Source organism: Amblyomma mixtum, unplaced genomic scaffold (genome assembly GCF_055824585.1).
Source record: "Amblyomma mixtum isolate Tamu unplaced genomic scaffold, ASM5582458v1 scaffold_18, whole genome shotgun sequence".
NCBI classification, from domain to species: domain Eukaryota; kingdom Metazoa; phylum Arthropoda; class Arachnida; order Ixodida; family Ixodidae; genus Amblyomma; species Amblyomma mixtum.
In genome coordinates, this window is record NW_028317715.1 from 253,659 (window position 1) to 325,747 (window position 72,089).

Below are 72,089 nucleotides of genomic sequence, written 5' to 3' on the forward strand. Positions count from 1 at the left end.
GGGAAGAAGGGTGGTAATAAACCACACCAACTAAATATTTAAGGAGGGTGGAGGGGATGTCAATTTGCTCTACGAGCACGTCACTGCGTACATAAATAGACGCAAGTGGTGTGGCCGTAGTGGCATGGTAGGCGCGGTAGCCTGGGACATTGCGGGCCGTCCGGGTCTCCTGGAGAAGGAGAAAATGAGGTAGGGAGGGGCGGGTGAGTAGATACTGGTGGAGGGGGGTCTTATTGTGACAAAGATTTCGGCAGTTCCACTGCACAATCTCGAGGTCCCCGCCAAACGCCATTATGATAGAGGAGAGGAACGCGATGGTACGCGTTCCTTCTTTTTTGCCGGGGGCAGTGACTCATGGACGGATTGAAGCATAGATGCAAAGGATTCCAATTGCTTTGATTGTGCTTGGAGGGTGGTAAGGATCTGGAGAACCGAAGTTTCCAGCTGAACCAAGCGAGTGTGATGTGCCTGTGTGGTGGTTTCTACAAGGTCAGCCAAAGGGGCGACCTGGGCGCTGGAGGAAGGAGTGGTGAACGTGGCAAGGTGCTCATTTAGCTTGCTAAGCTGGGAGGTAAGAGAGGAGGTGGTTGTCTGGAGGGTTTGAGTCAAGGCATGTATCTGCTGTTGTAGATCGTGGGAAATGCGCTGCTGCTCTCGCTGCTGGCGTTCCAGCATTGCGAGCCGGAGGTCGAAGGAGCGGTTCTCGTCAGTCAAGGATGGAGAGGGTGGTGTAGTGGAAGAGAGGGACGCTGGCACCGAGGATCCTTTAACTATGGCGGCATAGGAGCCTGGTGGTGACGTGATCGGAGATGATTGAGATTCATGATTAGAGGAGGAGGAGGAGGAGGAGGAGGGGGGAGGGTTGGTGGGTTGAGTGGCCCGGCGCAAAGCTAGGCGTCGGAGGTATGCAGCTTTAGCACACTCGCGTTGCTTAGCAAGGATGAAGGGGCAAGTGGGGTCGAGGGAGGGGTGGGTGTTCACCTGGCAATGAACGCACCAGGGCTGGGCACACACATGAGCGGAAGGGTCAGCGGGTAGAGGAGCAGCACAGCGACGGCACTTGGCCGGAACGCTGTGCTGGGGGCACTGGTGGGCGCGATGGCCTAGAGTGAGACAACGGGTGCAGGTGGGAGGCTTAGGTTTATGAGGACGGCACCGGAAGGCAACGCGTTTGAAATAAACAAAGTGGGGGATGACGGTGCCAGCGAACGTTATGAGCACTGATTGAGTGGATCCCATCATGCGAGCAGCGAGAATATCTGTTTTGAAAGATTCCAGGTCATGCATGAGGTCATCAGGAGTGAAGTGGCCCCCGACGTTATGGATGACGCCGAGGCATGAGATGGGAGGATGGGGGGTGTAAGTTTTGATGGTGACAGGCTTACCATGAATCTGAAGATGCGTGACAGAGAGTAGGAGGTGGGCGGTGAGAGGAGAATGAGTCTTTAGAAACACAAGGCTTTGGGCTGGCTTGGCCTGAAGGGTGATGTCGGCACTGGTCTTCGAGGAAAGTTGAGCAGCGGAGGCGACTGCGGCGAGTACGTCGTAGAGAGGTAGCTTGGGGGTGAGGGTTCCAGGGGGAAGCTGGATGGCAACTGTGATGAGCTCGGCGCGGGGTCGGGCTGCGGTGGCAGGCTTACGGTTTGCACCGATGGTGGTCCAGCCGATTTCCTGGGAAGGAGTGTCGTCTGCCGGGGACGTTGTAAGGTCCATGTCTGAGTCCTCAGCCGGAGTCTCAGTGTGCGACGCGGGTGTCGGGCTTGAGGTCTTGGTGTCAGTGGGACCTTTGGCTGGAGTAGGTGCAGCGGCTCCAGCGGCGGCGACGAACGCAGCCGGCTGCGACGCGTCTATGGCCCCGAAGCCCTTGGCGTCCCTTGTAGCGTGGAGTTGGCTAGGTGTGGACGCTGCGCCGACGACGAACGCTGCCGGCTGCGCCGCGGCCGTCGATCCGGTGCTCCCAGCGTCGCTCAAGGCGTGCAGTGCGGCAGGAATGTGATCGGTTGCGTGGGCGGCGTTGAACGTACCCGTTTGAGAGACGGCTTTCGACGTGGTTGGAACAGGACCCGCGGTGGCGGCATCGGTGGGTCTGGGCTGCAGGGGCTTGGTCAGACGCTGCATTGCGGCGGTGGAGGCGCGGCGCGTTAGGTTTAGCGAGGCGCCGCGCCGCTTCACAGTTTTGGAGACGCTTGGAGGGCCAGTTCGGCAGCGGGCCGTGATGCCGATGGTTTTCACGTGCTCCGGGAGCCTTCCTGAAGCGATGGAGTGTAAATCCAGGGGCGGGCGAGGCCCTGGACCAGGCCAGGGGCAGGTTAAAGCAGAGCGCGGTAGGCAGCCAGCTAACCAGGGCGGCGCCACCTAGCGGAATCCCATATATATATATATATATATATACGAGGGGGTACCCAAAAGAAACCGGACTTATTTTTGTTTGAACTTATTTGTTCACATTTTAAGCACAGACCTTCAATCTCCTTCAAAGTGTTCCCCACTTGCAATGATACGCTTATCGAATCTTTTATTCCATTTTTCAAAACATTGTTTAAATTCATCTTTTGTGATGCTTGAGAGTGCCTCCGTCGTTTTTTTCTTCATCTCAGCAACATCAGCGAAACGCTTTCCATTCACCTATTTTTTCATTCTAGGAAACAAAGAAAGTAGCACAGGGCAAGGTCGGGAGAGTATCAGGGTTGAGGAATAGGGGTCATGCCATTTTTGGTCCCAAATTTTCGTAGAGACAGGGCTGTGTGAGCAGGGGCATTGCCATGATGGAAAAACCAGTCACCCGACCGCCACAAATCTGGCCGCTTCCACCGCACACTGTTGCCCAGTCTTTTCAAAACATCCAAGTGGAAAGCCTGGCTAACTGTCTGACCCTGCGGAACAAATTCTCAATGGACGACTCCTCTCACGTCGAAAAAACAAATCAGCATTGTTTTGAGGTTTGGTCTCACCTGACAAGCTTTCTTGAGGCGAGGTGAATTTGAAGTTTTCCATTGGCATGATTGTTGCTTTGATTCAGGAACACTTGAGTTGTCCCCATAGCATCGTCCTTGTACGTCTTTCTTAATATTTCAAGAGTTTCCATTCAACTTTTTCGAGCAAAAATCAGAATTTCACCGGCGCACGCTGTTCACGAAAATCAGCCATTGCAAAAACGACAGTCACACAAAACAGTCGTCACACTAAAACTCTGCCTAAACTAGTCTGACCTCCTTCAACGACGGCACTCGGCTTACTGACTCTAGAATGTTCGTTCTATGCGCTCCTAGTGGCAAAACGCGGTACCACAGAAGCTTTGCCGGCCAAAAAATTTAGTCCGGTTTCTTCTGGGTACCCCCTCGTATATATATATATATATATATATATATATATATATATATATATATATATATATATATATATATATATGTGTGTGTGTGTGTGTGTGTGTGTGTGTATAGGCAAGCAGTGTTATTAAGAAGCGAAACTTCCTCCGCGGGCACAGGTTACCCCGAGACCGAGTGTTCAAGGGCACTCTGAAGGTTTGATCGCACTAAATGCTGGGTACTGTACGATATTCTTCGCTTCTTGGCTTCCGAAGCTGCTGGAGATGGGAAGGGAAAAAAAACTGCGCGAAAGAAGCACATCCCAGCAATACGACCGCACTGCGACAAAGAAGCCTAGCCTAGAACAGCAGCCGCTGAAGAGGCTCTGGTCCACTGTTACGCCGTCCGGAAATTCGTGGCGACGGGCCAAATCACACCGAAAAACTCATGAAGTTATCAGGCTTTCAAATGATGGCACATACCAGCCCCGCCGGGGTGGCTCAGTGGTTACGGCGCTCGGCTGCTGACCCGAAAGACGCGGGTGCGATCCCGGCCGCGGCGGCCGACTTTCGATGGAGAGAAATTCTAGAGGCCCGTGTACCGTGCGATGTCAGTGCACATTAAAGAACCCCAGGTGGTCGAAATTTCCGGAGCCCTTTACTACGGCGTCCCTCATAGCCTGAGTTGCTTTGGGACGTTAGACCCCAACAAACCAAACCAAGCACATACCCACACCGGCGGATCGGCCAAGAATAGGAAGGGAGAGGTTGCTATTCACCTGTACATAATAAAGGCAAAAGTAAAGCACGCGGGAGAGCAGCACTGGTGAATTCTACCTCAAGTAGAGCATGGACTGAGAAGGGATGAGAGTTTGGATGAAAGGGAGAGAGAGAGAGAGAAAATTTTCTGCCCCATACGTGACGTGAGTTCCTGTAAGACAAAGGTGTTGCATAATTTTCGCTTCGCGTACATGAGCGAACCGCAATTCATGATCTGAGAGAACTTGTCTTATGTGCTCCACCCTATTCTTCTTCCAGTTGTTTCTTCGGTTCTCTTGCGATACTCTTGAATAATACTGTTTTTCTGCATGCTAATGTTTAGACCCACCTTTCTGTTCTGCCTGTCTATCTCACTCATCATGCTTTGGAGTTAATCTCCTGAGTGACAATTTTTCATGCACAAAGCGGCGAGCAAGTCACTTCTAGAAACTGTTTCCTTCATAAATAGAACTGTCGTGCAACAGCACGCAACTGGGTGTATTTTTATATGGTTTGATTTGGTTTGGTTTATTGGTGTTTAACGTCCCAAAGCAACTCAGGCTATGAGGGACGCCGTAGTGAAGGGCTCCGGTAATTTCGACCACCTGGGGTTTATTAACGTGCATTGACATTGCACAGTACACGGGCCTCTAGAATTTCGCCTTCATCGAAATTCAGACGCCGCGGCCAGGATCGAACCCGCGTCTTTCGGGTCAGCAGCCGAGCGCCGTAACCACTGAACTACCGCGGCGGGGTATTTTTATATGGCAGCTTCCTTAATGCAGGAGGTGGAAGAGCAATACTTAATATGATTTTTACATTTGTCCAACAGCATGAAACGCTTTTGGGCTTTATTATCCACTGCGCGTGTACAATACAAATATAAAATCGCATCAGTATGGCTTAAGAGAGGGTGAACAAACCAATTTTCTTTCTAATGAAGTTCATCTCTTCTGGTCGAAATATGGCGTATATACATCATTTTATCTGATGGCACAGGAGATAAGCGCGTCAGCAAGTAGCCTACATGAGCACAGCAGATCGAAGAAAGTTGAAATTTGACAACTCGCCCGGAGAGTTCAGTTCAGAAAAGCGGGCACACTGTTCAAAGCTTCGTTTTGAATCCTTCAACGTTCCGCAGCGCAGGGAACAATTCAGGTAGTCATGCACTGTGGTAGAAATGTTTAGGTTTCGAAGTCCTTTAGACGCGACCGCTCCTGTTACGAATGAGAAAACGCAAGCAATGAGTATAATATAACCCGCAAAATTCCTGTATACGTGACGCAGTCCTCGGGATCTAATTCCGCACAAGTAAGTGAATCTATAAAAAAGATTCGTCAATGAGCAGGTCCTTGCCGCTGGTAAGTGCAGATTCACAGTTCCGCAGCGATATTCACACTGCCTAGGGCAGTCGTTAAACAAGAACGCGGAGTCAATCCCGTAAAAGGAATCAAGAACAGAAAAAACCTATTCACACCTAAGCTCCGCATATATGAGGTATTGTTTCCGAGGTACCGAGAGGTTATGCACAAAACTGCGCAGTATAAGCCCATTTTGCACCGCATAGCGAGCTTTAAACAATGTGACGTTAATTTTTCGTTTACTTTGGTTTAACAGTTTCATTTTGCTTATAATAGAGGAGCCCATTTAAAAAACTAATTATGCTTTCAGGAAGATTAGAATGGATTTGTATGCAGAGCTCTAACACAGGAGAAGTGACGAATCTTACAAATGACATTGCAAAAAAAACTTCAAACGCGCAAAAACTTGTCAGTACTAAAATAAGCAGCGCAATCTATGTGCGGTTCAATAGAACCGTCCGTGCACTGATTGGCTGCAAGCAGGGGTCAGTCGAAGAAAGTGCACTGTTTCCCAGGGTTCATCCTGGAGCCCGCGGGGCACTGGAAGGCTTCAGCGAAGGGCGCAAAGTTCATCACCGCCTTATTGCAGTCGCCGCCGTAAAGGTTGTTCTTCGCTTCCGTGGCGCAGCTAGTAAGGCAGGCAGTGATGAAGAACACCTTGGCATCGCTCAGCTCCTGCGAGTGACAACGCACGGCAGTTGCAAGTTGCTACACGTGTGAAACTAAGCTCGGGAGAAAACAAAGGCAGGCGTTGAGGTGAACGACTACGAGCTCAGTTTGCCACAACTTCAGTCGGCTACGAGGCAAACATTGCACAGGTGCATGCTTAAAGTTATCTTAGGAGCCTGCAAACACTGGAGCCACTACTGCAAGGAAAAATAATGGTTTTATTGTTTAATCAATCGCACACAAACCCGTCATCTTAGGATAACTTCGAATGTCAGCGCATACCCATTGTTGTGCGAGGCGGCAATTTCCATATTTCTGATTAGTGCAACAATTTTGTGCTCATCGGTTTGATTCAGGCGGCTCATATTGCGGTGACAGAGATCGTAGTCACACGGCAGTTCTAAAACCTTCGAGACTTTAATTCACGCTCATGGAACGCACGCTGAGGTTACATTGATGGAAACAACTTAAATTGATGTTTGTTGACATGCTCCACAGGTTTTGCATTTTTGCAGTAAACATTTTCGGCCAACTAATTAATTGAAACTGTGCCCCAATTCACGTTTGCATTTTAAGGACTGACTAGCTGTGTAAAAACCTGCGGAAGTAGTCAAGATGAGCTTCCCGCGTTGTACATTTTTACTCCAGCGGATGAGTCAACCGAAATAGCCTTTACGCTAACATAAGGGATAATCTGGCAATGACCGGCGTCGCCTACAGGCAATGAACAACTTAAAGTTTGTAGTAGGAATCTTTTCAGCGGTAAAATATGACAGCCATAGATTGTGCCAACGGCATGCGAAAAGATATGATGCCACTGACACATCGAGTGCGACTGCTGGTGGCAAAGCTAAGCAGAGTCGTGACAAGGAGAACATATTCTGTGGAGACCAGGATACCACTGCCTCAAGAGGGACATGGTGAAAGAGCTCAAGAAAAATGGCGTGCCTGCTGCTTTCCGTGTTCATGTATGCGCCTCGTTAGCAGCATTAATTACTACCCAGAGGGTAAGGAAAAGGGGGAATGAGGGGCTCGTTATAAATATTCAGTAATATTATAAAGTGATCAACACCACAAAATAAATACATTAATTAAAAATCCCCTGTGCCCCTTGGTTTCCGTGGCTGTTGGCTTCTCTCATACCCAGAGGGTAGCCTGCGATACGAGTTTTACGGCATTGTCCACAGGCACCTGAAGGATGGCATTCGAGTCAAAAAGCCTTACATAGGCGTCATGGCGAGAGCTCTCGTCCCCATGGAGGAGCAAGCTCAGATGACTTTATCGGCACCAAAACTGCACCCATGATACAGATCTTGCATTGTGTAACGCAGAGGTAATCTTGTTTAACGTTTATGGAGCTTATTGTCTCAAAGCGACCCAGGCTGTGAGGTACGTCGTAGAGAAAGACTCCAGAAATTTCGTCCACCTCGGGCTCCTTAACATGCACTGACATTGGACAGTGCACAGGACATTGGAAGTTCGCCTCTATCGAAATTCGACCGCTGCGGCCGGGATCGAACGCGCGTCTTTCGGGACAGCAGCCGAGCGCAATAACGACTTAGAGGTCTGCTTTATTGATGCTATATGGATGAGCGTAAATCGACAGTGAGTCACAGAGCTTCATACAATGCAATAAAATGAATTAAAAGAAGAAATCTGAAAGGAAATAAACAGCTAGGACTGGTGTACTGGCGGATTAAAGGACTATTTCGATGCTTATAGTTTCGCAACTTATTCAAAAAAAATTCTTCGAAGAACGTAAGCCCAAGCCCTGGAATGTTCTGAAAGGGTCTTTTAGATGACGGATGGTGGCCGCGTGATAAATCAAAGGGTTTCTGGAAGGTGGATATGTCCGAGGAAGATTTCAAGGTCGTTTTTTTCGGTGGCCTCAAGGTAACCCATTATAAACGCTCTACCCTCCACCCCCTCCCGTAAGTGCCTTTATCTCGGTTACGCCATTTTATCGCTACATTATTCTTAAAATATCGAAGAAAAGAGAAATTCACTGCGATTGGCGATGGTTATATTGCGACCTTACGCCACATAGCGAATAATTTCATTATCATTTTCGAAATTAACCATCCAAGGGCGGACCTTTGTCTACCTCTTTCAAATGAATCTGCTACACCTACTTTTCACACTCCTGCTTAGCAAGGTAAAAATGAGAGCCAATTTACAGTGAGTGACCAGAAAAGATTTTCGGCGACTTACGTCAGTGAGCTGGAGTTCATTCTTTTCGGCGTGCTGCTGAAAGGCTGCGAACGCAACCTCCATCGCCGGCACTTCAGGGAATACGCTGGCGTTATAGCGTAGACAGCCCCGTTCGCGCTGCCGGAACCTAGGTTTGACGGCCTCGCTTAGCCAGGAGGGTACAATGTAGCCCAGTGGGTTCACCTGGAAAATTACCAATGAGCTCGACGACTTCACTAATTTGGTGCAACACTATGAAAGACATAATGAACGGGACACTAGAAAATGCGATTTTAGTTGCGAAATGTAGTACAACTGATGCAGTTTGTTATAAAAGAAACTGGCGTGCATATATAAGATAACCATAAACTTACAATGACATTCAGTTAAACGCGACAACGATGCCTAAGAAGCCGATTCAATTGCAACACAATATTACAAAGTAGTTCTTCCGATTAAATGCAGATGGGTGACGCGTTTATGCAGGACGAGTGCGGTAGTCCACAAGTAAAATTGTCAGTTGACGTTAGTTTTGTAGCTTACGTGCAATGCACATGGACGAAAAGCTATGGCGTCGTCCACTAATTTTCCTGGTTATTTATAGAGGCACTCTCCCCGTCAAAAGTACACATTCCAAGGAGTCTGCTCCTAAGCTGTTTAGCGGGGCTCCATAGCATATCTAGAGTGCAAGTGCGGCGGGATTGACGACGCGATGCCATTCCTCTTTCGAGAGGTTACGGTCGTTGAGAATGCATAAGGTGGCATGCAGCAGGCCTCAGAAGCAAATGAAGCCACTTGGTGCATATACATTTGACGGGGAGTGCACATCAAACGTCTACGCGCGTGGCGAAGAAAAATTATTTGGGCTTAACAGAGCACCAACTCCAAATAAGTAAAGCTGAATCACATTTGGTTAGGGCAAACAACAAGCGCTACGAATGACAGCGTGCATGTAGGAGGCACTTTCGTATGAAAAAATCAGGATTTACGTGAGGTGACTACACAAAGCGGTGAAGTACACCATGCGGAGAATCAAGAAGTGGAGAACAAGGATGTGGCTCGAGGGAACTTTAACAATCAGAGTTTGCCTGGGGTGTACACCACAGTCACCGTTTTGTAACATTTTTCACCTCATTACTTGTTTTCTCGCTTGCATAACACCATCTGTAGGGCTAGTTGGTTGCCATCCATATGTATCAGCAGCGCGAACACAACACGGGAAGAAGGAGAAGAAGGTAAAGAGCGCTGAACTTCCAACTTTTATTTGAGCAAAAAACTGAACCCGCCCTTTTATACACATACCAGGTAAAATCCCTTCAGGGGGGGTAATCAAGGCGCGCAATCGAATTGGGACCAACACAATGTCCAGGGCATCAATATGATAACTACTATCTCACTATACAAAGACTTCCATGAAATGAAGCACGAATGACATGCGGAAAAACAAGACAATGTAAAAACAGGGTTGAGTGTGCGCAAATGGAAAAATGGAAAAACAGAGTTGAGGGCGCGAATTTTGCTAAAAGCAAAAAAAAATTTGAGAAGGCGAGACACGGTAAAAACGTAAGCGATGCGAAGGGATGAGCGCCAACAATTAACACGGCTAGAACGGAAATGCAGTGTGCCCTTAAAAACCAGGTAAAATCAGGTAAAACCAGAGAGAAAGGTGATTTCTTTTTCAGATAATGAGATGGAAGGGGTGCTTACGCAACCTTCCTTGAGCCCTGAGATGTAGGTAGCTTCAATGATTTCGAGTGTTAGTTGGTTTTTATGTTTCTTTAAGACGGTTGCTTTCTTAAAATGAGGAATGCACTTCTTTTGGCTATCACATGAGCTGCAATGGGCGGGCAGGTTCCTGAACGGCGCCCCAGTTAGATCGTTCCTATGTTCCATTAACCTTTCGTTTAAGCATCTTCCTGTTTGGCCTATGTAAGCCTTACCGCAAGCTAAAGGTATAGAGTATACAACTCCCTCCGCACAAGGCACAAAAGGATCTCGGTGCCTGGTTGTACAGCTACTGTTCTTTTTCTTTTTATTAACTTCGTTGCACAGGCTTGACAGGCGCAGAGGGGCTGAAAAGACTACGTCTATGCCTGCTTTTCTGCCAATTTTCTTGAGATTATGCGAGATTTGGTGCAGGTATGGCAGAACGGCGACCCTTTTGTTCCGCTGTCGCGTATCATCCGGGGCTTCACATTCATGCTTCATACTTATCAGGACTTTTTTAGCTACAGACGAAAGGAGAGATTGCGGGTATCCTAATTGCGTCAGCCTCAGCACTTGTCTCGAAAAACTGCCTTGCAACCTGTGTTCACAAGATTTTGTGAGTGCTTTCTTAAAAGTTCACTTCACGATGTTCATTTTAACAAGTTTTGAATGGGCTGAATCGTAGGGAAGGATGGGCTTATTGGCTCTTGGTTCAAATAACCAGCACACATGGTCCTCTCCGAAAAACAACTTTAACTCTAGAAACCGCATGACGTTTTGTTCTGGGAATTCATGAGTAACTTCAAGAGGTGATATAGTATTAGAAAAAGTGTGGAGGACTTGAGTTGCTTCTGTTTTAAACGCTTCAGTGTCGCAATCTAAGAGGACCAGGAAGTCATCGACGTACCGGAAAATTTTTAGAACGCTTGAAGACTCGAGCTTGTCCTTAAAGGATCTGTCATGCATAGCCAGGAAAAGGTCGCTCAAAATGGGGGCAATGCATGAGCCTATACATATGCCTTGCTTTTGTAGGAATCTCGAACCGTTCCACTCTGTCACTGTTGATTTGAGGTAAGCGCATAGCAATTCAATGAAGCCATCCGCAGAAACGCCACACTCATTTTGGAAGGCCACCACACCATGTCTATCGATGGCGTCACGAACACATTCTATGAGGGCATCCTGAGGAATGGAATAAAAGAGGTCCTTTATGTCAATGGAGAAGCCATTGAACAACTTCGTTCTGTTTTCGTGCAAGAATCTGACAACATCTTCGGTGTTTTTTGCACGAAAGGGGTCATTGACTGGAAGTCGCTTGAGGTTGCTTTGGAGAAACTTGGCGACTTCTTTTTGCCAGGTTAACTTCTCAGACACAATCACACGCAAAGGGCATCCAGTCTTATGCGTCTTCGCGGTAAAAAACATTCCTAGACAGCCAGTCTTTTTTCTTTGTATTGTGCGTGAAAGGATCTCTAAATTCAGTTGTTGGCACAGCTTCTTCGCATTGCATCTTAGTTTTGATTCGGATGTTGTGCATTTTACAAAATTGCTTGAACTGCTTCCGCTGCCTTTGACATGAACACGCGTTTCGGAAGGACGGCAAAACCTCCTTCCTTGTCGGCGGTTAGCAATGACAAATTTTCCTGCATTAAAAATGAGAGTCTTCTTGATTGGGAACCTGTGCCTTTCGGCGCTACAACGCGTGACCAGGTCCACTCCGTCCGCGGTAAATCGATCCGCCTCCGCCGCTGGGGCGAGGCTAGAAACTTGCCTGACCCTGGTCAACATTTCCGGCGCTGTCCTCCTCGGTTCCACCGCGAACTTGGGTCCGTGACCAAGAAAACGCTGGACCTCCTCTGGGATGCTCCTGACACCTCCCACGAGGTGGACGGGGTTTCCAGTCTTTTTCTGCTTTGGAGGCACGAGAGCACGCAAGCACGGAAGTGCCTGCTACCAGAGGCACTCTGTCGTTCGGCTGGCTTGTGTCGAAACTTCACGCCATTTCTTTGCTGCTGCTGGCATTGGCGTCGATGTGAACACCATTAACCGCAGGTGTTCTCTGTGGAGACTCGCCTGGTGCTGTCATTCCGAACGCAAGATTTTGCACAGGCGGGTGGCATGGCCGACAGTGGGCTGAATGCCGCCGAACAGCTTTTGAAGTTCAGGTGGGAGCACCTTGCGTCGAATGCAGAAGCCGAGAATTCTTCCTTGGCAGGAGGATGCCGCGGCGAGGTATATTACGTAGCAGGGATCAGTTTTAGAAGAAAGGAAAGGGCCCGTAGAACAACCAATCAAGAAGACTGTCTCATTTTTAATTAAGGAAAATTTGTCATTGTTAACCGCCGACAAGGAGGGAGGTTTTGCCGTCCTTCCGAAACGCGTGTTCATGTCAAAGGCAGCGGAAGCAGTTCAAGCAAATTTTGTAAAATGCACAAGATCCGAATCAAAACTAAGATGCAATGCGAAGAAGCTGTGCCAACAACTGATTTTAGAGATCCTTTCGCGCATAATACAAAGAAAAAAGACTGGCTGTCTAGAAATGTTTTTTACCGCGAAGACGCATAAGACTGGATGCCCTTTGCGTGTGATTGTGTCTGAGAAGTCAACCTGGCAAAAAGAAGTCGCCAAGTTTCTCCAAAGCAACCTCAAGCGACTTCCAGTCAATGACCCCTTTCTTGCAAAAAACACCGAAGATGTTGTCAGATTCTTGCACGAAAACAGAACGAAGTTGTTCAATGGCTTCTCGATTGACATAAAGGACCTCTTTTATTCCATTCCTCAGGATGCCCTCATAGAATGTGTTCGTGACGCCATCGATAGACACGGTGTGGTGGCCTTCCAAAATGAGTGCGGCGTTTCTGCGGATGGCTTCATTGAATTGCTATGCGCTTACCTCAAATCAACAGTGACAGAGTGGAACGGTTCGAGATTCCTACAAAAGCAAGGCATATGTATAGGCTAATGCATTGCCCCCATTTTGAGCGACCTTTTCCTGGCTGTGCATGACAGATCCTTGAAGGACAAGATCGAGTCTTCAAGCGTTCTAAAAATTTTCCGGTACGTCTATGACTTCCTGGTCCTCTTAGATTGCGACACTGAAGCCTTTAAAACAGAAGCAACTCAAGTCCTCCACACTTTTTCCAATGCTATACCACCTCTTGAAGTTACTCATGAATTCCCAGAACAAAACGTCATGCGGTTTCTAGAGTTAAAGTTGTTTTTCGGAGAGGACCATGTGTGCTGGTTATTTGAACCAAGAGCCAATAAGCCCATCCTTCCCTACGATTCAGCCCATTCAAAACTTGTTAAAAGGAACATCGTGAAGTGAACTTTTAAGAAAGCACTCACAAAATCTTGTGAACACAGGTTGCAAGACAGTTTTTCGAGACAAGTGCTGAGGCTGACGCAATCAGGATACCCGCAATCTCTCCTTTCGTCTGTAGCTAAAAAAGTCCTGATAAGTATGAAGCATGAATGTGAAGCCCCGGATGATACGCGACAGCGGAACAAAAGGGTCGCCGTTCTGCCATACCTGCACCAAAACTCGCATAATCTCAAGAAAATTGGCAGAAAAGCAGGCGTAGACGTAGTCTTTTCAGCCACTCTGCGCCTGTCAAGCCTGTGCAACAAAGTTAATAAAAAGAAAAAGAACAGTAGCTGTACAACCAGGCACCGAGATCCTTTTGTGCCTTGTGCGGAGGGTGTTGTATACTCTACACCTTTAGCTGGCGGTAAGGCTTACATAGGCCAAACAGGAAGATGCTTAAACGAAAGGTTAATGGAACATAGGAACGATCTAACTGGGGCGCCGTTGAGGAACCTGCCCGCCCATTGCAGCGCATGTGATAGCCAAAAGAAGTGCATTCCTCATTTTAAGAAAGCAACCGTCTTAAAGAAACATAAAAACCAACTAACACGCGAAATCATTGAAGCTACCTACATCTCAGGGCTCAAGGATGGTTGCGTAAGCACCCCTTCCATCTCATTATCTGAAAAAGAAATCACCTTTCTCTCTGGTTTTACCTGATTTTACCTGGTTTTTAAGGGCACACTGCATTTTCGTTCTAGCCGTGTTAATTGTTGGCGCTCATCCCTTCGCATCGCTTACGTTTTTACAGTGTCTCGCCTTCTCATGTTTTTTTTTGCTTATAGCAAAATTCGCGCCCTCAAATCTGTTTTTCAATTTTTCCATTTGCGCACACTCAACCCTGTTTTTTACATTGTCTTGTTTTTCCGCATGTCATTCGTGCTTCATTTCATGGAAGTCTTTGTATAGTGCGATAGTAGTTATCATATTGATGCCCTGGACATTGTGTTGGTCCCAATTCGATTGCTCGCCTTGATTACCCCCCCTGAAGGGATATTACCTGGTATGTGTATAAAAGTGCGGGCTCAGTTTTTTGCTCAAATAAAAGTTGGAAGTTCAGCGCTCTTTACCTTCTTCTCCTTCTTCTTCCCGTGTTGTGTTCGCGCTGCTGATACATATGTCTCGCTTGCGTTCGGTATGCCCCGCCTGTGATAATGGAAACAGCGTTCCATGTCACTTGAAATCTATGAACCTTGGCATCACAGTCGAGAGAAACCATTACTATTGTAGCAAAAGCATAAAATTAAAAAAGAATTGCTAGCCCTTTCTTCTCCTGGCTATGCGCTCAGCTTAGGAACTTGCATATACGAGAGAAGTGCACCAATTTTTCATTTCTCTCACTTCCAACCTCACATTTGAGCCCCAGTTTTAGTTTTAGCAAAGCTGGAGGGAATAAATACTCTTCGTTGTCTATATCCGACTTTATTAAGGTTTCTCAGCAATGCCACGCCAACAATCTTGCGCTGACATTGCACCGGTTCTTGAGCGTAGCCAGTTGGACAACAATTGGTTCACAGCAGTTTTTTGTAGCCGACAGGAAACAGCACACGTCCTCTAAGAAGAAACGTTACTGTGAATCAGTCCGCACCGCACAGTAACGACCAGAGCGAACTGTTAGCCCGTTCCACCACCGAGGTATTGCAACGCTTTTTTCCGTTCTTTGTGGATTGCCCGAAACTTTAGTGATCTACCGATAATGCTGATGTAAAAGGCAGGCTTTCATTTACTTGCTCAGGGCGGGCTGTACTTCCTATAGGCTACCTAGTTGTTCATTCTCATACCACTGGTTACGCGATAAGAGCTGTTATCTATATTGACCACTACTCATAAGGCGCTCTTCGCTCGAGCGCCACTTCCTCGCGTCCTTACCTTGACACCCTCGCGGTCCACCGCTCCGACCAGTTCCCGGGCGTAGAAGTAGCCGAGACCGCCGTGTATCATGGCGTTGGTGCCATCCGGGTAGAAAAGGGGCGGTGCCAGGGCGCCCAGCGACAAAGCCAGCTGATTCAGCACCGGCACGTATTCGATGTACGGCTGAGCGCTGCTCAGACGCAGCCGCTGCTCCTGGACTCCTGCCTCAGAGCCGAAGAGGCTATGGACGTTGCGTCGGGCGTCAATCCAGAGGTGCGCGAATGAGGAGGCATTCTCGCTGAAGTTGGCGTAGGCCTCCTCGATGCCTTCCACTGTGATGTACTTTTCGGTCGGCCACAGCAGGGTGCGCACGTTCTTCAGCTTCTCGACAGCGACGCCGATGGTCTGGTTGTCCATCCACGAGGCAGCGGTAATTTTTTTGATGGCCATCTACAATACGAAGGAGACAGACCCGCACTTTTCATTCGAAAATGTCGATAACAAAAATGTTATAGAATGAGCGTGAACCAGGGAGGGCCTCGAATTCTATGTCGAGGGTTTACAATGCTTTTCTCGGGCTGGCAAATGCTACACCTCACTAGACCCCTTACAAGGGAGGCCATCTTATAAAAATTCTGCAAGTCATCGGCTTACAAAACAATGGCAGAATTTTCCTCCTTTTTTAGCGCTTTCTTGTCCATGAAGGCTCTCGACGAAATATTTTGTATGCGTTTGGAAAGAGCGATCTCAACACTCTCCAGCAGAGTTGCAGCGCACTTATAGCGGGTAATTTCATCTAAATTTTTCGATGGGGCCCTTTGGTGATCCAAAGTGTGATGAGGCAAAAGCCATTACCGCAAGGGTCTCCAACGTCGTTACGCTAGACTAGAACTGCATATGTGATGGTAGGAACTCGGCGTAGCATAGTGGTTAGCACGCTCGGCTTTAAAAAGGAAGGATGTTGGGTCGATTTTCTCCGTGCACAAGATTTTTTTCTGGTTAATGACTAGCTAGTCATGACTTGTGACTATTATAGACTAATTATGACTTTCACTTCAGATGTAACGGACGGACGGACGGCGGACAGACTCATGGTCGCGAGTATGAGTCACTAAAGGCTTTCGTCTTAATATTTGCCATTGCACTGCAGTGTCAACTGTCAGGTGATGCTAAGAAAAAAGAAATTTCGGTTTTCTCCATGGCGCGTACAACCGAATTTCTTTTAAAGGGGTTGTGAAAAGAAAATGAAGCTGCCCGGTTTTAATTTTTACTGCTTCCATAAACATTAGACATGCTGATTCCGAAATATTTCGACTCAATATTGAGTCTGCATTTAATAAAGCCCGTTCGAAATCGCTGCCTTTTTGTGCTCATGAAACGACCATGCGCCGCCGTCGGGTGGAACACGCACTACTCGACTACGTCATTTTAAGAACTTCAGAAACGTACGGATATCTTCAACTTTCGTTTGCCCTAAAATAATAGCTTTATGAGAAATTCAGAAAGTGAAACAATGTTTTCCAATTATTTGCACGCGTAATTACACTCTGTTAAACTGCAGCGCGTGGTCATACATCAATCACTGGGCCTCTTCGATTAACCTCGCTCGGGCAGCCCGCTGGCGGCCCGAAAGTTCGTCTCTGACAGGAAAACGCATCATGGTCACGTGGACTGGCGGCCACCGGAACCAGGCGGCCGGCAATCACGGCGGCAAGCAAGTCGCGGATCACGGAGGGCAGATGCTCTCTCTAGCTTCACGTTCTGCGTCTCATTGCTACGCACGCGTACGGTAGAAATAGGCTGCTTGGTATCGAAAACAACGACTTGCAGTTATTGAGGGCTGCGTGCCGCAGACTGCAGAACAGGCAGCTGATCAAGCTCGCACTCGTATACATCGGCAACGACAACGCGAGCGTGTGCCTTCGGTGCACTGTGTAAGCTTCAAGAAATCCTCAAAAGTATGCGATGAGCAATCGCAATCTAACGTGTTTCAGTCGACACCGCATAGGACGGAAAAACTGCCCGTGCGTTGTTTATCAAACGACAAGCCGTACTCTCGGATTATTGCGTGTTTGCTTACTATATGCAGTAAGTATATGACCGCCGACGATCGACCCTGGTGGACTCTGCTGTGGTTGTTGCGATTTCTACGCTCGTAACCTGCTTCCTGTAAGCTGTAAGCAGAAAAGAATCGGGATACGTTCGTTCCACTGTAGTCTGTCGGCCGCCGGCTTTTGCTGCGGGCAAGGAACGCATAATCTCGGCAAAAGCGCATATGAACGTCCACCTAGAACAAGCGGGTGCACTGTATAAATTTAGCTGCGTATCGTATCTTTAATAATACAGCTTTATAGCAGAGAACTGGCACTGGAATGAAAGGCGCTACAATAAAGCCCTGCGTGTCGGCGCGTGTGTTTGCATGACGATCAGCTCGGTTTTATCTTTTTTTTTTTTTTAATGAGCCAAACGCGAGGAGGTGCATGCCTGCGGTACTTCTCAGATATTTTTGAGCATATGTGGCAGAAGGTCCGGGCATGAAGCTGTACAACAGTTGGCGACGACAGAATCAGCACTTGGTCGGCGCGACAACTGTGTGGCCACATATATGCCCGCAGAGATGTCTCGAGCAATGTGCTCGTGAGGGTTTTTAATAAAGGACATGCTTCAGTCCAGCGTTTTTCAAAGCATATCCACTTTTGCACTGCGCCAAACGCAATGAAGACCATACGCTCCCGTATCGCGCTCAACCAACACTTCGTAAAACACGTTCAGCACATGCATATATGCGCGCGTCTGAACGCGTACTCGGAACTGGAATCGCGCTGCTCTCGTGAAAGGCCTCGAACACCATCGCAATATCCGCCGCGCGCACGAAATTAACAGCCGAAATATTTTGTGAATCAGAAGTATGCGATCGTAATATGAAGCGAGCAATTGTGCTTGCGAGGTGGTGAGACGATCGAAATATGATCGCGCATACGCACGCAAAACATATCAATAAACAGCGAGAACTACCGCAAAAGGTGCCATTGCAGGCGACACAGTCGATATGCACCGTGGCCTAGTCGAAACAAGCGCCTGCATCGCGCAAAACATCGCATGAAGAACCGCGGTCCTTCTAGTCCTTATAAAAATGGCCGCGCGAGCTTCCCGCTACCACACACCTCTCTGTCGTCTGCTAGCTGCCCGAGCGCTGCCAGCACAAAATCGTCCTGGCGAGTCTGGCCGCCGGCTGGCAGCCCGAAACCGCCCAGCCAGAGAAAAACGAACGCGTTCCGGGCAGCCACCGGAAGTGGGCGGAGCAACCCGAGAAAATCGAGCGCGCTCGGGCAGCCCGCAAGCAACCCGCGGGCTGCCAGAGGCGGATAATCGAAGAGGCCCACTGACCTGGGACCAGTTTCGGTTTCGGTTCTGCTTCTCCATCCTCCTTGGCTTAAGTATCAGCGGTTCGATATAGCCTTGCTTACGTGAACCTATCTAGGCGGTGTTCCTTGACAGCGGTGGTTTGAGTCAGAGAATCGAGCTGAGCAAGGTCAGTCCATCTCGACGACTCTCTGTTTACATGAACTCGATACGAACGAGTCAGCTATCGTGGCGCGCATCGGCTCCGCGCTTCTCTTCTTTCCTGCAGAAAAATATATTCCAGAAGCGTGAAGAGGGTTAGGCATAATTTGCAGACGGGGCTGCGAGTCAACCCACCCCTTGCGATAGAGATGAAGTATCGAGTCCACGACCGGGTTCGGAGGTTCACGGTCGGCAGAGATGTCACGGGCGCTCGGCATGACTGCTACTTGCCGGGCGCGCGACGTGCCGTTGCGAGCGGCGTAACAACGACTGACAGCAGCTCGCCGCCTGCGCCCAACCGATGTCAATGACAGGCCGCACGCGGCGCGTCGCACTCACAAGGGGCAGAATGCAAGCGCGCAGAGCGCCAGCATCATAATAGGGAGTTTTAGAATAGGGGGCCCCAAGCTTTGGGGGCCCCAAGAAGTTTGGGGCGTTGAAGTGCGCATGCGCAGAACGCAAGCCCCGCTCTGCGTCTTGGGTTAACGTTAGCGGCGAACGCTATTTCGCCAAAATAGCGTGCGCCCCAACGGTGCTCTACGTTCAGGCAACATGGCGGCGCCTGTCGAAGCGGAGCCTCTCACTACACCACCGATTCGCTGTTGCCGCTGCGCTGTGCCCCACGTTCACGGCAAACGAAATGCACACGAAGCTATCGCTTTGTCTGCTGATGCCCTCACCACAAAGTTTTATCGATAAAACACCCCAGATTTTCAGATTGCTTCCGTGTTTACATTGCTGCTAGGCTTAGCGAGTATACGTCGTTTGACGTCAGAGAGCGCGCGAGGTTCAAACAGGCGTGAGCCCCAACGCCGCTCTACGTACAGGCAACATGGCGGCACCCGTCGAAGCGGGGCCTTCCGCTTCACAACCGATTCGTTGTCGCCGCTACTCTGTGTATTAAGTTAACGGCAAACAAAAGGCACACGAAGCTATCGCTTTGTCTGATGATGCCCTCACCACAAAATTTTAGCGATGAAATGCCCTATATTTTCAGATTGCTTCTGTGTTTACAAAGCTGCTAGGCTAAGCGAGTACGCATCGTTTGGTTGCCGTAGAGATGACTTGGTGGGACGTTCGAATGGAGTTTCTCGACTCAGTAAAAACACACACTGATAATTTTTACTCTTAAATCGTATGTCTGCAGTAATAACAGTTTCTGACTATGAAATGAACGCATATTTTAAAATCTTTTTTAAGAGTATCTTTTTGGTTTGCCGTAGTGGCGCTGCAGTCGATAAACGCAAGCCTGGCTCCGCTGCGTAGGGGAGACCCCTATTCTAAAGCTCACCGGCGCACTCGTACGTAGCGCTGGGGCCCGCTATTTCCTTGGGGCCCCCAAGCATTGGGGCCCCCTATTCTAAAACTCCCTAATGACGCGGGGGCGCGTTTCTCGGGGCCGGCCTGCCAGCCTGGATGCCGGCCGCCGGCGTCAGAAAAACACGCTAGTATTATTTGTTCACGCTCATAACAAGCCCTGGAATAGATGAATGCCAAAAATGAATCATTTTTGAGGATCGTTGGCTGATGCCGAGTTGCTGGCAGTATTTAATTCGGCGATACAAGCAAATATCATCTCATGACCGCTTTATTTACTGCCTGGTCGCCGTTCGCATAGCTAGCTGGAATTTGCTAGCTCCGCTGGCGTCGCGGAAATCGAGCATATCTTTATTTTATTATGGGACACGTTCACAGTTAAAGGGGTGACGAGAGTAGTACCTTTTACAGCGCTGACCAGTTCCCAAGCTCCCTCAGCTGCGGTATCGATAGTATCGATGCAAAACCAGGTAGGCTTAGCGACGACCAGGGCCGCCGGCAAGCCTCGCAGTTCATCGCCCGGCGCGTCCGCAGGCGGCGTCGTTGCAGAAAGCTCTACATGCTGCCACTGCTCGAACATCACAGGCAGCCTTTCTGATAGCATGGCTGTTTTGTCATTTCTGGTGCGAATGTAAAATACAGCGAGTCTGCAGGCCGGCCGGCAAGCGTGGATCCCGTCCGCTGGCGTCATAAAAATGAGCTAAAGATTTTTATTCAAGTAAATAATAAACTGTGGGAGCAAGAAGTGTATAAAATAGATCATTTTTGAGGATCGTTGAATAATGCCGAGTTGCTGGTAGAAGCAGCAACTGTAATACGAGCAAATTTCTTGCCACAGCCGCCGCTCAGCTGCCGCTGCCCGGCCGTTGCGGTCCGGCTTGCGCGCCTGGCGTCCGCTATATAGCTCCGCTGCCGAGCGCACCGCAACAATGACCATATTTTTTGTTGTGAGACGATGCTGTTGACAGTAAAGCGATGCCAAAAGCAGGCATTTTATTATAACCCAGGCTACTTCCGAAGCGCTGTCCACCGCGGCTTCGATGTGTGAAACAGGCCTAGCGACGACCAGGGCAGCCAGAGAGCAGTGCAGTTCGTCGCCCGGCGCGCCCGCGTCCAGCGCCGTTGCCGAAAGCGCGCTACGTGGGCAGGCATGCTTTGTCGCCGCCCGAGTACAGCCCGCAGTCTTTCTGATAGCATCGCTATTTTGTCTTTTCTGGTGCGAACTTCAGTAGCCAAGCAGCGCGCAGGCGCTGGTGTGCGGTGGCAAAGTGTTACACCGGATGTGGTCCGGGCATGAGTCTAGCGGCGCAAAGATGCTTTCCGCTCCGTGTCCCTGCTTGCAGTAGGCGGCCGTTCGCAAGCGGCGACTGGTACGGCGCGCCGGCCAAGTTTTCGCACATACGTCAGCTTGCCAGCTAGCAGACTCCATTCTGAGCAGACGACAGTGCCACATTCGAGTCAATATGTGTGCTGTAACCTCGGTCAACTATGGCTAAACAGGCCTCGCTAAGCCGCCATGTTGTGTTGACGACAGAAGCCTCTGATTGGCTTCTTAAAATGGCGTTTGCTGTGAGTTGAGGGGGACACGCGCTGGGAAACCGAAATTTAGTTTTTTTCGCTATTCAATCAACCCAGCCGATGAAACGAACCTAGGTATACTTTTGAATGAAGGGTCAGAATTCCAAATACACACGTCGTTCAAAATTTTCGGAAAACGTTTCACGACCCCTTTAATTGGGAAGGACTGACTGCTTCACAATAATATCAGGGATGTGCAAACAATGTGTGTTGTACATCTGGTGATGTTCTACTGGAAGCTATGAGGGTAATAATTTTAAAGGCATCCCAAGTGAGGGTGGCTGACTGCCATTCAAGCTACAGTTCTGAAATTTTATCATTTCCTTGCAGAGCTCTGTGGTGGATTTGCTATTTACTCTGAACTAATACAATAATTTCTGTCCTCAAAATCACCGTACCAAAACTGCGGACAAATGCTTCATTGTTCATTCTGAGAATCCTGAAGCTGGAATTTTCGTCAATAACAGCACAGAAAATGCTATTCCGCTTCTATTGTACGTTGCTGGAACCATCGGCTCGCGTACAGTTGTTGATAATCTTTAATTACTCTTTCGTGCTATATTAGGTTTCCTGGAGTTATAAAACTAAATAAATTAAGTTAGGGGAAAAGTAAACTGGCTGACGCATGTGTTGGTGCGGCATAGAAGAGAGCAGAGCACAGCGCTTGCAGGCGGCAGTCCTCTGCCATGTTAACTATTGAATAATGTAGAGGGTGACACAAGAATGTAATTGCGTGACACGATCGCTGCTAGAAACATTTGTTCCGACTCTGCGGCTTTGGGAGAAAGAACTCTCAAACCTAGTTAAATTGTTTCAGAAAAAAAAAGCCCGAAGCAAGATAACTTCCTTATATTTCAATATTTAACTAGGCTCAACGCACAGCATAGAGTAAAGACACGCAAGAAGAAGTGTGCACATCGATTAAGCCGGAATAAAGAAATTCAGGAATTCATGTTCTATGTTTAACTAGGAGCAGCGCACAGCACAGAGTTAAGCAAGCACAAGTGCGCACGTCTTATAAGCAGGGATAAAAAGTACAGGAATTCCCCTCGTAAACATTAGACTGAGTCAGATAAGAATTACCTAACGTACATGGTGACTTACGTATGGAATATTACAGTGATGAGCATAATGAAGGCGAGACAGCCATCCAGGGACTGAATCAGCTAAGAATTACCTAACGCACTGGATGACTTACGTATGGAATATTACAGTGATGAGCATAATGAAGGCGAGACCGCCATCCCGGGACTGAGTCAGTTAAGGATCACCTAACGTACTGGATGATTTACGTATGGAATATTACAGTTATGAGCATAATGAAGGCGAGACAGCCATCCAGGGACTGAGTCAGTTAAGAATTACGTAATGTACTGGATGATTTACGTATGGAATATTACAGTGATGAGCATAATGAAGGCGAGACAGCCATTCAGGCACTGAGTCAGTTAAGAATTACCTAACGTACTGGATGATTTACGTATGGAATATTACAGTGATGAGCATAATGAAGGCGAGACAGCCATCCAGGGACTAAGTCAGTTAAGAATTACCTAACGTACTGGATGATTTACGTATGGAATATTACAGTGATGAGAATAATGAAGGCGAGACAGCCATCCAGGGACTGAGTCAGTTAAAAATTACCTAACGTACTGGATGATTTACGTATGGAATATTACAGTGATGAGCATAATGAAGGCGAGACAGCCATCCAGGGACTGAGTCAGTTAAGAAATACCTAACGTACTGGATGATGTACGTATGGAATATCACAGTGATGAGCATAATGAAGGCGAGACAGCCATCCAGGGACTGAGTCAGTTAAGAATTACCTAACGTACTGGATGATTTACGTATGGAATATTACAGTGATGAGCATAATGAAGGCGAGACAGCCATCCAGGGACTGAGTCAGTTAAGAAATACCTAACGTACGGGATGATGTACGTATGGAATATTACAGTGATGAGCATAATGAAGGCGAGACAGCCATCCAGGGACTGTGTCAGTTAAGAATTACCTAACGTACTGGATGATTTACGTATGGAATATTACAGTGATGAGCATAATGAAGGCAAGACAGCCATCCAGGGACTGAGTCAGTTAAGAATTACCTAACGTACTGGATGATTTACGTATGGAATATTACAGTGATGAGCATAATGAAGGCGAGGCAGCCATCCAGGGACTGAGTCAGTTAAGAATTACCTAACGTACTTGATGATTTACATATGTAATATTACAGTGATGAGCATAATGAAGTCGAGACAGCCATCCAGGGACTGAGTCAGTTAAGAATTACCTAACGTACTGGGTGATTTACATATGTAATATTACAGTGATGAGCATAATGAAGGCATGACAGCCATCCAGGAACTGAGTCAGTCAAGAATTACCTAGGGTACTGGATGATTTACGTATGGAATATTACAGTGATGAGCATAATGAAGGCAAGACAGCCATCCAGGGACTGAGTCAGTTAAGAATTACCTAACATACTGGATGATTTACGTATGTAATATTACAGTGATGAGCATAATGAAGGCGAGACAGCCATCCAGGGACTGAGTCAGTTAAGAATTACCTAACGTACTTGATGATTTACATATGGAATATTACAGTGATGAGCATAATGAAGCCGAGACAGCCATCCAGGGACTGAGTCAGTTAAGAATTACCTAACGTACATGGTGATTTACGTATGGAATATTACATTGATGAGCATAATGAAGGCGAGACCGCCATCCAGGGACTGAGTCAGTTAAGAAATACCTAACGTACTGGATGATGTACGTATGGAATATTACAGTGGTGAGCATAATGAAGGCGAGACAGCCATCCAGGGACTGAGTCAGTTAAGAATTACCTAACGTACTGGATGATTTACGTATGGAATATTACAGTGATGAGCATAATGAAGGCGAGACAGCCATCCAGGGACTGAGTCAGTTAAGAAATATCTAACGTACGGGATGATGTACGTATGGAATATTACAGTGATGAGCATAATGAAGGCAAGACAGCCATCCAGGGACTGAGTCAGTTAAGAATTACCTAACGTACTGGATGATTTACGTATGGAATATTACAGTGATGAGCATAATGAAGGCGAGGCAGCCATCCAGGGACTGAGTCAGTTAAGAATTACCTAACGTACTTGATGATTTACATATGGAATATTACAGTGATGAGCATAATGAAGTCGAGACAGCCATCCAGGGACTGAGTCAGTTAAGAATTACCTAACGTACTGGGTGATTTACATATGGAATATTACAGTGATGAGCATAATGAAGGCATGACAGCCATCCAGGAACTGAGTCAGTCAAGAATTACCTCGCGTACTGGATGATTTACGTATGGAATATTACAGTGATGAGCATAATGAAGGCAAGACAGCCATCCAGGGACTGAGTCAGTTAAGAATTACCTAACGTACTGGATGATTTACGTATGTAATATTACAGTGATGAGCATAATGAAGGCGAGACAGCCATCCAGGGACTGAGTCAGTTAAGAATTACCTAACGTACTTGATGATTTATATATGGAATATTACAGTGATGAGCATAATGAAGCCGAGACAGCCATCCAGGGACTGAGTCAGTTAAGAATTACCTAACGTACATGGTGATTTACGTATGGAATATTACATTGATGAGCATAATGAAGGCGAGACCGCCATCCAGGGACTCAGTCAGTTAAGAATTACCTAACGTACTTGATGATTTACATATGGAATATTACAGTGATGAGCAAAATGAAGGCGAGACAGCCATCCAGGGACTGAGTCAGTTAAGAATTACCTAACGTACTTGATGATTTACATATGGAATATTACAGTGATGAGCAAAATGAAGGCGAGACAGCCATCCAGGGACTGAGTCAGTTAAGAATTACCTAACGTACTGGATGATTTACGTATGGAATATTACAGTGATGAGCATAATGAAGGCAAGACAGCCATCCAGGGACTGAGTCAGTTAAGAATTACCTAACGTACTGGATGATTTACGTATGGAATATTACAATGATGAGCATAATGAAGGCAAGACAGCCATCCAGGGACTGAGTCAGTTAAGAATTTCCTAACGTACTGGATGATTTACATATGGAATATTACAGTGATGAGCATAATGAAGGCGAGACAGCCATCCAGGGACTGAGTCAGTTAAGAATTACCTAACGTACTGGATAATTTACATATGGAATATTACAGTGATGAGCATAATGAAGGCGAGACAGCCATCCAGGGACTGAGTCAGTTAAGAATTACCTAACGTACTGGATGATTTACGTATGGAATATTACAGTGATGAGCATAATGAAGGCAAGACAGCCATCCAGGGACTGAGTCAGTTAAGAATTACCTAACGTACTTGATGATTTACGTATGGAATATTACATTGATGAGCATAATGAAGGCGAGACAGCCATCAAGGGACTGAGTCAGTTAAGAATTACCTAACGTACTTGACCATTTACATATGGAATATTACAGTGATGAGCATAATGAAGGCGAGACAGCCATCCGGGGACTGAGTCAGTTAAGAATTACCTAACGTACTGGATGATTTACATATGGAATATTACAGTGATGAGTAAAATGAAGGCGAGACAGCCATCCAGGGACTGAGTCAGTTCAGAATTACCTAACGTACTTGATGATTTACATATGGAATATTACAGTGATGAGCAAAATGAAGGCGAGACAGCCATCCAGGGACTGAGTCAGTTAAGAATTACCTAACGTACTGGATGATTTACGTATGGAATATTACAGTGATGAGCATAATGAAGGCAAGACAGCCATCCAGGGACTGAGTCAGTTAAGAATTACCTGACGTACTTGATGATTTACGTATGGAATATTACATTGATGAGCATAATGAAGGCGACACAGCCATCAAGGGACTGAGTCAGTTAAGAATTACCTAACGTACTGGATGATTTACGTATGGAATATTACAGTGATGAGCATAATGAAGGCAAGACAGCCATCCAGGGACTGAGTCAGTTAAGAATTACCTAACGTACTGGATGATTTACGTATGGAATATTACAATGATGAGCATAATGAAGGCGAGACAGCCATCCAGGGACTGAGTCAGTTAAGAATTACCTAACGTACTGGATGATTTACATATGGAATATTACAGTGATGAGCATAATGAAGGCGAGACAGCCATCCAGGGACTGAGTCAGATAAGAATTACCTAACGTACTGGATGATTTACGTATGGAATATTACAGTGATGAGCATATTGAAGGCAAGACAGCCATCCAGGGACTGAGTCAGTTAAGAATTACCTGACGTACTTGATGATTTACGTATGGAATATTACATTGATGAGCATAATGAAGGCGAGACAGCCATCAAGGGACTGAGTCAGTTAAGAATTACCTAGCGTACTTGATGATTTACATATGGAATATTACAGTGATGAGCATAATGAAGGCGAGACAGCCATCCAGGGACTGAGTCAGTTAAGAATTACCTAACGTACTGGATGATTTACGTATGGAATATTACAGTGATGAGCATAATGAAGGCGAGACAGCCATCCAGGGACTGAGTCAGTTAAGCATTACCTAACGTACTGGATCATTTACGTATGGAATATTACAGTGATGAGCATAATGAAGGCGAGACAGCCATCCATGGACTGAGTCAGTTAAGAATTACCTAACGTACTGGATGATTTACATATGGAATATTACAGTGATGAGCATAATGAAGGCAAGACAGCCATCCAGGGACTGAGTCAGTTAAGAATTACCTAACGTACTGGATGATTTACATATGGAATATTACAGTGATGAGCATAATGAAGGCGAGACAGCCATCCAGGGACTGAGTCAGTTAAGAATTACCTAATGTACTGGATGATTTACATATGGAATATTACAGTGATGAGCATAATGAAGGCGAGACAGCCATCCAGGGACTGAGTCAGTTAAGAATTACCTAACGTACTGGATGATTTACGTATGGAATATTACAGTGATGAGCATAATGAAGGCAAGACAGCCATCCAGGGACTGAGTCAGTTAAGAATTACCTAACGTACTGGATGATTTACGTATGGAATATTACAGTGATGAGCATAATGAAGGCAAGACAGCCATCCAGGGACTGAGTCAGTTAAGAATTACCTAACGTACTGGATGATTTACGTATGGAATATTACAGTGATGAGCATAATGAAGGCAAGACAGCCATCCAGGGACTGAGTCAGTTAAGAATTACCTGACGTACTTGATGATTTACGTATGGAATATTACATTGATGAGCATAATGAAGGCGAGACAGCCATCAAGGGACTGAGTCAGTTAAGAATTACCTAACGTACTGGATGATTTACGTATGGAATATTACAGTGATGAGCATAATGAAGGCGAGACAGCCATCCAGGGACTGAGTCAGATAAGAATTACCTAACGTACTGGATGATTTACGTATGGAATATTACAGTGATGAGCATAATGAAGGCAAGACAGCCATCCAGGGACTGAGTCAGTTAAGAATTACCTGACGTACTTGATGATTTACGTATGGAATATTACATTGATGAGCATAATGAAGGCGAGACAGCCATCAAGGGACTGAGTCAGTTAAGAATTACCTAACGTACTTGATGATTTACATATGGAATATTACAGTGATGAGCATAATGAAGGCGAGACAGCCATCCAGGGACTGAGTCAGTTAAGAATTACCTAACGTACTGGATGATTTACGTATCGAATATTACAGTGATGAGCATAATGAAGGCGAGACAGCCATCCAGGGACTGAGTCAGTTAAGCATTACCTAACGTACTGGATCATTTACGTATGGAATATTACAGTGATGAGCATAATGAAGGCGAGACAGCCATCCATGGACTGAGTCAGTTAAGAATTACCTAACGTACTGGATGATTTACATATGGAATATTACAGTGATGAGCATAATGAAAGCAAGGCAGCCATCCAGGGACTGAGTCAGTTAAGAATTACCTAACGTACTGGATGATTTGCATATGGAATATTACAGTGATGAGCATAATGAAGGCGAGACAGCCATCCAGGGACTGAGTCAGTTAAGAATTACCTAATGTACTGGATGATTTACATATGGAATATTACAGTGATGAGCATAATGAAGGCGAGACAGCCATCCAGGGACTGAGTCAGTTAAGAATTACCTGACGTACTTGATGATTTACGTATGGAATATTACATTGATGAGCATAATGAAGGCGAGACAGCCATCAAGGGACTGAGTCAGTTAAGAATTACCTAGCGTACTTGATGATTTACATATGGAATATTACAGTGATGAGCATAATGAAGGCGAGACAGCCATCCAGGGACTGAGTCAGTTAAGAATTACCTAACGTACTGGATGATTTACGTATGGAATATTACAGTGATGAGCATAATGAAGGCGAGACAGCCATCCAGGGACTGAGTCAGTTAAGCATTACCTAACGTACTGGATCATTTACGTATGGAATATTACAGTGATGAGCATAATGAAGGCGAGACAGCCATCCATGGACTGAGTCAGTTAAGAATTACCTAACGTACTGGATGATTTACATATGGAATATTACAGTGATGAGCATAATGAAGGCAAGACAGCCATCCAGGGACTGAGTCAGTTAAGAATTACCTAACGTACTGGATGATTTACATATGGAATATTACAGTGATGAGCATAATGAAGGCGAGACAGCCATCCAGGGACTGAGTCAGTTAAGAATTACCTAATGTACTGGATGATTTACATATGGAATATTACAGTGATGAGCATAATGAAGGCGAGACAGCCATCCAGGGACTGAGTCAGTTAAGAATTACCTAACGTACTGGATGATTTACGTATGGAATATTACAGTGATGAGCATAATGAAGGCAAGACAGCCATCCAGGGACTGAGTCAGTTAAGAATTACCTAACGTACTGGATGATTTACGTATGGAATATTACAGTGATGAGCATAATGAAGGCAAGACAGCCATCCAGGGACTGAGTCAGTTAAGAATTACCTAACGTACTGGATGATTTACGTATGGAATATTACAGTGATGAGCATAATGAAGGCAAGACAGCCATCCAGGGACTGAGTCAGTTAAGAATTACCTGACGTACTTGATGATTTACGTATGGAATATTACATTGATGAGCATAATGAAGGCGAGACAGCCATCAAGGGACTGAGTCAGTTAAGAATTACCTAACGTACTGGATGATTTACGTATGGAATATTACAGTGATGAGCATAATGAAGGCGAGACAGCCATCCAGGGACTGAGTCAGATAAGAATTACCTAACGTACTGGATGATTTACGTATGGAATATTACAGTGATGAGCATAATGAAGGCAAGACAGCCATCCAGGGACTGAGTCAGTTAAGAATTACCTGACGTACTTGATGATTTACGTATGGAATATTACATTGATGAGCATAATGAAGGCGAGACAGCCATCAAGGGACTGAGTCAGTTAAGAATTACCTAACGTACTTGATGATTTACATATGGAATATTACAGTGATGAGCATAATGAAGGCGAGACAGCCATCCAGGGACTGAGTCAGTTAAGAATTACCTAACGTACTGGATGATTTACGTATCGAATATTACAGTGATGAGCATAATGAAGGCGAGACAGCCATCCAGGGACTGAGTCAGTTAAGCATTACCTAACGTACTGGATCATTTACGTATGGAATATTACAGTGATGAGCATAATGAAGGCGAGACAGCCATCCATGGACTGAGTCAGTTAAGAATTACCTAACGTACTGGATGATTTACATATGGAATATTACAGTGATGAGCATAATGAAAGCAAGGCAGCCATCCAGGGACTGAGTCAGTTAAGAATTACCTAACGTACTGGATGATTTGCATATGGAATATTACAGTGATGAGCATAATGAAGGCGAGACAGCCATCCAGGGACTGAGTCAGTTAAGAATTACCTAATGTACTGGATGATTTACATATGGAATATTACAGTGATGAGCATAATGAAGGCGAGACAGCCATCCAGGGACTGAGTCAGTTAAGAATTACCTAACGTACTGGATGATTTACGTATGGAATATTACAGTGATGAGCATAATGAAGGCAAGACAGCCATCCAGGGACTGAGTCAGTTAAGAATTACGTAACGTACTGGATTATTTACGTATGGAATATTACAGTGATGAGCATAATGAAGGCAAGACAGCCATCCAGGGACTGAGTCAGTTAAGAATTACCTAACGTACTGGATGATTTACGTATGGAATATTACAGTGATGAGCATAATGGAGGCAAGACAGCCATCCAGGGACTGAGTCAGTTAAGAATTACCTAACGTACTGGATGATTTCCGTATGGAATATTACAGTGATGAGCATAATGAAGGCGAGACAGCCATCCAGGGACTGAGTCAGTTAAGCATTACCTAACGTACTGGATGATTTACGTACGGAATATTACAGTGATGAGCATAATGAAGGCGAGACAGCCATCCAGGGACTGAGTCAGTTAAGAATTACCTAACGTACTGGATGATTTACGTATGGAATATTACAGTGATGAGCATAATGAAGCCAAGACAGCCATCCAGGGACTGAGTCAGTTAAGAATTACCTAACGTACTTGATGATTTACATATGGAATATTACAGTGATGAGCATAATGAAGGCGAGACAGCCATCCAGGGACTGAGTCAGTTAAGAATTACCTAACGTAATGAATGATTTACATATGGAATAGTACAGTGATGAGCATAATGAAGGCAAGACAGCCATCCAGGGACTGAGTCAGTTAAGAATTACCTAACGTGCTGGATGATTTACGTATGGAATATTACAGTGATGAGCATAATGAAGGCAAGACAGCCATCCAGGGACTGAGTCAGTTAAGAATTACCTAACGTACTGGATGATTTACGTAGGGAATATTACAGTGATGAGCATAATGAAGGCGAGACAGCCATCCAGGGACTGAGTCAGTTAAGAATTACCTAACGTACTGGATGATTTACGTATGGAATATTACAGTGATGAGCATAATGAAGGGGAGACAGCCATCCAGGGACTGAGTCAGTTAAGCATTACCTAACGTACTGGATGATTTACGTATGGAATATTACAGTGATGAGCATAATGAAGGCGAAACAGCCATCCAGGGACTGAGTCAGTTAAGCATTACCTAACGTGCTGGATCATTTACGTATGGAATATTACAGTGATGAGCATAATGAAGGCGAGACAGCCATCCATGGACTGAGTCAGTTAAGAATTGCCTAACGTACTGGATGATTTACGTATGGAATATTACAGTGATGAGCATAATGAAGGCGAGACAGCCATCCAGGGACTGAGTCAGTTAAGAATTACCTAACGTACTGGATGATTTACGTATGGAATATTACGGTGATGAGCATAATGAAGGCGAGACAGCCATCCAGGGACTGAGTCAGTTAAGCATTACCTAACGTACTGGATGATTTACGTATGGAATATTACAGTGATGAGCATAATGAAGGCGAGACAGCCATCCAGGGCATATCTTAAGGATAAAAACTGATATCTAATTTCCGAGCGTAGCCCATGAATCAGGACTCATTCTACTGATCAACAAGCAATTTGACAACAGAACAGAAGATGCAGGGTGCACAAACTAAGAAAAGACAAATTAGGGTCACTCCCCTGTCTTTCTAAGAAAGCCGTGAGGTGGTGATTACTTTCTGTCCTTAGCTCCTTCCGAACACCTGCATCCACGTTTTGTGATCAGTGCACATTAAATATCCCCAGGTAGTAAAAAATATTCCGGAGACCTCCAGTGTGGCACCTCTTTCTCTATTTCATCTTTCACTCCCACCTTCCTCTCTTCCCTTACGGCGCGGTTCAGGTGTCCGCCGAGATATGTGAGACAGATATACTGCGCCATTTTCTTTCCTCAAAAAACCAATTTACCAATGCATTTACCACCTTTCCAAGCTTTCACCCATTCTCTTTTTCGTTTCACATCTTTTTGATCCTCCCCCTCCATTGTTTGCATTGGTGCTTTACAGTATTGAAGTACCTCACGCATGCTTTAAAAGCTGCGTGTTTAGAATGATGTAGTACACTCGAAAAAAGCTGGTTCTCCAGATGAAAAGCCGTGAATTATATCCTGCTATGTTTTTCAATTTCTTGTGATATTCTCATATAATTTTGATTATAGTTATAGCATAAACCATGGCGCGGCGAAGTTTCAGATCGTGGGCTTTCTTAACTTCAGGGGCCACTCAAGCCCCGCCTTAAGCGTCTGGCGCGATTGCGGTAATGGGTTCCTTCAGTGGCCTGGGCTGCACTTTGCATATTACTTCGCAGAGACGCGCATTCCTTATTTTATACTCACAAGTCACGCGAAGTTCTAACAGCACCCCTGAGGCAATGGTGAGCGGCCAAGCGCTGCTTCCCTGCACGGGCAGGTGGCTGCTTGAAATAAAGCCTCTGGTTGGGCTCGTAAGACCTAAGCTGCTCTCCTCGAGCAAGCTCTCGCCACCAGTCATTATTATTACCTGCCACGATGGGCAGTTAGCACAGAGTGCGATAGGAATGTTGTAACGAGATCACAAGTTCACGTGATCTTTGTCTCTTCACAATTAATTCATTTATTTATGTTCAATTTTACGCAACATCTCCCTTGCGAGCTTTTCACCTCAAGGGCCGCGCAGCTATAGCGAAGACACCTAACACCCATGCAACCCGCGAATACCCAAACTCCAACAAACGCCGACATTCGTCCAAATAGGGGGGTGCAGAGGAAATGCGTACGAAAAAATGCGCCATCTTCGACACATGCATCAAGGAGGCCTTAGCAGACGCCTGTGGAAAGTGGTAGGTTCTACTCGTCGGCGTTGTTTGCGCAGGTGCGGAGACAGACGGGAAGTAGAAGTCATTAGAGGAATACCTCGACCGTGGCACTATTGTATCGTGGGTAGCTGAAAACATGACAAAAATAAACAACAATGGCGTAGCGTCAACTACGAAAACAATTCAATTTTGGGAAGAAATAAGAAAGGATAAAGGTTATAAGGATCAAGGTAGGAGTAGAGGTAAACAGTCCACCATCTTAGCGCCGCTAAGGAATTGGCGCGTCGCTACAGGAATATGACTAGCTGACGCGCGCCACGTCTCCTACGGCCTCTGCACCCCCTGGCCCCTCACGACGGAGGTTCAGCGAGAGATCGTCGGTATTGCGGGAAAACGCAGCACTATGTGCGGTGCAGCAGCTAGCCGGAGCCGTCATCTGCGAGCAAGTGCGTGACCATCTGCGTGTTTGCACTGACGATACCGTGGCCAGCGGATGCCGCTCGGTCGCCGCGGTGGCCACCATCCCCGCCCTGCAGCTGCATCGCCTCCAAAGAGTGGCTTCCCTGGGCTCTTCGACCACAGCGGAGCTACTGGGCCTTCGGCTGGGCTTGGAGCTGGTGCTCACCCCTACTCCGCCGCCACCCAGGTGTGTTCTGCTGTGCGATTCCGATTTACGTGTCACCCTTAGCCGACTGCAGACACGCGCCCGTGCACCTCGTTGCTGTGCGCGTTACGCGAGCACATTGAGCGTGTCGCGGAGCGTAGATTTAGTATTCGTGTGCAGTGCGTCCACGGCACTGCCGCAACGAGTACGCCGACATGCGCGCCACCGCCGCACATCAGCATCCTCCCAGCGACGAAACACTCGCCCTGGAAAGCGTGCATGCGGTGATCTACGACCACCTCCGTCAGAAACACCGTATCCTCGAATAGCGCGAGGGGAGCGCACATCCGTCGTCCGCACGCGCCGAGTGTCGCGCATCCCATGCGCGATCTTTATCCGAGTGCGCTTCGGCTGAGTGTGGCCCGGTGAGAGACGGGTGCGCTACGGACTTTCGTCGAGTGACGCGTGCGGTGACTGCGGCGCGGTGGAGACGTTGGAGCACATGCTCCTTCACTGTACCGCTTCTGCAGTTCCGCATCAGGAGATGCTCGCGGCCTGCAGGGTGCTGGGAATCATCCTGGATAGTCTCGAGGTGCTACTGTGGCCGCGCGGTAGTACGCGCACCCGCGACACAACAATTGTGAGCCTCTGTGCGTTCATCGAGTAGGAGGGCTTGACTTCCCGCTTGCTTTTTGCCTGGTAGTACACGCGCGACATGAATGCACCATTGGTGCTACCTCGGACGGTGTAAAGGGCCGGGCGCCCCGCTCCGGCCGCTAGTGCAGTGTGCCGCGCGCGCGACTAGTCCGATACAGGACGCTAAGCGCTCGCGGCTATGTACACGCACTGTATTTCACCTTTTGTAATTGATTCTACAGAGTGGCCGCTCGAGCGCACTTCCTTCCGGAAAAGCCTGGGCATTTGCGCACGAGTGGCGCGAACTTCTTTACTTATGGTTTTTTTTAAATTGTGTACAAAGCTCTCCTCTCTCCTGTCTTGCTATCGCTTCCCTCTATACTTGTCCTCGCTATCCTCTCCCTTTCCCTTTACGTGTACCGGCTGGAGCTCGGGTGCCTATGATATTAGATATTATATGCCGTGGCCGGCAGCGTTATTTTCCTCAACTTTTTGTTTTCTAATTAAACCACTAACAACACCCACCGTGACAGCTGTGAATCGCACCTGACTCACAGATTTCACAGTCTCAAGCGGCATCAACGAAACCGTAAGCCGGCTATCATGCTTACACCCCTAATAGAGCAAAAAATAATTATCTCATAGATGTTTGGAGTAGAGACTGACAGAAAGGGCGACAAAAAGCATAGGAAGCATTATTTGCAACGTTATTTCTTTTTTTTTCTGTGTCACTCGTCATGTGTCACGTTTTTATTGTTAGTGTTGTTTTTCCCCCTTTTTTATTTTTTATATTATATTGTATTCTATTGTACTGTATTGTACCGCATTTTTCCTCTTTTCTGCCACTTTTTATTGTCATATTTCCTGTTATGCCTCTCTTCTCTTCACACAGTGATGAAATGCCATGGTGTTCGGTGCTCACCCACGCGAATTGGAAAATTACATTTGTTTAACCCTGAATAGTCCTGCAGTTCCTGGAGTTCCTCAGTATGGAGTATAAGTTTAGAGTTGCTTATTCGCACAACACTATGCACCAATTCAGCGCAATTATTAACAGAAAGGCGGTAGCCTATTATATAAATTGCTGTACCGATCAGTTGTTTTTGTTAGCTGCAAACAAAAATTGATGCTATACATGGTAAATCGCATACACCTTAATATACCACCAGTTAGCTACAATCATAAACAGGAAAATGGACTCAGTAATGCAACAGTCTCTACATTTTGATGTTTGTCGTCTACACGTTTTTTTTTTCAAGTGTTCGGTAGGCTCAGATGGTAAACACAAACTACTCGTAAAATCTACACTAATAAGGAAAAAGTGAACAGAAAAAGTCTACATTTCATTTATAAGGATGCTAGAGGTTTGTGCTGCAAAATACAGAGCACTTTTCCTACATGGCGACAATCGTACAAGATCAGCTAATAAATAACGTAGTGCTTGCCTAGTAAAAGGTATTTGCTTACCTCTAAAATGCCGGACAGGTGAGCGTCGACCAGGACTCTCCTTTCCCTGGGGAAGTAAGAGGCGATAGTCATGGCGGCCAAGAGCAGCTTGTAGTTGGCCTCCACCTGCGAAGCGCAATAGCGAATTCGTGCCTCTTCCGCACGAGTCTTGTCGCCGTGCATGATTTCCAGTGTGGCTGCTGGGTTTGCCATGATGCCGTATGTCCAAACAAAGAGCCATGCAAGGTGACGGCGCACGAGGCGGTCTTTGAACTTGCTGAAAATATCGCTGATGCCTTTTAGCAGAGCGAGATCACTGAAGAGAATCCAGTCGTCCAGTGTCAAGGGCGGGTGAATTTTCAGCACAGAGTTCAAAGCACGCCTCACTTCCTCGGGACTATCGGTCTGCGAATGCTTCTCCCAATCGCGCAGCGCGAATTGACCAGGAGTTCGAGGCTTGGACGTCCCAGGCCGTATAAGGAGGTCGAAAACATACTCCAGCATGTTGTAGGTCTGCGTGATATCCGCCGTTACAGGATCGCTGTCGGTGGCGTTGGCGAAAAGTCTGAAGAGGGCTCCGTAAACGTAGTCGTGTTTGGTTCTTGGTACGTTCTTGAAGATAGCCCTCCAGACGGTCATCCTGTTGCTGTGCGAAAAGAAGATGCGCCGCTTTGGATATGCTGGAGTGCTGGGAAGAAACCTCATTTTGAACCAAAGGTTCACGCTCCAGTTCAACGCCAGGTCGAATAGGACATCAAGGGACGACCCGCCTTCTTCCGACTGCTCCGGCCACACGAGACCCCGGGCACGCATGAAGTCCTGGACGACGTCGACTTGCGACCCCGTCTGAGTCATGCAGCTGTTGAACATGGCGGCCGCTTTCCTCCCCGCGGGTAGCTTGTCTACGCCGTCTTGCAGCAGAGCTGAAAACTTGTTCTGCCACTGGCTCACCATGTCAGACAGCGCAGATGTGGAGTAGTCGGAAAACTTGCGTTCCCTCCAGTTGCCGCAGACGTGGGCCACAAAGTCGTCGCACGGGTCCACGGTGAGATCTAGCTGGCCTTCTATGACATCCCTGCAGAAAGACGACTGATTTTATTTTTAAAGCAGGACGTGCCGCATCTGTGGAACACAGATTTTAAAACATAGAGGCCTCTACGAGGATCCAGCTAGTACCAATTTCTAGCCTCTGGTGCTAACTAAGACAAATAATTCTTAATGCCCTGAATTGCATATTCCTTTTTTTTCCTGTCCCGTCAACCTTGTTTTTTGTGCTTAAACCTGAATTTCTCGAGATTTAAAAATCTTCACATGACTTCTTAGCATTCCTAAATGCGCCTGATGAATCGAATATGGTTGAGAAGAAAGCTTGGATGGGAAGGACACATACTGCAATGACTATTGCACCCATGGGCTAAAAATTCATAGCTCCGAACGATGGTTGCGAAAAAACGTAGATACTTAGTTGATTGACAGTTGTGACGCTGCAGAATATTTGCGATGAAGCTGCTGCAATTTGAAAGCATCGCACAGAAAATTTTTGGCAGTCCAGTGTGCTGCGTCCTCCCATCGCACACCCATCCCTGAGACCCCTGTCGTTTGTTTCCCAATGCTCGGGGTATGCTTAACAGTGAGGGACTTGGACGCGCTTGCTTGAAGGATTCTGCTGCTAATGATACGCTGAAATTAATTATTGATATCCGCATAAAATAAGCATATTTCAGTATGCCCTGCAGCTGGTTACATAGATCTGTTCAGGAAACGTTAATAGATGTTTCGACGTTCATCGTTGATAATTAACGAGCTGTGCGTTTTAAGCACAGCAGAGGTAAGTTGCAACGGCCGAAGATATAACGAATTCTCACTCATTACGAAAAATTGTGGCGTTCCATCCTATTATGTATAAGGGTAATGGCCATTCCTCTCAGAGGCAACAAACAACTTTGGCCACACCACTCGGGTATCGGAAATGACGAGGCGCTGTAAACTTTTGTCGTAAAGTTTAAGAGGTCGAGCTTCCACCGCGCTTCCAGAAAGCGCGGGGATCGAAGAGCGCCTCTTAGCCCTGGCGACAACGAACTGGGAAGAACATTCCCCTGCTGAAAAAATATGTATGATGCAATAAATTCATACAGTTTATTGTACAAATATCATAGACTTATCATAAAAATCTTAGAAAATTATCATACAACTGTCATAAATTTCTGTAAAATCATACAGTCATCATAGAGATATCATAGAATATCATACAAATTGTACGATATTGCCACGCGCCTAACGCGCCGCGCGGCCTCCGCGCTGAGTCGAAGACGACGACGAAGCGGCGGTGGGCTCTCGTGGCGCACGACGTTTGCGTACGTGACTGGCTGGACAGAAGTCGGATACTGCGCGGGATCGTATGGGGTCGGTTGCGGCGCCGGCACAGCTGCAGCGTCTTGTGCCCTGAGTGCCTGTCGGACTTCCTCGCGGATGACGCTGGTGACGGAATCGACGCGAGGGGCAAAGGTGGCTTGAAGGTGCTGCAGCTCCTCGCGGACCACGGAACGGATGAGTTCGCGAAGGGAGTCCGGATTCGTCCTGGGATCATGGTCGAACCGGTCCAACGTTGATAGGGTCGACGTTTGGCGCAGTTGCCGGTCGTACTGATGGGATCTTTGCTGCAGCAATTTCTCCATGTGCACGGCGTCGGCCAGGAACGCCGCGACGGTGTTGGGCGGATGCCGCACGAGGCCGGAAAAGAGCTGGTCTTTTACGCCGCGCATCAGGTGCCGCAGCTTTTTTTCTTCAGGCATGGCCGGATCGGCGCGATGGCAAAGACGCTTCACATCCTCGACGTACATGGCAACACCCTCATGGAGAAGCTGAATTCGAGAGGACAGTGCGCGCCCTTACCCCACGTGTGAACTTGACTCTCCCTGCATGTCATCTAGCGCGCACTGTGTAGTTGACCTCACCCCCAGTCTTTTTTTTTGTTCCTCCTCCCCTCACTGTACATACCCTATTCCACATCGAGACGATGTTTCCTTTCGCGGGGGGGGAATAATGCCACGCGCCTAACGCGCCGCGCGGCCTCCGCGCTGAGTCGAAGACGACGACGAAGCGGCGGTGAGCTCTCGTGGCGCGCTGTTCTGTTGTGTGTCGTGGAAGCTGGCTCGATAATTAAAACAAGGCTCCCGGTCTTGGGTTCTTCCCGACGTCTTCCTTCACGGCTCCTCTGGTCGTGACAATATATCATTCAGCTTGTGTGATATTCTATGATGAAGGCTCTATGAGGTTATTGCATCAAAGAACTTTTTCAGCAGGGTCGGTCCAAAAACAGAAATAAAAAGTTACATTGAAACTGATCGGCCAGGCGCTGGCCGATCACTTGGAAGCGAAATCATTGCCCGCCTGCTCGCAGGGTGGGCAAATCATCCTAAGTGGCAGAACTAACGGAGTGTGCGTGAGACAAGGCCATCACCAAAAGCGAAAGTACTCCAAGCTTCTGTTCTGTTCTCTTGTAATGCAGGCTACAGCGCTGAGGGACCGCGAGTCATGTTCGGATTAAATAAATTGTCCATTTAGCATTGCTCTTCTTGATTTCAGCTCGGGTATCATCTTGGTAGCCCGAAATGCTTCACCAGTGCAAGTTTTCTTTTAGTTTGTTCAGACGTTATGACGATCTCCTCAGCGTCGTTTCAGGCATGAAGCGCTCGTAGGTCTCATTGTGATGTGCACACCGCACTGGTGAGGGATTTTTGGAACGCGGCGTGTCGGCAGTGGTGCGTCGGACAGCGGAGCGCCATGCGTGCCAGCCCCGCGTTGCGCGTGGGCGCGTGCGAGTGGTGTGCGCGAGGCAGGCACGAGGAGCGTAGAGCTACATTGTCAGCAAACCGAGGTGTTGAGCAAGACACCGTAGCGCAAGTCCGGTCGTTCAGGCGTGGAAGTGGCAGCCGTCAGACGTTGGGTTCGAGCAGCCGGTGACTTCCCTTGAATCATCGACGCAGGCCTACTGCATCTATTTCGAGGTCGGAAGAGGCAGCAGCCAAGACTTCCTTGGATAGGCTGCACAAGCCTACGGTGTTTGCGGAACGCCGTCGAAAAAACCTGGCTACAGTTTTCCTGCTGCAGCCGCCCAGTTCTTGGGGGCGACTGACAAGAGTTCGTCAGCGTCTCCCGTGTCATCTCCGTTCCTCATCTCCTGGCTCTCTACCACCGCCTCCCAGGACGCAACGCCAGCGACGCATCGCAACTCGCTAACCCGCGTCTGTGCTACCTGCTAGGCATTCCCCCACCACCTGGGACGCTTTGTAGCCGGTGAACTCTCTCCTTTTTATCTGTTGTGTTTTACGCGTGCCTAGTGTGTGTTTTCCTTAGTGTTTATGCTTCTTTTATTGCTTCCTTTCCTTTAAAATATAAACACGGCTTCGTTTTGTTTTGTTTGATTTCTTTGTTCCTTTCTTCGAACCTGCACGCGAAAGCGTTCCCCTCCAGCAGTCGGGGGCGCGTCCACCCGATTCGCGACACTCATTCTCGGTTGTTCAGGGCGAAGATTTCCTGAACTAGTAGCCTAAGATAGGCGCGAATCTGACAACGAATTTGAGGCACAACTTATCCGAAATACTCCTGAACTTTTTCCGTGTTGTGGCAAGAGTCACCACTCTCCAGAAATCTCGGGGTTGCCGCGGAGCGCCAAAACTAGACCTGCGACATTGGGGGCGTCTAGGGCAGAACTGCCCGTGCCCGCCTTGCGCCCCGGGCACGCGCTGCCCTACATTATTTTCATCTTCTGTCGCACTGCGTAGCTGGCACCAAGGTATCAGCTGCGAGTTCCGAACTGAGCGCCACCGCGTTGCAGCATCGCTGGGCGCTAAATTGAAGCATAGCGGCCCCTGCCCGGAGCGTAAGTTGGGCATGCGTAGTTCGGCCATAGAAGCCTCTGATATCGCACCTCTAGCTTTGGCGCTCCTCGTCAACTCCGAGATTTCCGGACATTGGTGACTCTGGACAGAGAAATGACCGACGCCAGCATCCTACCACCCTCAGGCGACCTTCCACCTGACAGTACCTCGCGCACACGGCACGTTGCGCGAGGTAGCGTCGCATAAATCCGCTTATGATCCGCGCCTTCCAATCGAACTTCTTCGAGGCATTCCAGATTTGTCCCGTAATCACGCATCAACGTTGCGCGCTGTATGTTACAGTTGGCAAAAAGTATAGGGCCTCAATGTGGCGTTCTGGTGCTTCATGTTTCTTTTCCGCATGGTCACCTTTTATTCCCTGTGCCGGGTTTTCATTTTCTCGCAATGCAGCCACCTGATGGGTCTGTCCTCTTTGAAGATGTGGCTTGCTTGTTCTAACAAAACAGTCCTTGGTTACCACTAGTGTTTTCCCGCCTGTCGCGTTTGCCGTAATTTTACCTCACCACCCAATAATTTTTAGATAACTAACAAAAAAAATATGAAAATTTTACTTGATGTGCCTAGTAAGTCTGTTCAAAAAACGACAAGACAAAGCCTACAGCCGTGATAATTGACCGCAGTTGGATAGCAAAATCTTTGCTACTTCCTCCACTCGATTACCATACGCGAATACTGTTGCGTAACGGCAAGCCGATGAAGCGAGAACGACAGGAAAGACAGCTATGCCACGATTTAATGGCCGTGGGTCTAGAGCGAGCTCTCCGTGCCGCGCCACTGCCCACTTTGTCGTCTTCTAGTCCGTGGACACTACCGGGTGTCACCTACCGATCGTCGATATCGCGCTATCTCGAAGAATGGCAGTCACGACGAAACAGAAGTGACGATGTGCGTGACACGAGGAATGAATCCCCCACCATAGGTATGTGCCATTAAGCCTTAGGACATCGTCATCATCATCGTCAACAGAGAAGAGAAGAAGATGATGGGCTTGCCGTCCTGATTAAAGAGATGAGATGATCGCATGAGCACTGGCCCACAAAGCTTCCGGCACACAGGCAACCTTGACCCGAAGGCCGAGGAGCATGGGCGCACCAAACGGCATGGGCGGAGCGACTGTGTGCTCGCGTGTCTTGGATCTGTTGGGTCGCTTGGCGTCCGATCGGTAGGATCATTTTCGTCGTGTCTTGTGGTAGGGGCGGAGGACGGGTACAGGGCAAACGACGAGGTCGGTTCTGATCAGGTGGGGTAGGGCACAGCCGAGCGGTGCGGACCAGGAACAAAAGGCTGACGACCACGGTAGACACAGCACATCGAAGCTCCAGGACCAGCATGGCGATGATTACCCCACACGTCACACCAAATGTTACGCGATGGCTAGGGGATGAAGAGTGAACGACATGAAAGGTGGCTATGGCACGATTTAGTTGCGGTGGGCCAAGGCCGAGAGCTCCGTGCCGTGCCATGTCCATGACAATGCAATCAGCGAAATTAGCTACTGCTTACCTGTGGAACCTGCAGGACACGGTTTCACAGTGCGTATGTGCCCTTGCAGGTACCCAGGGGAATAGGAGCAGGAAGATCAGAGCAGCACCGACCAGGATTGCCAAAACAAGCAAAATCGGGAACCCCCTCGCCTGCAGAGACTCCGAGCGGAGCAGCCGACTGGAACGACTGGAACCGGCCGTGCGCTCCTGCGTGAAACATGTTGGCAACTTTGGCGATCTAATGGTACCACCGATTAAGCAAATCCGAAAGTTGGGTCAGTTGTTGAACGTTCATGATGCAAAATATAGCGCAACAGATACACCAAAGAGGGAGCGGACGAACCAGACAAGGGCTTTGTGCAGACAAGCGTCGTCCTGTCCATCCTTCGATTTTCGTTCGTGATATATTATACATCATGGACCGCAGATGACGCATCTGTGGTGTGCCACGGTCCCCAGATAGCAACAGTTATGCGACGTTTAGTTTACATTGGTATTTCAGGGACAGCTGTATCTGATATAATTTCTCTCATTGATTGGCAGTTATACCCTCGTGGGTGATATCTGAGCGCTTGATCAGTACAAGTTTGCTTATTTAGCCCCGCCAAATAATCAATGCAACGCTCAGGAACATTTTCAAGCCTTTTTTCGTCCAGCGTCGGCTTTCAGCATCTGCCCCTAAGCTATCAAAAAACTGTGACAACATTTCACGCTAATGTCTTCGATTTGAGTGCGTTACTACGAAGGACCTCGATATCTGCTCTGCGCATACCATGCCCTGCCATGGTCGGTTTTTCTTGTTCACTTCAGCCATGACATTAACGATAATTAAAGCTTCTCCGCAGCGAAGACGAACTCCTCCCGTGTTATCGTACCATGCAAGGCATGGACACCATGACGCAAGAGGGAGTGCACTTATTTCGGAGCGACGCCGCGGCTTATGTTTATCTCCTGCTGTCCATGTCATATTTAGTCCTAACAGCAGACGCACGAATTATTTCTTTCTTGACGCCAAGACTGTGTGGAATACATGGATGCCAAGCGTGTCGACAGAGCAAGGCGCTGCCCCCGGCGCCGAGCAGACGCAGGTGGTGGTCACAGCCAACGGAAGCACTGCCGAGTACATTTGGCAATAACGGTTGTTTACTCACAACACCATACGAACAGCTTCTTAACCCAGCGAAAGACAGTCTCTACGTATGTCGACGCAGCGCGCCCAAATGAACCGTATGAGAACCCTCGCAGGTAAGGTGGTTGAACGATCGTTCGATTGTAATCAGCAAATTTTGGGACACCAGATTTTGTGTCCACATGCCAGCATGAAGCTTAGGAGGTATTGTAGATATTACGATCAGTTTTTCTATTTTCTGCAGTGCTGGACGGCTCCTCTGTTCCGACTGATAGATTGGCGCTCCTGGCGGCACATGTATGCAGATTTGTTGCGGCTATTCAGCTGGGTTCTTAGAGCGAGAGCTCCAATCCTCGAGGTGCAACTTGCGCCTTCGATGTGGTTGAGGCACTGACCTTCAGCACCGCACAACTTGACACCGAACTTAACTGCGTTGTGGTATGGGCCTAGCTACGGCAGTGTGACCACGTGATCATATGAGCATGACCACTAGGTACCTGACCTTGACATTCTATTTTCGACAACGGAGACCATGCTTAACAGAGCTTTCGCTCGTGTAACTAGGTTGAAGCCGCGTTGAATCCAAGCCGTTTTCGACGAAGGTAAAAGGGCGATCGGCTGTGATCGCCACGGATCTAGATCGGCGCTGCCGAGTCCGACGTCCATGAATGAATTAGACAAACGAAACATCGCCGGCGCCTTACTGCGGTTGTTGACAGAAGGTAAAAATATGTGTCACACGTCGTGATGGCACACAACATACTCGCGTTCGATCGGAGAAAGCTACATAAAAGGAATGATTATTAAGGCGGAAGCCTTTAATGCCTCATACTGTCGTGACCAAGGAATGTTCGCAAATGTGTCCGCGTTTCGGCGCCACTGCTTAAAAAAGAACTGTGTCGAGGCTGGGAAGCCAACCAGGGCCTTTGGCATTTGAAGCGCAGACGCTACCACTGCACCACGAAGACTCAGGCCTTAGGCATGGATAAAGGCGCACGTAGTGAATGCATGGGTTTCATACATAAAATAAATGAACTAAAAAAATAAAGATAAGAAAAGACCCCCAAAAAAATAAAATGAAAAAAAATGAAATATGAAATATAAAAAAAAGAGTGCGCCAGGAAACGCTTTTTTCTCCGGGTTTGTCTATCATCTGATTAGTCATTAGTGAAACATGGGAAACCATTTTTTAGAACTTTCCCGTGATTAGCTTGGTTTGTTTTTGCACGTGTTAAGATTTGGTGTGCGGTCACAACTTGACAATAATCCCCCTGGCTGTCATAACATGCCATGACACCGCATTTCACAAAGATTTTTACGGCCTTTTCCAAATAATTTCTTTTGTCATGTGCCACGCAATTGATTTTGATTTTCGTGAGAATTAACCCACTTAGTTGAAGAACTTAATCGAAGACCCTTAATTGGAGGAGACATTAGTCTTGCTCATACCTTCCAGGTGAAAAGCCAAGGTGTTCCTTAAGAGTACATTTCGTTTTGTTTTACTTTATTGTTCTTTTTTTTTCATGTATTACCAAACGGATGAGCAGGCCTGAACATAACACACTAAGAAGCCCGCGAGGCACGCTATTTTTCTGAATGTAGAGGCAAGAAACGCCACTTTGCGTTTGGAATGTACAGCGCACCGCAACCAGGCAATGGTATTTAATTTTTCCAGCTGTGAGCCAAGAAAAGCAACGCTAAAATTCGGCTAAGCGACTAGGAGGTTCACGATCATGCCCAAGATTAGAGCCGGCCTCAAAGTTTGTTTGTGTAAGCAAAAACTCCTGCTCACTAAAAGATTGCCTCGCTAAAACTACAGCAACTTTCTGATACCTTTGCCACCAAGAATTTTTGGAAGTTGCAGTATGTTGAAAGGAGAGCAGATTGGATATGCCTTTTCCATAGATGTTGAAGATAGTTTTTATTCTATACCACATAACGACCTGTTTATTGCTGTCAGACAGTGCATTGAAGCAAACGGTACTACCGCCTTCCAGAATACAGCCGGCTAAAGCGTAGATAATTTCATGTCACTTTTAGCTAAAATTTTATACCAACGCTACTTTTATCGAGTTTGACAATCGACGCTATGCACAGCGCCAGGGCATTTGCATCGGATCATTTCTTGATCCAGTTTTCTGTATCATTTTTTTTGCATCATTCGACAACGGTTTGGCTTTACTAACTGACGAAGGCAATGTCCTGAAGATTTTTAGATAGTAGACGATTTTTTAGTACTTTTAAAGAAAAGTGACCAAGCCCGGTATGAGGAAATTGCGATGAATATTGTAGAACAATTTGTACAACATGGAAAAAGATTTTCTTGTACGTACCAGTTACCTGTGCTTAACCGCCTTCAGTTCTTGGACCTGAACATCATACTCGGAGAAAAGTGTGTATGCTGGTGGTACCGCCCTCGAGCCAAGAAAGATTTTTGCCTTTTGCTTCGGCCCAGTCAAAAACAGAGGGCTATTGCGACCCTTTCCCTTGAATCCTCACTTGTTAAGTCGTGTCCTCACATGATGCAAGAGGGTTTTCGGGGTGAGGTAGCCAGACTGCGAAAAGCAGGGTTCCCTGATCACGTGTTGACAGCTGTGACCGAGGCACTCGTACAGAAATTCAAGGGTAGGCCGAAAAAGACACGCAGAAAAGAAAGACCCAGGAACGCCTAACCAGTGGTTATGCCATAAATCCACAAGGTGTCCCATAACCTAAAAAGGGTAGGCAACAAGTACTGCGTTCCGATGGTGTTCTATGCGCCTTGTAAACTGGCCAAGATGTGCCCTAAAGTCAGCAGTAGTAGCCCTCCAACATCCGGCTGTGGAAAAAAACACGCTAAGCCCTTTGTCCGGTGTGCCACGGGTGTGGTCTGTGAGATCCCCCTTTCGTGTGGCAAAGTGTACGTTGGCCAGACAGGGCGTTGTGTTAACGACCGCGCCAGGGAACATGAACGAAGTTTGGGAAATGCATCAGACTCATTCCTGAATCTACCCGCCCATTCCCGTTCTTTCAAGGATCTAATCGACCAAACTGTGAGCCACGGCTTAATAAAAACAAAGTTCTAACCTGGAGCAAAGATAGATTAGCTCGGGAATTATCCGAAGCATTTTTTATCAAGGCAAGACGCGACATGTGTGTCAGCACCACGTCTGTCTCCCTGCATGCCAGCGAATTCAGATTGCTTGAAAATAAGGGTCAAAATGCGTTCTGCTCACCTTAATCTACCTTGCTGTCATCTTTCAGAAGAAAAAAAAAAGCGACCTCACTTTACTCTTGCCCCCGTCCAGTTTCTTGGCCTTTCCTTCTGTGGTCAGTCGCAGATGCGCATACGCTCACAGTCGTGTTTTCCTCTATGTTCTACGAAAAACGTGTTGAATAAACATAGTTGGAGTCAGCGCCCGTCCTGTCATGCTCTCTGTGTATTCGTCCTAAAAGTTAGCGCTGCTTAATTTTGAACGAAAGAAAACTACAGCACCTCCTGATTATGTGCACATAATTTCTTGAAGGTGGTGGTGGTGGTGAAAACTTTTAATTACTGAAATAGAGTTTGGGAGCCACAGAGTGGCCCCGCTACATGGTCGGCGTCCCTAGTCCGGGACACCGCATGACAATGCCCCGTCTCTAGCCCGTTTCACCAGAGCCCTTTGGGACTCAAGCGAGGAGCAGTTGAGAATGACAGTCTCCCATGCCTCTCTGGAAGGGGTAGGGGAAGGGGGGAGGTGGGGATTTTGAGTACATGCCCACACCATGTGGAAGATATCACAGGTCTCCCCACAGTGTGGGCATCGGCCATCCGTGTTAGGATCGTAATGCTTTAAGATTGCAGGACAGAGTAGAGTAGCTGTCTGCAGGCGCCTTAAAGTTCGCTCCTCCGTCTTACTCAGCCCCTTTGCAGGGGCCTACACAGACCCGCAATTTTAAGCCATCTCGAAGGGCGCATGCAAGCCGAAGCATAAGGCCGGAGACGGAGAAGGCTGCATTTCGGGGGCACTTTTGGCGCCACCTGTTGCGGCTCACCGTCACTTCCGAAAGGTCACGCGACATTACCACGCACACGCACTGCAGTGGGGGGCCCCGCATTGATCAGGTCCCTAACTCATAATGCTGGCTGAAAGTTTTAATTTTTTTCCAGGCTACTAGTGACAACGGCCCATGTAATAATACGAGCCTTACGTGGGCACCATAGCTGATGCCGTACAGCCTACACACAATTCACGGGTCATTTGCAACGCTACTATGAAGGGAAAGCCCGCCAGAAATCTTTAGGTACAGCGACTTGCGTGCGTTTTTCAGAGCAGCCCCGCTGCCACTCACCGTGAGAACCGACTGTTCCGAGTGGGCCTTGAGGAGCGCGTTCATGGCTTTGAGGGAATCTCGCTTCTTACGTCCCGGGGATATCGTCAGCGTCGCTGCACCATGGGTGCCTGACCGAGGCGCCGCTTTGCTGCGCTGTTTGCTGGCCACTGCCTTCGCCTGCGTCCCCGCATTGGACCCGGAGGCAGATCCGGCTGCAGCTGCGCCCGGCTTCGGATGTTGGGCTGACCCCTGCAGTGCGAGCAATGGGGCCGTGTGAGCGTTTACGAGGAGCAAACACGCAGCACCGTCTTTGTTAAACGTAACCAGGCACTGTGGTATAGCTTTCAGCCATATATTCGAGCCTTTGCGGCACCTGCATATATCAAATAATAACGATATGTGCAGGCACGGCTTTCCTTTAAATGCCAAAGATTTAGATACCAACCCCGGTGCTTCGTTAGGGTATTCAGGCATCACAGCGATGATGCACTTGAAGCGATTACTGGTATGCCCTCAGTAACGGACATCAGAGGCCAGCCTCGATGACTGTATGTGAACTCTAATACTGTATTCTCTTGAACAGTAACGTAAGGTTCACCTACTCCAGCTCTGTTGTTCAAACACTCCTCGGCACATTTAGTCTAGCACGCTTCTCGAATATCCACGGCGCTTGAATGACGGGGCTGTAAACTACTTTTATTAACGTCACAGTGTTAAGGACCCTTTTCAACGAAGGAAACGCTATAGTTTCGTAGCTGCAGTCTTGGTCATTGGCGTTGACGCGTCGAGAAAATCGAGATTGGTCGAAAGAGTCGTGACGTTACAACCACATCAGCCAGCGCCGGTAATTCAACCGCTCCGCAACCATCGCACAGATTTAAGACGTCATTACACCATCATTACGTAGTGCCTCAAAGGAAAGAGCAGTTGCGCTGGAAAGGAAAGCGGTCCAGCCGGTACACCCACCGCTACCACTCAACCATTGCATTATGTAGGTTCGACTTGTTAAAGGGAGGCCTTTGTGCCTTGTGGTAAATAGGGACCAAAAGAAATGAAGACAAAATAACAAAGAAGAATAAACAGCAATTTTCGTGTTTACAGAAGTGATATGTAAAGACACTAGGCCGCTGAAGGGAGCAATTAGCACTACAGCGGGTGCGGAATTTAAATGTCCTTTTAATTTTAAATAAGCTTCGTTTTCCTCACCGTAGTTCTGTGGATTAGCACTACAATGATGAGCACGGCAACGACTGAGGAACCTTTCACGGTAGTGCGGCATTTGTCGGAAGCCGCGCTTAATTGATGGTCATCTTTCTCACCTACCTAAAAGCAATGCTCTTCCCTCTGCTATGGTACGCCGTCTGCGCGACCTTGACAGATGGTTTAGCGCAACTGACCATTCGCTGATTCTAGTGTCCTGGTGCGAAGGAGGAAATACTTGTCTCTACGCTTGTTTTCCAAAGTAAAACAATGGGAAGGGCTGCGAGAACAAGAAAACTGAACATCATTGCACTTGTACTGTTTCAAAAGCAAAGCACAAGAAACAGTTACGGAATAATTCCGTAGGACAAGCATCGCAAAGAACAATGTCGAAACACCACAAACTCATCAGTGAGTTGATCACACATAATGATGAAACAGCGAAACGAAGCAAGCACACCGCAGTGTTGAATCTTTTCTTTGTATCGGTCCCTTTTCCGTTCAACTACTTCACCATCACACATTACGAAGCTGACCGTAAGTCCACACACTGGAATAAACACAGCAAAAAATTCTTTTAAAAGTAAACCTCAAATACAGTTTGCAGACGGTTCAATAACTGCCTGAGACACACAACTATTTCTGCACAATATCATGCAAACTTCAGAAGTGGTTCCTGTTCCCAAATTTTGCCGTCAAAACTTGCCCATCCCTCAGTTCTCTTATTATATAGTCTGCTGCCATCTGTCTGTTGCGGTAGGAGCGCTTAGAGAAGCATCTCCTCTCCCGGTTGTTTTCGGCGCCAGTATTTTCTATCTGGAAGCTTTTTTCACCCTCAGATCCATCAGATTTCTTAGCCTCCTCGGGAAAAGGCGATGTAAGGAAAGTGCGTTATGCAAAATTGTCATCAAATGACTACTATCCTGTGTATTCTGGATTCTGCGGAAATGCTCAACAGATTTACAAAATTTTTTATGTATTCTTGTCCTTGTGAATTATCGAGGCATCTGGAGCATGACATTTAGCAGCGAACGTCGATTTCACAGTGGTAACAAATTTAGAAGGTACTGCTGAGCACGTTAAGCAAAACACGCATGAAAAACTCACCGCGATTAAACGATTATATTTCACCGAAAAACGCGCTGACGAATTGAAAGAATTCATTTTTATTGCGAAGGCAATACTGCCTGCACTTTCAGCCCGTCGCGTAGCGAGGCCGCTAGCTACCAAGCGCGGCCTAACTCCTTCTCCTGCCACGCGCGGTGCGCTTAGCGGTCTGACGTCACAGCTGCAAGAGCGGAGCTCCAACTCGCGCCGTCGCGTAGCGAGGACGCAGCTACCAAGCGCGGCCTAACTCCTGCTCCTGCCACGCGCATCGCGCTTAGCGGTCTGACGTCAAAGCTGCAAGAGCGGGGCTCCAACTCGCGCCGTCGCGTAGCGAGGCCGCAGCTACCAAGCGCAGCCTAACTCCCGCTCCTGCCGCGCGCGGCGCGCTTAGCGGTCGGTTCGGGTGTCCACCGAGATGACATAGAATTACTGCGCCATTTTCTTTCCTCAAAAAGCGGTGCGTTCAAAGGGCAAGGCATGACGCAGTAATTCTCTGTCATATCGGTGGACACCCCAACCAGAGGAAGGGAGGAACGACACCACCCGTTCAGCGCGATGCCTTGCCCTTTAAACGCAACGCTTTTTGAGGAAAGGAAATTCTCTGTCATTTCGGTAGACCCCCGAACCGCACCGTTCAGGAAGAGAGGAAGTGGGAGTGAAAGAAAAGGGAAGCTTCAAGACAATCATCTGTTAGCGTCAGCCGCTCGTTTTGGCAACCGAGGCACGCATAAATCTCTCAGCACGTGGGGGACCTCGTGTGCTGAGTATAATGCCATGTAAAACAAATGGGCAAAACTTTCATAAATAAGCTTTACTAAGAGTACTACCGAGACACACCACCAGGCAAACCAGGAGCAGGCATGCGCTATTGCTTTGGCAACTTACCGGGCTTAACCAAGCTAAGCCTCTGCCAAATGTTTTTAGAGTTATGAATAAAATTGTCTGCTCCAGTGCTAGCTGACTATTAGAGCGAAGACCGCAGTCGAGTAATAACGAGAAAACATGTGAACTAGTAGTCAAGACTACTGGTTGCGACGAGCTAGGCACCAAAATTCGCAATCCCGCCTCCGTTCCGCGTACCTTTGATGACGCGACGATGGTTGACGCATCCGGGCGAAGCTTAGAAGGAACAGCCGAGTGATCGGCCTCAGGAACAGGGGCCGCGTCCTTCTCCGCTTTCACGCCGGGAAGACCAGAAGGCGTAGCAGGCTCCGGTGCGGTCGTTGCTGACGTCGAAACGCCTTGCTCTGTGCAGGACTTTCGGCTGCCATCGCTGGGTTCTCTGGTACGGCGCTTCCGCTTACGACCACCGTGCGAATGCGATCTCTGCGCCGCCGGCTCAGACTTGGGCTCGATGAGGACCTCTGAGGCTGGTGCGGGTGCAGCCGCGGCAGACGCGGCGTTTTCGCCCTGTACCGCTGAGGAGACGCCGCCGGGACAGGTCTGGGTGGTCGCTGACTGATCTGCGGCCCCTGACGACATGGGACAATGTTGTGTCGACTCTCTGGGGTATCGCAGATCAAGAGATTAATTAGAGACGGTAGCAATAATAGCCGCTTCTACTCCAAATCTTCGACTTCTTCTGCACGAGCTTGCATTCCGCGTGCTTTGATGCTTCGTCAATGGAACGGCACGGTTAGTCAATTGAAATTTTTTTTGAAAGCGAAAACTGAAAATGATGGCGTGATTTTTTAGTGTTCAATACATATCTATAACCGTGGATAAACAATGTAACCGCGTCCACATCGTGTTTTTGGATTTGCTGCATTTGTTTGGTGTGCTGGTGCCACCCAGGAGTGTGTAACTGTTTTATAGCGGCTTCGACATAGTTACGGTGCTGTTGGCCGTCTTAGTAAGGAGAGTCGAGTCAGTGACGCCGTCCCATGACCAAGAACAACACCAAGACACTTTATTGGACGAACACAGCCTATATATACATGACATGGCGCCACAAGACAAGAATACAAGACAATCCACAAAACCGAAACAAGAACTGAAACAAGTACGGAAAACACATGAACCACAATACAACATACTCCCTTACTTGGAGAAAAAGATTTAAACGTACATTAAAAACTGACACATAAACAAGAAAACACACTTACTCCCTTGGGAAAAAAGATTCACAGCTACATTGAAAATTGACACGAACAAGAAAACACACACTCTGTCTCCCTATACACACAAATAAACGTACATACAAGCACTTCACAAGTCACAATGGGACATTACGCCCCACATACCACACTGATGAGTTTGGCACAGCTTTGGAGATGCCCCGCAGGGTTCCAGTCCTTCAGAGGTGAGCTGTGCTACGGCATCACTACACCATCATCGCACTCACTTAGGAATGTAGCAACACCAACAGCTACTGACCGCACGACTGCACGGTAACTCTAGTCACAGTCAGCTGAGAGGCACTGCCATCTTCAAACAGCGTGTAGGACGTGATGCGACTCTTGACCTCCAAATGAGTGGCACTTACTACGCCAGTCTGACACCTCGCCGAAAGAGAAAAATCAGACTCAAAAATTCTATCACAAAAACACATCACAACATTCGCACATCACAAAAGACACGTCCCTGCACCGCCCTTCCAGGGTGTCACCTCTTTGGATACAAGGTAGGAACAGCGTCGGTCCTGAGGCGCTTCTCCGGAAAGAGGCGTGTGAGGGAACCCAATGCAAAGTGCAGCGAGCACACGAAGCGCTCCTCCTGCTCTGGCGGCATCCAGTCACGCAAGCCACCACGGCCGGTACACGGTCGCACAAAGTCCATCCACTTGTGGCGATCGGGCTCTGGCTGCAGGCCAGACACGATGCAGTATGGAGCCAGTGGAGGCACTGAATACTTTCGCTATGTAGGAGACAAGGTCCGAGACGCTAAGGCTACCGTTTGGAGTCCGTGTGGACCCACTTGCTGGAGGACTGCTCACAGTCCTACATCCGAAGCATTGGTAGTCACAACAGTGGGAAAATAGGGATCAAACATTTGCAAGACAGGTGCAGATGCTAAAAGAACTTTCCGAAGGCTGTTATCATACTCTGCTTGCGATTTTCCATAGACAATGATATCATCTGTGTAAAACAACACTCTTGAACAGTCCTTCAAAATTTGTGCCATGATCTGCTGGAAAGCAGAGGGCGCAGATGCCAAGCCAAAACAAACTGTTTTCAAGCGAAAGAGACCTTCATGTATGAGAAATGCTCTTAGATCACGACTATTGTGATGTAAAGGAATCTTGTGGTATGCAGAAGCTAAGTCCAACTTAGAAAAGTGTGTAGCACCTGAGTTGCTGCTGCACTGTGCGAGATATACCGGTCAGTGATGGCCCAATGAATTCAAGGAAACCTTACTGGCCTACATGCGAGGTAGGTGTACCGCTGCGTAGGCGATTGTTTCGCCTTATTACCAGCGGTGCAGCCTGACAGCATGGTCGCTATCGCTATTGAAATCCCATGAATCTACAGACAGCGCATTGCCAAATGGGCATAAGTTGGCCTGTGAGTTTGCTGTTGACAACGCGATGCTGTTTTTGGATGGTTGGATGATGATGATGAAAAGCCTTTATTTAATAAAAGAGGTGAGGCTTTCTTAAAGAGCCCCGCAATGGGTGGAGTTCCTATTCCGGGACCCCATTGGTCGAAGCCGCCAGCTTAGCCCTCTTGACCAAAGCCTTTTGGGCCTGAAGGTCCGAGCAGCCAAGCAGGGCCGCCTCTGGGCGATTTGCGTGGTACAGCGCGAAACAGACAAAATCGCAGCAGACGAAACATCTGTGGTGTCTCCTTATTTTGTGTTTTAGTCTGTTTCACGCTCTACAACCCAGGATGAGTTTTTAGATTTCCTCATCAAGTTTTCTGAGTCACATGTGTGCCGCACGTAATACCCCATGTGCAAAGGCAGCGCGCTATTTTTCGATAGCTCTCATTCTAAGCTGGTAAAAGGGGCTCCAGCTAATACTGATTTTCAGGCAACTGTCAATGATACTTGCCCGCCCCTTTTGAGCCAAAGCTACGATGACCAAGTGGCTCACCTGATTAGTGCTGGTAATCAAAGTGCGCTTATTTCCAGCATTCTGAAAGCCATCTCTGTAAAACAACACATAGAGAAAGAAAGACGAAACATGAAGTGAACAGCGAGGTGATTCCGCATTTCCCCAGGCTGTCGCTCAATATAAAGATGGGAAATAATTACCATATCTACGTGGTCTTCTACGCCCGGTACAAGCTTCGCAAGGTCTTTGCATTACTTGGTGATCGAAGGCACGAATCATGCTCTAAAAAGCACGTCCCCAAGTACACAACATGCATGAACAAACTTATTTAAAAGATCTCATTAACTTGCAATAGTGTTTAAATTGGACAAACAGTAAAATGCTATCAGAGGGCCAGAGAACACAACTTGAACGCAAAAAAATGCAGGCGGTTTCTTGACATACGATTGCAAGAGGTGCGGTTGTAAACCATTCTCTAACAAAACCAAGTAGTTTGCATACGCCAAACAGAAACGTGAGGGGGAGATTATCTCATGCTTTTTTTTTTATTCCTAAAGCGGAAGAGAAGTGTGTCAGCACACCCTCGATTTCACTCCTTGATAGAGGGGCGATTTCTGCACGGACACTGCTAGACTGTTTGTTTTTGTAGCGAAAAGCTCCACTTTTCGTATGCAAAGCTTGAGGTGAAATCGGGCTTTGATTTGACCCCTAATTAGAGGCTCGCAGCTGTTACCGTTCATTCTGCCGCTGCGCCGACCGCCGCTCCGACCGCTCCCTCTCGTCAGTTGTGTCACGTGACTAATCACGTTCTTCGCTCTTGCTAAATAAAGGCCAGCGCTCGCCGCAATCATTCCTCTGACATTTTGAACTCTCCTGAGTCTGCACGTGGCAGCGATTGTGGCTCAGCTCGAGCCTGTGGGCAGGCCCGTGCACTTTGCTTTTCGTCCTTCCTTCGCTCGCAATAACAACCGCATACATATTCACCCAGAACTGGTAACCGGGACGAGTTGTTCGACTGATCTTTTTAGGCGCCGAGCTGCTTCTGGCGATCTCTACGGCAGATAGAGCCAGGAAACCGCTTTGACCTGATATGTCGCGAAAGCTTTCTCGCCTATTTGAGGAAGCGGATGAAAATGGGAGGTATGTCTGCAGAAGCAGCGGCACAAACAACAAGAGTATCTCAAGTGGCGAAGGGCAGCGGATGCTGCCAACGTCTCCGTGTCGACATCGGCCACTGGTTCGGTTGCCTTGCGCTCCGCACAACCTGTCTCAGCCGAGTTGAGCCACACCATTTTGCGTTTCGCATTCATCGAAACGCGGCAGCCGCGCCACATGGAACTGAAAACTGGTTTTAAAGGAAACGACGCAGTAACTGCCTCACATCTCGGTAGACACCCGAACTGCGCCGTGAGGAAAAAGTTAGAGAGAGTGAAAGAAAAAGGGAAGAAAGAAGTGCCGTAGTGGAGGTCTCCGGTACAATTTCGACCACCTTAGAATCTTTATCGTGCACTGAAATCGCACGCAGGGCGTGAAAGTGGGTTCTGCTTAGAAGCTTTGATGCGTTGAACAGAACACTGGTTATGCTCGATGCAACGCAAGCACATCAAGAGGCAATGCCTAATTAAATACACTGTAAAAAATAAAACACCTTTAAAGCAGTTTCCAGGTGTCTATAACTCGCACCCTTGCACCCGGCCCAGAAGGGTGTTTTGTGATTTCAATACACCTTTCACGTGGGGTGTTTCATGAAAAAATGAACCCGAAAATTATATAACTTGACCCAAAGGTGTTGAGGTGTATCACACACTTTACCACCGAGCCACAGGTGTTTTACGCTTCTTACACCCCTACATCCTTCAGGAAAAAAGCATGCAATGGGTTCATAATTTGTTCCCACTTTTATTACTTTTCTTAAGCATTCTTTAAATTTAACATTATAATGCCTACGTATTGCAATATACCTGTATTACTGGAGCTCTTCATAGCAGTAAACAGGCTGTGTGCACCTAAGAATAACGTTTGACAAACAACTCACAAAACTGCAGAAATGTTGAAAATTTTTGTTAGAACAAAACAAAGCACGAGAAGCTTCTCCAATGAATTCCTCACTGCCATCCAAAGAACCTAAAATTTTAAGGTACAACAGCACCATACCTGCTTTTATTGGGTTTATGGTGCTGCAAGAATAAGGTTCCATTGCACTTACTCTACCTCCTAATTTTTCAGAGCAAACAATGAAAAATTCATGCTTGTGCAGCCTTTCAGAGCAAATAGAATAAAAAATTCATGCCTGTGCAGCCTTCTATACCAGCCTGAAGAAGGCTTGGACTGTGACGCTAACTCCCAGGAATAAGCAAAAAAGCAAACTTAAAGGGCAACTCCGGCGATTTTTCGATGAGCATCGATTGAAATGAAATTTTAAGTCTGTATTCTTTATGATAGTCTGACGCCTCATGTAAAATTTCGCATCTGAAACCGGCGTAGTTTTTCCGCAACCGAATTTTGAAAGCAAGCGCTCCTCGACGCGAGCGGCACCCACTGATCGAGCAACTTCTACAGGCCACCCTGTTCTGTGACGTCACTGGCGGGGCGGCGTGTCAAGCTGGTCGGGCGCGCGCTGGCGCTGGCAGTGCAGGGGAAAACTGAAAATTGGTTTTCAGGAAAGTAAATGACGCAGTAATGGACACCCGAACCGCGACGTAAGGGAGGAGTGAATGAAGAAAGGAAGAAAGAGGTCCGTAGTGGACCTCTCCCGAATTATTTCGACCACCTGTGCAATTTCGCGCCATCTCAACGTGCCTGATGTGTTGTGTACGCCAGAGTGATGGGTCACGGCAACTTCTGTTGTGCTGTGGGGTGCACAAATTCTTGATCTGTGACAACGGGCGTGATCTAGCTTAGGTTTCCTAGCGATAAGAACCTTCGCGACAAGTTGGTGAGAGCTGTCTGCCGTGTAAACTAGTCTCCGAGGAAGCATTCCCGCTTGTGCTCAGAACATTTCGCGCCAGATCGCTATGAAGACAGCGTGTACTTCAAAGAGAGCTTTGGACTCGCTAAGGCTTCGTTCAACTGGCGCTTGAAGGCATATTCTGTGCCAACGTTATTCTAGTACAACCGTCTATAGCAGCGGCCAGCTGAACGAAGCGCAGCCATCAAGAAGAAGCGGTATGTTGGATTTTAGAACTGTAGTTGGCGTGAACTCACTTCCAATAGCTCGCCGTCGAGACAAAGCTTCGCAAAGAGAGGACTGTTGGTGATGCATGCCCCTGTAAGGACGTTGTGCACCGCGGCAAAGTTCCGGCAGCAGATTCTTTCATCAGGCTGGGTCGGCCGGCGCTGGCCACACGAACAGCTGTCGGCGGGAGCATCTCATTACCTTTTGTTCTGACGACTCTGTCACAAATGCATGCAGGAGAAATGACTCAAGTAATCACTTCTCCGAGTTCAGACCGCCTCCGTGCTGCAGGTGACGCGGCCTGTGGTGTGACTCGGCTGGCTCGGCGGCGGTGGATCATACCTGAAAAGCGACTCGTCCAGTCCAAAATCGTCGAATGAGTCGTCTTCTAAACACTCGCTGGTCTCGGAAAAGCTGTCTTCCGCGCTTTCAGTCTTCGGGGACTTCACAGCGCGGCGAACCCGCTCGTGACGTCACAGTCATTACCGCACGAAGGCACCTCCCCGGTTTCGGTTTCGAGTTTTCCGTTTTTTGCTGTTTAAAAATTATTTTACGGTTGCTTTTGAAAACCTTCTATAGTACACATTACAGGAGGTTCTTAGGAATACAAAACAGCCATTAACTTAAAATGGCTGAAAAATCGCCGGAGTTGCCCTTTAAGGCAGCTTATGCTCAGCACCCATATTCCTGACATTATGGCAGTTGTGGATTGAGCTGCAGTGGTAAGCCTGCTGAGTTGTGGTAAGCCTGCTGAGCAGTGGTAAGCCTGCAGTGGTAATCCTTCCTCGACGAACAGGTTCTCAGCCACCTCAGGATTGTCTTCGGTGAACAGCATACATGGTGCGAGTCTGCATTTCAGAAAAAAACAGTAAAATATTTCATATCAGGTTACACTGCTCAATGTTCCTTATAAATGCCAACATATTGCTCATTAACAATGTGTTTTATAATGCATGCTAACGCTAACAGAAAGATGAAAATCTGCCCAAGTGGCAAGCAAGCGGCAGCTGTTATTTTTTGAACCATTCCGAAGAGGCCACTGTGGTTTAGAAAAAATAGCTCTAAACGGCATTACATAAACAATGTTTTAGCTAAAAAGCTAGATGTTATGAAATGGAATGAAGGTGGTCAGGCCATGCAATTAATTCTGCACGAACTGCTACAAGCTAGTGCAAACAACTGGGCTGCCTGGCGGGTAAACTTACTATAAAAGGCACAAAACACCATGACAACAAATGCGAAAATAGAGCACTTCAAAATGCTTGACAATAAACCGAACGACAAGTAATGTGCAACATTCACTCTAACAACAGAAAGCACAGTATCTGATCAAAGTCAGCAATACGACCCCTTCCATGAGAGTGGTCGGCTGCAACTAACGCAAAGCATGCATTCACTATACCAAGCAAGTGACATCTTGAAAGGCAGGCAACAGTGCTAAGTTAACATATCTGCCATGTCTGCAGCCAGTAAACTCAAAAATCCATCTAGACAATTTTGCACAAGGCCACTAAACTACTACAAGAAAAGGAGCTGGGCCAATTAGAGCATGACTCTGCAACACCACGCAGGATAACAGGACACAGACAAGACAGGTGCAGCGATAACAACTGCGGAATTTATTGTTTAGTTTGCAATGAATACAGGAAGCATCATCCAAAATACAAAGAAGGAAAGTCATGGAATCATCATTTTGTCAAATCTGTCGTGATTATTTATCCAGGTAGTCAATTTCTTTTTCGTTAGAGTTAGCGATGATGTGCTTACACAGGTTGAACAATGCTTATGTACCATGCACGTCTCTTACATTTCCTCAGAATTTTACATTGTCGAAAGTGTGATATACACTCACAGACCGATACGTGTCTTGGTAGCTTGCTACCATATCCTTTCTCAGTATTCCGACATGTTGCATTAGATAAATGTTAACATGCTGACCTTATTTCCCAACACAGGACGCTTCGTGTGACGGAGGGACCTTGTAAACTAAGCCACTGTCGCATGCCATGAATTTGTCTCTGTCCTTCGTCTTACGCTGGGCTGTTTTTGAAGCACCTTGGCTAGGAGCATTGCATACTACATTCAGCTACTTTCTGTGAAAAAGCAAATGAAGCCACTGCAAGAACTTCCACAAGCTGCAAAAGAAGGTCAAGCCAACAACTTGACTAAACTAGGGCTGGCTGCGAAGAAGAGTGAGGGCCTATGCCTGAATGCCTTCTTTATGGCAAAAACACAACGATAACTGGCCTTTCAGAGTAATTGTCTCTGAACAAGGATCGTGGCAGCAACCCTTAGGGCAGTATCTGCAAGAATTGCTCTCCTTGCTCACTGTGGAAGACATTTTCCTGGTAAAGAAGCCAGAAGTGTCCGCATTCCTCTTCAATAGCCGTCCAGAAGGAGTGTCTTCTCATTGTCATCATGGACTAACATTACACGCTGCCACATACCACCTTGTTTGAGACGGTAAGAGAAGGCATTGATTCAATGGGAGCAGCATGATTCCAGAACCAATGCAGAATTAATGCTCATAGATTCCTCGAGTTGCTAACCATCTATTATTTTAGTTTAATGATCTGCACATACAGTGGCAAGGAGTATGCACCATTTCCTGTGTTGCACTAATTCTCATTGTCCTGCTAGCCTGTCAAGATCGCCAACTATTAAAAAGCTTTGCATGGCACCAATTTTATAATGACCTTCCAATTCTTGGACGACTTCCTAGTAATGCACAAGTTTCATATACAAGGGAAATACAACGGCATTGTCCACATATTCAAGACCTTCTTCGAAGTTCTTGCTGGAGGTACAGCTTCTCGATCTATGGCTGCACATCAGAGAGGCCCATATGTGCTGGCATTACGTCCCACAGTCGAAAAAAAAAACTTGCTACTGGCACACTAAAAAATGTCTCAAACAGATCGCGTATTGACCGTCAGCAGGAAAGCGTTGAGGCCCAACTAACATAGTTACCTGAAGATGGTTTCCCGGATGACCTCGTCTGCAGCCTAGGCTTGCAGATAATGAAAGAAATTTTCTGATCCACCCTAACGAGGCTTCAGAAAAAAGAACGGAAGTTAGCAGTGACGGCGTATGTGCATGGTATCAGCCACGCGCTAGAGAAAGTGGTCAGGCAAGCTGGTGTGAACTTAGTAAACAAGGCCGCCTAAGTCACTGTCGCATGCTGTGGATCTGACTGCCTTCTTCTATACCAGGCTGTCTTTGAAGCACCCTTGCTTGGCGTGTTGCACACTCAGTTTACACCAGCCTGCCTGACCACTTTCTTTAGCACATGGCTGATACCATGCACCTATGACCTTAATCACCATGTTGCCCACTACGCTCCCTGCTTCCACGTACTCCTCTGGCTCCCTGCGCGCCATGTGGGCTTGGGTGAGAAGCTGCTGTCTCATTGCGTGGGTCCTTACCGCATCTTCTCTTAAGGTAACTGAGCAATGTGACCTATGAAATGACGTCCCTGCACTACCAATCTCCCCCCCACAATGCTCGTGCACGTCACCCGCCTTAAGCCCTGCCATTCACACCACCTTAGGGCGCCCAGGGACGGTGCTTCCTTTCGCGAGGCGGAGGGGGTAGTGCCACAGTGCAAGTTGCAAGGTGAAGACGTTTTGACGCTGGGCAGTTGACAACAGGGACACTGCAGCTAGTGCTTGGGGTTACTTGGTTTGGTGTGCCTTCTGAGTGCGACCTGTCGCGCCTCCTGCTGAGCTAAACCCCATAATAATATTCTATGACAGCTATGGTCCATTCTTTCTGAAGCCTTTTAGAGGTGATTGGCAAATTTCTTCATCTTGAAGCCAAGGCTGCAGATGAGGTCATCTGGGAAACCAGCTTCAAGTAGCCATGTCAGGTGGGCCTCAAGGCATTCCTGCTAACGGTCAATACACGACCTATTTAGGATATTTTTCAGTGCGCCAATAGCACCAGCCTTTTTTTCGGCCCTGGGAAGTAACGCCAGCACATATGGGTCTCTACAAAGTACAGCCATAGATCTGGAAGCTGTACCTCCAGTGGCATTTCTTTGGTCAGCTCAAAGTTGGCAAGAACTTTGGAGAAGGTCTTGAACATGTCAACAATGACTTTGTGTTACCCTTGGTAATGAAGTTTGTGATTACTAAGAAGTCGTCCACAAATCGGAAGGTCATTATCAAACTGGTGCCATGCAAAGCTTTTTAATAGTTGCCTATCTTGACAGGCTAGCAGCACAATGAGAATTAGTGTAATGCCGGAACTGGTGCATACTCCCTGCCACTGTATGCACACATCAATAAACTTTACGTAGGTAGAACGGAAGTAGATGGTTAGCAACTCGAGGAATCTATCAGCATTAATTCTGCACAGGTTCAGGAATCGTACTGCTCCCGTAGAATTAATGCCTTCTCTTATCGTCTCAAACAAGGCAGCATTTAGCAGCATGCAATGTAAGTCATTGATCAGAATGAGAAGACAATTCTTCTGTACAGCTTATAGAGAGGAATGCGGACACTTCTGGCTTCTTTACCAGGAAGAGGTCTCCCACTGTGAACAAGGAGAGCAATTCTTGCAGATATTGCCCTAAGGGTTGCTGCCTTGACCCTTGTTCAGCGACAATTACTCTGAAAGCCCAGTCAAAACGCACTACAGGAATTTACGACAGAAAACTTCTGTAGTCTGTCGTATTTTGGGCATGTATTATTTGTGTAGTCTGTAGTGTAGTATTTCTGTAGTCTGTCTTCTGTAGTGTAGTATTTCTGTAGTCTGTAGTGTAGTATTTCTGTAGTCTGTAGTGTAGTATTTCTGTAGTCTGTAGTGTAGTATTTCTGTAGTCTGTAGTGTAGTATTTCTGTAGTCTGTAGTGTAGTATTTCTGTAGTCTGTCCTCTGTAGTGACGTAATTCTGTAGTCTGTCTTCAGTAGTGTCATATCTCTGTAGTCTGCCTTCTGTAGTGCATTTCTGTAGTGTGTTGTATTCCTGTAGTCATTACCAAGTACCCTTTGTCAATTAATATGCAGCTACAGAGCAGCAGTCTGAACATTCCATGCATTCCTGCAGTACAGCCAGCCACAAAAACATCTCACTTGGAGCAAATCGACTATTTATTTAGATATATACACAGGGGAGGAAGCAGCTAGCTCCAGCTTTTTGGAGCAGGCACGGGAGCAGCAAAAGTCTTATTTTAGAGCAGCTTTGGAGCAATTTGTAGGCTATTTGGGAGCACTTTTGGAGCAGACTGGCAACATTTAAATGCGACTGAGAGCAATTTTGTTTGCAACTCGCCCAAAAACTGCAGAAATATTGATCATCAATCCTATAGGCCAGAATTCTTTAAAAGGACTGCAATAGCGCTAAAGATATTTGCTAGAGTTCATAAAAATTAGACATGTGGCAGCTGCTACAAAAAGTAGTTGCAGTAAATTAGCTGTCATCAATTTCAGTTTCGAAAAAAAAGAAAACATCATATTGGCGACAGTTCGTCAAAACCGTCAAAAGAGTGCTGCAGAATCTCGAATATACTAGTCAGGACCGAAAAAAAAGAATCAATACCCGCCAACCAGTGGATTTTAAAATTCGGAAAACTGTTGCAGCCAAACCAACAAGAAGGTACTCACATAATTTGCGCCCTCACGTAAATGCGCACCAAGAATTTAACACCCATGCATATATGTAAAAAAAATGCACCAGCGTACAAGCGGGTGCACCCAAGGCAGGCTTTGGAAGAACGCGTTGCTCTGTACAGCTATGAAAGGTGCGAGTAGCGAGGGGACGCCAGCCGCGCCGCTATGAAGATGTAACCCCATAACTGGCCAGGCCAAACCGTAGCAGGTAGGTAGGAAAGGTAGGAAAGACTTTTATTGCTCTAGAAAGGTGCTAGTAGCAGACGAGAAAGAAGAGGTCCATCTTCCTTCTTCTCACAGGGTCGGTGCCCCTATTCCAGGGCTCCGCTGAGCTTCGCTGCTCGTTGGGCGTGCTGGATCAGACCTTGTTGGCAACCCAGATCGCCGCTGGAGAGCCGGCTCTCCCACTGTTCTGCACTCGGATCTTTGCGAAAGTTGTCGTTTTTACTGCATTCCCACGTGATGTGGTACAACGATGGTTTGCTGCCACACCACGGGCAAGTGTCCCGATATTGCGTCGGGTAAATCTTGCTAAGGATATGCAGGTTTGGGAATGTTCCTGTCTGCAATCTTCGCCAATACACTGCCTCCAGTTGATTTAGATCAGGATAAGGCGGCGGATAGCGGATCCGTACCCCCTTATAGTAGTTGAGAATGTCTGAGTACGTAGGGCTGACTCGGTCGGGTAGATCGTCCGATTGGGAGGAAGCTCGGCTCGTATACCCTCGAGCTACCTCGTCGGCGCGTTCGTTCCCCGCTATGTCGGTGTGTCCTGGCACCCAGTAAATGCTATGTGTGACTTTTGGTGGGGTCGCGCTCTGGAGGAGCCGGAGCGCGGCGCGACCTATGCGGCCGTTCATGTAGTTACGGCACGCTTCTCTCGAATCTGTAAGGATGGTAAGGGACATGTTGCTTCGATAACCGGCTACCGCCGCTAGAGCTACGGCCAGCTCCTCCCCTTCGGTTACCGTGCAATCCCTCACTGAGGCGCTACCTAATTCCTTTAAGTTCGAATCAATAACTACCGCCACTGTGCTGTTATGTGAGCTTCCTGTATACGGAGCCGCATCCGTGTATACCGTTGTGGATTTTGTAGCTAGATTTTGTTGTACATACCTCGCCCGGGCTGCCCTACGGGCCGCATGCAAGTTGGGGTCCATGTTCCGGGGAAGGGAGCGAACCTTTAGCGTCTGGCGAATTGCGTCCGGTATGCTCGCAGTACGATTCTCGAATTCCGCCGTTCGGCCTAGCCCCAGTCGCCTAAGGAGCGAGCGCCCCGTAGGAGTCTGCTGGAGCCTAGCTAACTGTGTGACCAGTTGGGCTTCTTTGATCTCTTCGAAGGTGTTGTGAATTCCAAGAGCCAGTAGTTTTTCGTTGGAGGTGTTCATTGGTAGATGCAGGGCTGTCTTGTAAGCTTTGCGGAGTATGGTATCTGCACTATCCACTTCTCCTTTGTTGAGGTTGAAGTACGGGAGGGCGTAACCCACGCGACTGACCACCAGGCTCTGAACCAGGCGCAGGGTATCCCCCTCTCGCATGCCGCTCCGCTTCTGCGACACGCGCGTGATCATTCTGGCGACCTGAGTGGTCGATTGCTTGAGAAGGCCGAACGTATGGCCGCATCGCTGGTTGCTCTGCAGCCACATTCCCAAGACTCGTATTCTGTCTCGTTCGGGAATTAGCTGTCCTTCGAGGGAGACATTGAGGGACCCTTCCTTGTGTTTCCCTTTGTGGACTCGCAGGAGTTCTGATTTTTCGGTGGAGCAGGCGAGGCCTCGTGCACTGACATATTGTTCCACGCAGGTAGCCGCTGCTTGCAGTCGTTCTTCTTTCTGGCCGAGCGACCCAGTGGTAACCCAGACCGTGACGTCGTCAGCGTGTATTGCGTGCTGTATGCCTTCGATCTTCTCGAGTTGTCTCGCGAGGCCGATCATGGCCACGTTGAAAAGTAGTGGCGAGATGACGGACCCTTGAGGTGTGCCTTTGTTGGGGGTCGAAAATTTAGCGCTGCGAAGGTCTCCGAGCCCAACCGTTGCAGCGCGGTTGGAGAGAAAGGCCTTCACGTAGCTGTGAATCTTCTCGCCGCAGTGGAGGTTGTCAAGTCCTTCCATTACAGCCGTGTGGCTAACGTTGTCAAAGGCTCCTTTGATGTCGAGGGCCATAACCACGTTCTCGCCTACGCTCGGGACGTTGGTGAGGACTTCCTCTTTGAGTTGTAAGAGGATGTCCTGGGTGGAGAGGTGGGCTCGGAAGCCGAACATACTGTGGGGGTACAGGTCTTCGTCTTCCATGTAGCTTTGGAGCCTCCGAGTAACGACTCGCTCGTAGAGCTTGCCTAGGCAGGAGGTAGCAACGCCAACTGCGTGCGAGTTATGAGCACGACAGTACCTCGCACGATGGGTAGTAAGTCAGGTGTCCATTCCCTGGCAGCACCACGTGCAAGAAGTTCGCAATTCGTTTGTGAAATTAGCTCAGGTAAATAAAATTATATTCGCGCGCCGTTTACCCTGCCCGCGCTGGCAGTTGCTATGCAGGTCAAGGTGTCCGGAATCCTAAACAACCGATTCGGTTTGGGGCTAGTAAGCTAGGCCTATGGCAAGGACGCCGTTTTAAGTGCTGTTTATCTCCAGAGTGAAAGCCTTTAATGGCTCATGCTCACAGTGTCTGTCCTTGCGCTGGAATCATGCCAACTGTGGCCTCTCCTCCAGGCTAGCGTCACAGCACAACCACCTCCTCCAACAATTTCCTTTCCTCAAATTCATTTTCTTCACTACGGGCCCTCTTTCTGTTCCTTCTTTCACTCCCACTTCCTCTGCAAACGGAAGAATCAAGACAGTTACTGCTTACTGCGGAATTTCCTTGCCTCAAATAGAATTTTCATTTTCTTCCCTATGGCCCCTCTCTGTGTCTTTTTTTCTTTCACTCCCACTGCCTCCCTTCCTGTACAGCCATGGTTGGTAGCAGCCGAAACAAACCAAAAGTGGGATTCAGGCGTGCACTCACCCAGGGAGCCAGTTATGAGCGCTTCCTTTCCTTAAAATGATACGAGTGTAAAACATCAACGCCAACGCACAAAGTGAACACAAACAGACAATGGCAAGGCAAAGGGCTCCCTCTAAAACACTGCAACGCTTCCTTTCCTTAAAATGATCAGTGTAAAATGTGAACACAAACAAACAATGGCAAGGGCAACGTTTCTGCCAAAGAGCTCCCTCTAAAATACTGCAACGCTTCCTTTCCTTAAAATGATCTGAGTGTAAAATGTCAACGAGCGCCAAAGGGCTCCCTCTGAAACACTACAACGCTCTAAAACACTGGCTCTAAAACACTGCAACGCTTCCTTTCCTTAAAATGATCAGAGTGTAAAATGTCAATGCCAGTGAACACAATGAACACCAGCGATGGCGACGCCGCGAAACAGGCGCCAAAGAGCTCGCTCTAAAACATTGCAATCAAAATAGATACCGCAGTCACCAAAGACAAAAACCGCACACGCGGGAAGCCCGCCACGCGCCAAGCAGTTCGGGAAAGCGGCTGTGGGTTGACCACAAGGCTTTAGCCAAGCACACTAGAATTTCCAGTGCATTCGGTAATTTTTTTCCTTCCTCCAAGAGCGAACCCAACTGTCGATGCCAATGCAGTTGCGTCCGTTTCGTAGCGAGCACTCAGTGTTGCCCAGCTGACAATAACACTCGTCTAAATTTGGCTCTGTATACTTGTAATGGGCGTAAATTGCTGTTTAGGCGCATCTTGGCGCAGGAGATTAAGTTGGCGCAGCATGGCGCAGCACTTCCACCCCTGTACACAGGATTTTCTGCTCGTCTCTTGTCGACTGTCCTAGCTGAAGAAAAAGAACAATAATATATATAGTATGCATACACAACAAATGCATGCAAATGTTACAAATGTCATACAGTGGAATCTCGATTATGCATTTCCCTTTCATGCAACGATACACATTTAACGTCAAATTGGCACAGGCCCGACGTAAACCCATAGGAATAATGCATTAAAAGCCTCAATTATACAACTGAAGAATATGCACACCCCGCTTCATACGATGGCCCGCGGGAACCGTCCGGAATGGGAGAGACATTGGCATGCAGAGCACTTTATTGACAGAAGTGATGTCAACCAAGCTGTTTCCAGATAGAAATCAAGACGGAGACGTGCATGCAACGTGTGACCAAGTGCACCATGGCCTGTAATGACTGTTCTGCCGACGGCTCAGACTGCGTCCGTGCACGCAACCCACATCCATCAGTGCGAGGCGGTCCGCCTGGCCAGTTTTTCCACGCGCTTCACTTACGAGGACGGTGGGGAAATAAACTGCACGTTCATACCACCATAAAGTTATTGTAGAGGCGGTAAAAAGAGTAGACTTTTCTGTGATCGCTGGTGGCTAGTTCAAAAGCGCTACCCGCTACACCTTGAGTAAAGCACAGGTTAGGCCGACAACACCAAGCAAGCGGTGTACTGTCAGCCGGCAGAACGCACATCACTGCAGAAATCGTGCTAAAGGTGAACATTGTGCTTTCTTTTTTCCTTTAAGATACGAATTCTTAGTACAGATACTGCTATCTGCTTCTGCGTAGTGACAGCGGTTCTAGAGAAAGTTTGAACAGAAAGACATATGTCCTGGCATGGCCGTATATTGCGCGCTGCACATCTCCGAAGGGTTGGAGTAGTCATATTCCTGGCGTGACGTTCATATAATTTTTTCAAGATTCATCCGACATCTACTTAACGTGCAGGAACAGAGCGCTTGCATGCCTTGTCTAAAGCCGTCTCTTCCACGCTGAGAAGCCTGGCTGCGCGCGGTCTCAACAGTCTCAAAACATGAGCGCAAAGGGAAGATTGTTTACTTTGGATGACAAGAAAATAATCACAGGGATGCTATATTCAATAATGCCCAGTGAACATTACAAAACACTCCCAATCCTTGCTTTTATCTGTCTGCTAACATGGTCCATAAGTGCTGTTAACAGTCTGGTTCATAAATATAATCTTCCGTGCGCTCATCTGAGTAGTCGACTACCCTTAAGCAGAAATTGGGTAAAGCAGTATCTCACTATAGTAGGCAAATTCCAGTAATATTTGCAGGTTATGCCAGTGCCTATGTGTCCCATACAGGCAGTTAGGAAATACAATCAAGTTTACGAATTTTGTGAGCACATGAGCTCACCCAATCTATTCATGCATATAAGACTATTGGCTTGAACAGATATTTACCGCCGCAGGTCACAGCACTTCTGTGCCAGGTAGCGCGTCACTTTCTTGTGGCGCTTTTGCAGGTCCTCGGCCGAGCATCCCTTCTGTTTCAGATAGTGCCAGAAGGAATCTGCGCAGATGGGGTAATAAGTAATGTTAGTGTGGTTGAATATAAAAAATGACCAGATGCTGAGGCAGTGATCGAATAACGAGCATTAATACACCTAACATAGGTCGCCAGTTCGAATCCATGCTGCGAGATAGGCTCTAACTAGTAAGTCTATGCTGCACGACAGGCTCAATCGTATGACACCATCTGGTACATTCTGTGCCAAACGGTTCACCCACAAATATTACACGAATGTCGAGACTAAGCAGCCAGACTTTAATGCGTGCCAGACAGATATACATATACTGATCGACATAGTTTAGTTTCGAGCTGTGGTGCTCGAGCATCACACTGCCACCTGCTATTATTTTATTCCATTGTGTAACCACCTCGGTTCCCATGGCAACTGCTGGGATACACTGCTGCATTGGAGGCTGCCATCTTGGATTCTATCCATGATATCAGCACAACTCTGAGGCTCAAAACGCAACCAGGCTCAGAACGCAACGCTCTAACATTACTACCTCGGGCCAATAGCTCTGGGGAACAAAGCTTCACACACTGGTGCATAATATCACACTTCAGATACACCCAGCAAGGCGGTAGAGAGAAAAGCCCTTTAATGAATAACAAAATTTAGCTGGAGTTTAAAAACCCACTTACACTCGCGTAGGTTTGGGACTTGGGGGAAAACAGAAGAGAGATGCAGAAAATTGCAAAGGTTTTCAAGCAATTTCAACAAAATTTCAAAAATTATACAGCCCCTGAATTTGGGATGGCATACATCAAAGTGGTGACAAATGGCGTGACAAAGTTCCTTACACACAGAGTGTGCACTGATGAGAAATGAGGAGGTTTTAGTGCTTAGCTGGGAGATTAACAGCAAATAAAGTTTATTGCACATCTCTGCTGGCTATGAAAGGCTAACCGCCGAATTCAGAAGTGCACCTCAACTCGACACTCCGTCTCCACTCTGTGGAGTGGAGAAAACAATTGCTCTTCCATTTGATAGGCAGTTAGGATTGAAGAATGCTACTCGGCATTTCTGCAGACGAGGAGCTGCTATAGAAACCTTCTTCCAACCCCCGTCCCTCGAGGAAGCATGAACGGCAAATGAAGGTGAGAATAAGGCGAAAAGTTGCCTTTGGCTATAAAAAAAGCATAGCATGTCTATTAAATGTCTGTTTTGTCACGTTGCACCACCTTAAAAACACAAAGAACCTCACCGTTTATTAGCCTAGTAAACCATCTTTTGCAAGCTGCATGACGAAAGCAACAGAGAAAAACTACCGGAAACTCTTGCACGTCTGGCAACCTTTGCTGCCAATGATGTAGCGTCTATGTAGGCATTTACGAATCGCATGAAAAACTGCCACAAATGGATTAAAAAACTGCCGTTCGTCAACTTGTGGGAGCTTTCGCTGGCCTGCAGAGGCCATCGGCGAAACTGAGAAGGTTTATGGGGTTTAACATCCCAAAGTGACTCAGGCTATGAGGGATGCCACAGTGAAGGGCTCTGATAATTTCAGCCACATGGGGTTCTTTCATGTGCACTGACATCGCACAGTACACGGGCTTCCAGCACTTTGTCTCCATCAGAATGCAACTGCCGCGCCCGGGATCGATCCTGTGTCTTTGAAGTCAACAGCTGAGCACCGCAACCACTCAGCCACTGTGACGGCAGCAGAAAAATAAGATTCCCCAGAAGCGAACAGTGCATGCGAGTTTGGAGCCCAGGAGGTTTCTTTTGAGCCGCACTGTGTCGTTCTTAATGGATCTCTAGTGCTCCAAATTTCCTGGACATTAGAAGATTTCTGGTACTGCCTCCTGCAAGAAGTAGGACTTCCTGGAACGCTCTGGAGTCCCAGTATATAGCTTGGAAGTGAACCCCCTGGACTCTAAAAAACTTCTGACAAAGACTGTACCTTATACAGAACACAATGGGCCACATTGCAAACTAAAACAAAAAAGTATAGGACACTAGTAAGAATTGATGATGAAACGCATGCAGCTGAAAGCAGATTTATTGAAATGCATAGTGCACTGCGATAGACTAATGGTTTTAGCTTACCTGACACTGAAGCCACCTTCACTGGGGACAGTGGAGGGTAGGTTTTTGTAAGCCCTTTCGAAAGGGCATTGTTTGACAGAGTGCCTGTCAGGCTCCTCTGCGACAGGGTTTCGCTGCCCCACAGGGACACAGCCAACTGTTTGCAGAAGGTCGAGTCCATGGCAGACCCCAGCAGCCGCTCCCATGTGCAGCTACTTAAGTAGTTGCCATGGCCAACATGTACCTGAAGAACAGATATGAGCAAAGCATGAATGGTTTGTAATATTGTTTTAGATACAGAGCTCACTTGACCTAAAACTCCGCTAATATGAGAATACCTATTTCTGTGGCCTATGAGGCAAAACAAAAGACATGTAAAAGATGTAAGAAAAGTGAAGCACAGATCATCTTTGCAGATGCAATCAAGCACCTCTAAGTCTTCACTTATTCATCCTAGCAGTAACCAAGTGACAACATATGCCCCTCACAACCTGCAACCTTTTTGCGGAACATCGCAAGACCAACAGGCGAAGGACTGCTGTCAGGTGGGCGAGTTGGTACTCATTCTTTGCAGCAAACAGCACAGAAGATGGCGGTCTAAAAACAAGAAATATATATGGCACAGCACTAAACAGCGTGACAGAAAAATACGATTATAAATTATTTAGCGGTCATAGGTGAGTACCCCATGGTGATTCATGCATAGTAGTGTCTTCCAGCCGCATCATTGTAGAGACGAAAACATGCCACAAAAATTAGGTACCTTACTCTTTTAATAGCTACACGGCTGGGAGTTAGACTCGAACATGGCAAGCATGCGGAAGGCAGGAAATTCGATGTGGACAAGTAGTGCGTTCAGCGACGGCACAACCAAAAGGATGGATGCATTGAGGAACACAAGCTGCAAAAAGCATGCTACCTGAGGCAAGTCACGCCAGTTTCCTGAACCGGAAGAACAGCTGCTCTGCTATGTGATAGAAGTGCAGATCAATGGCTACGCATTGACAACAGACATGCTATGCGATTTCTTGTGGGACGAGCGTGCACCAGCCAAGAGTAGGAAGACTCCGTGAGTAATGACTGAATGTAGAATAAATGCCATTCGCTCCCCTGTTGGCATTTTTGCTTAAATTTTTTTTTGCACATCGCGTATATGGGCCACACCCTGAAAACTGCAGCCCCTACACACGTTTATGCAGAATTCAATGTGGACGAAACCACTCTTTTCTACAAGCTGTTGCCAAGCAAGATTACACATAACGAAGATAGCTGTGCAAGGAAATGGAACAAGAGCATAAAAGTCACGAATGCGGCAAACATGCATAGGACAGAGAAACTGCAGCTCCCTATTATAGGAAAGGCTCTCAAACCTCACTGCTTCAAGAATATTCAAATGCTGCCAGTACAATACACTAGCGGTGTGCGAATAGTGGTTTTTTGATTCGAAGCGAATTCGAAGCGAATAGCAATTTCTTCGAATAATTTCGAAGCGAATAGTTTGAATAGTACTTCTGGCACTAAAAAAAGGCTGAATGACAGTAGGCATTTCCAAACCATTTATTTTCCTAACACACGATGCCATTACATACTGCATGAGGCTTTATTTAAAACCATG

The 72,089-nt window shown here is 47.4% G+C and overlaps 2 protein-coding genes across 2 annotated transcripts in view; both read right to left on the minus strand.

Annotated features, from left to right (window-relative positions):
- Positions 1 to 5,910: 5,910 nt before the first annotated feature.
- On the minus strand, positions 5,911 to 51,805 carry LOC149324767 (membrane metallo-endopeptidase-like 1). Its single transcript, XM_089565273.1, has 7 exons — positions 51,404 to 51,805; positions 48,035 to 48,265; positions 42,611 to 42,798; positions 36,228 to 37,281; positions 15,227 to 15,658; positions 8,305 to 8,487; positions 5,911 to 6,099 (listed from the first exon to the last, which is right to left on the minus strand). The coding sequence occupies exons 1-7, from the start codon at positions 51,803 to 51,805 to the stop codon at positions 5,911 to 5,913; spliced, it is 2,679 nt and encodes an 892-aa protein (XP_089421399.1).
- A 16,527-nt stretch (positions 51,806 to 68,332) lies between these two features.
- LOC149324768 (uncharacterized) overlaps positions 68,333 to 72,089 on the minus strand; it is a 23,668-nt gene continuing 19,911 nt past the window's right edge. The window contains exons 7-8 of the mRNA XM_089565274.1: positions 70,496 to 70,718; positions 68,333 to 68,445 (exon numbers count right to left, since the gene is read on the minus strand). Of these exons, the coding sequence (XP_089421400.1) occupies positions 68,333 to 68,445; positions 70,496 to 70,718 (336 nt within the window). The remainder of the gene's footprint in view (positions 68,446 to 70,495; positions 70,719 to 72,089) is intronic.

Excerpts from the sequence above, each read along its gene's own strand:
- LOC149324767 (XM_089565273.1), bottom strand. The coding sequence starts at position 51,805 with ATGTCGTCAGGGGCCGCAGATCAGTCAGCGACCACCCAGACCTGTCCC. Across the intron at positions 15,659-36,227 it reads ACCTGTCCGGCATTTTAGAG|ATGGCCATCAAAAAAATTAC; the intron begins GTAAGCAAATAC and ends TTCGTATTGTAG. Across the intron at positions 6,100-8,304 it reads ATGAACTCCAGCTCACTGAC|GAGCTGAGCGATGCCAAGGT; the intron begins GTAAGTCGCCGA and ends TGTCACTCGCAG.